The 70,232-nt window shown below is 53.6% G+C and overlaps 1 protein-coding gene across 2 annotated transcripts; it reads right to left on the minus strand.

Moving 5' to 3' along the window:
• Positions 1-24,966: 24,966 nt before the first annotated feature.
• On the minus strand, positions 24,967-57,195 carry TAB1 (TGF-beta activated kinase 1 (MAP3K7) binding protein 1). Of its 2 annotated transcripts, none has more exons than XM_032882970.1 (11): positions 57,095-57,195; positions 41,917-42,053; positions 41,387-41,540; positions 34,461-34,547; positions 33,813-33,951; positions 32,764-32,877; positions 32,068-32,179; positions 30,207-30,351; positions 28,400-28,622; positions 27,013-27,169; positions 24,967-25,528 (listed from the first exon to the last, which is right to left on the minus strand). In XM_032882970.1, the coding sequence occupies exons 1-11, from the start codon at positions 57,125-57,127 to the stop codon at positions 25,321-25,323; spliced, it is 1,509 nt and encodes a 502-aa protein (XP_032738861.1). In that variant the 5' UTR covers positions 57,128-57,195; the 3' UTR covers positions 24,967-25,320. The 2 variants fall into 2 exon arrangements, with proteins under 2 accessions (XP_032738861.1, XP_032738859.1); XM_032882968.1 differs by having other exon boundaries at positions 27,013-27,175.
• Positions 57,196-70,232: the final 13,037 nt, after the last annotated feature.

A 70,232-nucleotide genomic window follows, 5' to 3' on the forward strand; every position in this document is an offset into this window, starting at 1 on the left:
CTGTAGTATAAAATCAGCCACAGACAATATGCGAAGGAATGAGCATGGCTGTGTTCCGATAAAACTTTATTTATGGACACTAAAGTGTGAATTTTATGTAATTTTCCTGTGCGTGGAACCTTCTTCTTCTTTTTTTTTTACCTAATCATCTGAAAATGTAAAAATCATTCCCAGCTGGCATCACTCTAAGCACATCCCTGAACCCTCTGTAACATCCTTATGACTCACTGGCTTCAGGTATCCTGTCATTCCCTGCAAATCCCACCTATTCTACCCCAAAATGTCAGCATGCTCTTCCTTACCTGCTCCTCCAGCTGACTCTCTGCCCTTCTCTAACCACTATAGAAAAGGTTCCCAGGGGAACCTTCACTATAGCTCACACAGGCTCACCTCCGGTCTCTCCTGGCTCCCCCTGTGCCTCTGCCTGGGGACTCCTGTCATCTGGAAAGGGCCATCTCAGAGACAGAGACATTTTCCTTGCCCCTGACTTCCCGGGGAGAATCAGCTCTTCCTCCCCTGGCCGCTCCTGCAGCAACCTGGGCATCCCTTGGCCCATGAGAGAGGCACTGTTTCAGGTCTGGCTTGCTCTGGGCATCTTGGAAACCTCAAAGCTGGCCCATTAGCGCCACACTGGGAATGAAGTATCATATCCTTTTACATTCACAGCTCCCATCCAGGAGTGCCCAAGGTAACAAGACTGGGAGGCTCCAGAGCCTGGACTCAAACCCGGGTTTGCGGGACTCTCTCATTCACTGTCCACGCTGGGGTGCTCACAGGGAGCAGCCAATAACATTAATCTCTCACCAAGTGTGTACTCTTTCTCCCCATGACAAGCTCTGGCTCCCAAACTAGGAGCCAAGAAGGTCCAGACAAGGCCTGAGCCACAAATACGCCTTTTCATCCCTTGAAATTTTTTTAACTGAGTTGGGTGGACAGACAATAGCTGCACACAGCACAAATTTGAAAATTATTGAAAGACATCCAGTGGGAAGGAAGCTCCCAGCCCCAGCCCTTGCCACCCACTTTCCTTCATGATATTTTTTTTGTGGGGAGGGGGAAGCAGTTCATTTGATGTGAAGCCATTTTGTTGTGACCTCAAAACCAATTCATTACATTTATAGCTTGTCCCCCTTTTGGTTTTTTTAAAAATAAGGTGTGAAACCAATTTTTCTCCTATCCTTGAGCCTCCAGGCCCTGCAAGGTAAGGATCCATGGGGAGGGTCCCACTGTTCGGGAGTGGGGGGTGGGGGACTGGGTTAAGGAACTGGAGAGATCTGGCTTGGGTCTGGGTCTTCACACAAGTGACTCTCCTCTCAGTTTAAACATCTATGAAATGGGGATAAGGAAGCCTCCCTCCTCAAGCGCCTGAAATGGATCCTTGTACATAAGATTCCCGCCTCAGGGCCTGCCACTGTCTTAGCTGGCACAGTGACTGCCAAGCCACAGTCGCCTGAGCACCCTTAACCGGGTCTAGGAGAGACACCCAATAAATATTTGCTGGGAAAAAAAATGATTAATGCCATCAGTGTGCGTATTACCTGCCATTAAAAAAGGTAATGATTGGGGCTCCTGGGTGGCTCAGTGGGTTAAAGACTCTACCTTCGGCTCAGGTCATGATCTCAGGGTCCTGGGATCGAGCCCCACATTGGGCTCTCTGCTCAACAGGGAGCCTGCTTCCTCCTCTCTCTCTCTGCCTGCCTCTCTGCCTACTTGTCATCTCTGTCTCTCAAATAAATAAATAAAATCTTTAAAAAAAAAAAAAAAGGTAATGATTGTTCGTTCTGACCCACTGTGCTCCATCCTCCCCCCACCGCTCCGTCTTTGTTCTCCTGACCTTTCTAGATTCCAGGCTTCTGGTGAGGTCACAAGGGAGTCAGCCTTGGTGGGGCCATACCAAAGTCAGCCTCCACCTGGCCTGCCGGACACACTCTGGCAGTCTCAAATAGTGGTGGGGGCTGTGTGTGGCCAGCCTTCCATCCCAGCCCCACAGAGATAACTAGTGACTTGTGTAATCACACACAGCGGCCGCAGGCAGAGCCGGTGCACCAGGCCCCACCTCTCTACCCTCCCAACACGGGGAGCCCACGTCTGAGAGAGCTGGCCAGGAGGGGAGACAAGCCTCGGTTTCTTCTCCCGCATTTAAAGGTCTGGGGACACAGTGGTGCTCAAGCTGGTGGAGAAGCTGAACACTGGTGTGACTGACTACCCCAGCTCCCCTGGGTGTCCCGGTCACTTCAAAGCCCTAAGCCTCGGTTTCCTCCTCTGTAAAATGGGAATAATCGCCGCCCAACATCACACGGGTATCAGTGAAATCTGGACCTTTCCAACCTCTCCCTCCTGATTCACTTGTCCTACCTCTAAGCCATCAAGAGGATGCTGGGGAGGGCGGGGGTGAGGGGGCTTGGTAGGTGGCCTTCCTTCCCCACCCAGTCCTCTAGGGCCTTACCAGGAAGCTATGCAAACTGGGAAGCTGAAAGCAGCCCAGCCCAGATACAAGATTAGCCAGCCCAAGGCGGTGTCACCTTACAGCTCGGGCAGCCCTCGTTCACCTGGAGCCGATTTGGCTCTGTGAACAATTGCTAGGTCTGTTATCCCTTCCCGAAGCAGCTGCCTGGCTCTTGGGAGCCACATTCCTCCCTCCCTGGGTCATCTCCCTCCTGGCCCTGGGTCCCCGAGGTGAGGAGTCCCTGACCCCTGCCCAGGGCCAAGCTCCAGCCCTGCCAAGGCTCCTGGCAGGCGGGGAGCACGGCGGTGCCGCAGGCGTTGTGAACTGGCTCCAAGCCTTTGGCGTCTTCATCTGCAGAATGGGCTCGAGGATGGCCGGAGCGCAGATGGGCCCCAGCAGGGCTAGTCAATAAAGGAGGTTCCCTTCCTTCTGCCAGACGAAGTCACCAGAGGGAGGGCAGCCTTGTCCTGCCCTCCCCCACCTGCACTCCCTCCATTCATTCAGGAATGAGCCTTTCTCAGAAGCACAGCAAAGGTAGCCCTCGGAAACGCTGCTTCTACAACCTTTCTCAGCCCCGCATCCCGGCACATCTTAGTCTTTCTGGCAAATCGTCTACTCACTCTTCAAGACCCAACCCAGGTGTGCCCTTCCCCCAGAGACCACTGTGACTTCTGGTTCCCAGAGGGCTTGCTCATGCCTCACTGGGAGAGTTCCCATGTCAAGGCCTTTGCTGCTGCTGGACTGTACCTGCACGCAGTGCCCTTCGCAGCCCGCCAGCCCATCTCTAAGCACTCATTCCACCCATCCCAGCCTCCAGGGCAAACCCCATCTCATCCTGTGCCAAAGTGCTTCCAGAAAGGCCCCACAGGGAGGCCAGGATACCAGACAGGAAGTGCTCAGGATCCCAGCCTCCCGGCCCAGCCTCTTTGAGTCAAGGATGAGATGGGGTTTGCCCTGACACCCTGCTCAGCGCTGGGAGACAGAGGACTCTAAGGCAGGGGTCGCCAATGGCTCCAGGTTTGTCTGGTTTGGGTCCCGCTGCCTGGCTGACCTTGGACAATTCTCTCTACAAGCCTGTTTCCACACGTGTTAAGTAGAAGGGACGGATTAGACAGGGGACCAGGAATCTCTGGACATTCCCTGTCGCATGGCACGTGCGAGCATGAGCACGTGGGCATACACATGCACACGTATAAACATGGGTGTTCGTCTAGGCACACTTGGATGTGACCGTGCACTTGCTTGTGTGAACGTGTGTGTGTGCGTGTGCGCGCGCGCGCACACGCACACACATGCATGGGTCTCTGGGAGAGGGTCTGTGCCTGTTACTGGATTCTCAAAGGGTTCGGGACCGGGGTAAAGGAGTTCCAGGCCCTCCCCCACAATTCCTTGGTGTTCCTCCCTCAGTGGGGACTCCGGTCAGCCCTCCACGGCTCCGGCCTCTGTCTCTGCAGTAGCTTCCCCACGCTGTTCCTGTTTCTGCCCCCTCCCACAGAGCCTTTGGTGTGACTCCTGAAGGCCCAAGTCAGATCACCTCCCTCCTTGGCTCAGATCGTGCGGTGGCTCCCATCTCAGCCCAAATGAGGTTAGAGTGCCTCAGGGGGTCTCAAGTCCCTGCCTGGTCTAGGTTGGTTCCTCCCTCGCCCCGTGCTTCCACACTGTCCCCGTGCTCGTCACCTGCCATGCGCTGGCTGTTTCCTCCATCCCGACCTCTCTTCCCCCTCAGGTACCCATGCGGCTCCTCCTTTTTCCAGTCTCAGTGCAAATGCAGCCCCCCCACCCCCGAGCACCCCTTAGGGTGCAGCTCCCTGATCACTTTGTCTGCTCTTTCTCCATAGCACTTTTGACCATCTAGCCTACAGGTAACTTCCTGGCTCTTTTGCTTATCTCCCCAGCATAACCCCAACTAGGACAGGATTCTGTCTGCCCTGCCCCCACTGCTGTCAGCCCAGCACATACTACGCGGCCAGTAAATACTGTTGCGTAAGCCTCAGACCACCTCCTTCCCTGGCCCTCCTCCGTGGTGCCTACTATGGGAGGCCTGAGGGGTGGCGGGAACTCAGAGGGTGCAGCACCGGCCTTCCAGGCAGGAGGGACCTTGAGACTGAAACAGTCCTGGTAGGGCTGGGACCACTGCGTGGTTGCATATGGTTGTGACCCAGGCTGCCAAGCTACCCTAGATCCCCTGAGCCGCATACCCAGCTGGGCCCTGACAACCACTCCTAGAAACTCGGGACCCTGCTCTGTCAGCAAGCCCTCTTCCTTTCCCCGGCAGCCCCCACCAGCCCCACACTCTGGATCCCCATGTGAGGAACCAGAAGAGCCCGCCTGATGGCTGAGAGGCAGAGCCAGGACCTGGACCCCAGAGCTGGCGTTGGGTTATCAGGTGCCAGATGTCCTCCCTGTCTTCTCCCTCCCGACAGCCAACCCGAGAGAGAGAGAGAGGAAGGCAGGATCATGGTGGGGTGGGCTACAGCCATTCATTGACTGGGAGCCTCCTGTGTGCCAAGCCCTGGGCTCCAGGCTGCGGTGGAGTGGAGAGGAACCAGACTCTCCCCTGGCCCCCAGGGGAATCCAGACCAGTGGAGGAGCCAGAAAGACAGCAGGGAGGTGGCCATGGTCCACCTCGGAGCTGGGAGGGTGGAGGCTGCCTCAGTCGGACCCCAGAGGTTGGGGCAGATTTGGGAAACAGAGCAAAAGAAGGGAAACGGCATGCAGACTAAGGATGGATGGGGAAGGGACTAATCATAGCTAGGAAGTAAGGACAGGCCGATGGGGGGTGTGTGGAGGGAGTAATTCAGCCTCAGGACCCCCACAAGCTCCAAGGACACCACAGGTGCCGAGGGAGGGATTGGCAGTGATACCCACTGCCGCCTCCGGCCAGCCCACAAGAGTGGCCCGCTGGACGGAGGCTTGGGGGCTGGGTTGCACCAGTGGTAACACCAGGGGAGAGAAGTAGACACACACACACCCATAGGCGTGCGCACACACCCGACACACGCATGGAGCAGGCCCCTTTCTGCTGGCGAGAGAACCCACTGGGAGACTCCCTCCCCTTGTGTCCCACACATGCACGTGGAGCCTGGTACACAGACACCATGCGCACACGCAGAACACGCCTCTACACCCTCTAGCTCCGCTGGGCGCTCCCCACAGACTCACAGGACATTCCACAGAGCCACGGCAGGGAGGGCAGGGCAAAGCACGGCGCCCCCAGAAACCCGGCCTGCCTCCCAGCGCCCCCACTTCACACAGTCAGCACCTGCCTTGGCGAAGGGGGCCTTGGAATGCCGTCAACAGAGGTGGGACAGGAGCGGAGCGAGGCTGAGTCCCGGCCTGTCCATCCTCCTGCCGCGTTGGCTCTGGGGGCCCTTCAGCGAGGTTCCAGCCCCAGCCAAGTCCTTGCCCGCACTAGGCGTTCTGGGGGGTCAGCAAGTTCTCTCGTCCTGGAGTCGGAATAACGGTGCTGCTGGGCGCCTCGGGCAGGGGCCGGGCTGCGCAGCCGAGCAGGGCTGATGGGCGGGACCGCTGGAGGAGAGCGGTTCAGCCACCGAATGCAGGGACTGTCAAGGCCTGGGGCTGTTGGACTTGCTCGGAAGGGCCTGATTGAGCCTCAGCCGGAGACCTGGGCGGGGCCCCAAGGGCATCTCCTGCTGCGCGCAGCCAGAGGTGCTCACACCTGCGGCGGGGCATTCCCTCCACCACCGCCGCTGCCCCAGGTCGTGCGACACCTTCTGCCACAAGAGAGCTGCCTCCCACCACCTGGAACGGGGCAGAGCAAACCAGTCTCTTCATCGGCACCCCCGGGGCCTGCAGAGGTTTGGGGAGAGCCGCTCCACCCCTTCTCCCGGGTTCTTTAGCAACTCCGCCTGTGACAGATGTTCCAGAACTTTCTACACCAGCCGCACTCCATTTTGCCCCCGTCTGCCCCTCGTGGCGGCCTGACTAGCTCAGACACAGAAGGCTTCTCCTGGGCCCCTGATGGCCCGTCTCCCAGGTTCTGCAAGCGGCTTTGTGGCTGGACTTCGGGCCGCTGCTGCTTGCTGCTTGGAGAGACTCAGGTCCTCCAGAAAATCTGGCCTACAGGAAGCTCAGCCATGTTGGGGTCCATAAGACGGTGTCTTGGAACATGGAGGAAGACGGCGGGGCTTGAGTTCCACTATCATTGCTGCTTTGGGTCATTTTCATCTCTCTGCGCCTCCATTTCTCCTTTTGTACCAGGGCAATGCAAAGTGTGTCTACCGTGTGGGATTATTGTCAGGAATGAGTAAATTCAGACTGTCCAGAGCTTAGGACATAGTGAGCTCCATTGTTACCACATACCACTGTGGCTGCGCCTCATAAATGGTGGGTGCTCTGAAACCGGCTGCTCAAAGCGCACCCTCCCCCCGGACTTCCTTCAGGAAACTTCTAGGTGGAAGGGGTCTTTGAAGGCCATGGAGTTCCAGCCTAGTCCGTTGCACCAGTGAGAAAATGGATGAGAGAGTGGCTAGGGCCTGCCCAGGGCCATAAGAAGCTAGCTGCTTTGCCCAAGACCCCACAACCATGGCCTTCAACCGTGGCAGAGCACATGGCCCAAGGCACTGGGCCATCCTTCAGGATGTTTGACCCCTGCCTCTAGCTGGGACTGGGGCCACAGAGGTAGGGGTCTCCATGATGTGAAGATGTCCTGCCAGGGCTGGGGTCTGTGCAGAAGAGACACCCTGCTTCTGGTACCTTCTCTGGAGGGCAACCCGGCCTTGGCTCCGCATCTTCAGTGATCCAGACTTTGTGGGGCCTGCTGGCTTTATACCTTCTGGAGGGCTGTTGGTGGCACAGGCAGGCTTTCGAGACAGCTGGGGTGGGAGTCAGGGGCCAGGGTTCTAGAACAGTCCACACCCCTTGGCTCAATGAGTTACTTGTACAATGAGGGGCTTGGCCTTGGGAATTCCTCAAAGTAGATGGGCACCTCTCTCAGGTCACAAAGCCAATTCTCTGAACTTGTCCCCACAAGGCACGCCACTCCTGGCAGGGGAGAAGTTAACCCAGGCCAGGGAAGGGGGGAGTTGTCTGGTGGGGGATGGCGGAGGGCATGCAGCAGGTCAGGATGGGGACCAAGGGTCTGACTGTCCCTTGGCCTTAAGCCTGCCAGTGAAGACATGTGCCCCACGCTGGCCCCTTTCATCCCTTCTGCCCCAGGGTGTCCTGTCCTGGCAGAGCGGGGGTGGGGAAGGCCAGAGCCCAGGGACCGAGGCCAGGGCTCAGTGTCCATGGGAGGGAATGCTGGGGGCCAGGCTGTCTTGGTGCCCACCAGGATTCCCAGCACCCCTGCCCTGACCTGCATGCCCCGCCCCCGGGAGCTATGGGGCCACCTCCAGGCCTGCCAGACACCCACCAAGGCTGCTGACACTCCCTGGGACTTGAAGTTCCCCTGGGGTACAAGAAGCAATCAGGATCCCTTGTGCCTTGCCAGAGGGAAAACAGAACAGTGCAGCCGCTGTGGGAAACAGTATAGCAGTTCCTCGAGAAGACAAAGACTTCTCGTATGATTCAGCAATTCCACTCCTGGGTACATACACCCCGAAACTGAAAGCAGTACTGAACAAACACTGATGCACGCATGTTCACAGCATCTTTATTCACAATAGCCAAAGGGGGAAGCAGCGCAAGGGTCCAGTGACGGATGAATGGCCTGTACGCACATCGGAATATTACTCAGCCTTCATGAGGGAGGAAATGCTGGCGCGTGGGGACATACGGGCGAACTTGGAAGACACGATACAAAGCGCAGGGAGCCAGTCACAAAAGGACGAATGCTGCATGACTCCTCTTACACAAGGTACCTAGAGGAGTCAAGTTCACAGAGACAGGAAGAGCGGCGATGGCCGGAGAATGGGGAATTACGGTTTATTTTTTTGTAAACATTAAAAAAATTTTTTGTTTGTTTGTTTATTTGACAGACAGAGATCACAAGGAGGCAGAGAGGCAGACAGAGAGGAGGAAGCAGGCTCCCCGTTGAGCAGAGAGCTCGATGTGATGCTGGGTTCAATCCCAGGACCCTGAGATAATGACCTGAGCTGAAGGCAGAGGCTTTAACCCACTGAGCCACCCAGGCGCCCCAGGAATTACGGTTTAAATAGGGTGTCATTGGGGCGCCTGGGTGGCTCAGTGGGTTAAGCCGCTGCCTTCGGCTCAGGTCATGATTCCGGGTCCTGGGATCGAGCCCCGCATCGGGCTCTCCGTTCAGCAGGGAGCCTGCTTCCTCCTCTCTCTCTGCCTGCCTCTCTGCCTACTTGTGATCTCTGTCAAATAAATAAATAAATAAATCTTTAATAAATAAATAAATAAATAAATAAATAAATAGGGTGTCATTTCAGGAGCGCCTGGGTGGCTCCGTCGGTTGAGTGTCCAACTCTTGATTTCAGCTCAAGCCATGATCTCGAGATGTGCGATCAAGTCCCACATGGGGATCCGTGCTCAGCAGGGAGTCTGCTTCTCTCTCCCTCTCCCTCTGCCCCTCCCCTCATGCCCCCGCTCTGTTTCTCTCTCTAAAATAAATAAATAAATAAATAAACAAAATCTTAAAAGAAAAAAATAAAGGGTATAGTTTCATTTGGGGAAGACTCTGGAGAGGGATGGGTGGCAAAGGCAGCCCAACAGGACGAAGGCACAGTGTGCCACAGACCTGGGCAGGGTCAAGTTCGTGTGATGTGCATTTCACCTTAATGATTAGGAAAAGGAATTAGGAGGTTGGCAGCAGGCAAGGGGGTGGGTAGAGCATGGGCTCTGGAATGGTGATTTACTCTGTGATCCCGGGCAAGTCCCTTGACTTCTCTGTGCCTTCAACTCCTTAGCTGTTGAGTGAATAAGAGAGGGGCGCACACCCTGGCCCCCCGGTTGTCAGGAGGGTTGTATGAGCAGCTGGATGAAAGCACTTAGAGCACGGCCCATGCAGAGTGGTCGTGCCTGCCTTTTTCTTTTCCCATTTCTCAGATGAGCAAGCTGAGGCACAGAGAGGTAATGAACTTTCCCAAGCTCACAGAGCTAATGAACGGCAGGGTGGGGACCCACCTCCAGGGCCCGCGCTAGGTGGCCGCTGCCAGGTCTCTGAGGAGAAGGATCTGCAAGGCCTCCTTCCCGCTGACCAGTGAATGTCACAAACGTTGGAGCCAACGTTTTCTCAGAACTTGTGAGGCTGGGGTGGGGCTGCTGGGAGGAAGTTTCTTGCCCTCCCGGGGGCCCAGGGCAGGGCAGGGCGGGGGCCACGGCATTGTTCCCAGCCAGCTCAGCATCTCAGCAAAGCCCAGGCAGGGCCTGTGGACAGTTGTCACCAACCAGATGAGCGGGCCTGGCCTCATTCCCCACTGGGGCTCAGCTGCCTTATCCTGGGGGTACTGGGCAGCTGAGCAGATGGGGACAGGGAGGGAAAGACCCAGAGGCTTGAAGAGAGGCTCTGAGGCCTTTGGCCCCCTAGGCCTGGCCAGGGCCAGCCTCGCCTTCTCATCCTCCCACAGCCAGGCCCTGGAGCTCCCTGGGCCCTCTCTCCTCTGCAATCCCAGGGGTCACCATCCACTCTCCCAAGCCCATCACACAGGAGTCTGACAGCAAGCAGTGGCCCACTCTAAGGGCAGGATCCTAGGGTGGAAGAAGGACTGCCCACGATTCCTCCCATCCCAGTCACTCGGCCACGCAGTCCGCGATCTTGCCTCCCCTGGCATCTGGGTAGCCTGTGTGGGGTGTGCACTGACCGACAGAAGGACTTGGGAGTGACAGAGTTCAGGCCTAGGCTTTCAAAGGCTTTACTGTGTCCATTTCCTCCAGCTTCGAAGCCAGAGCCACATAAGGAAAGAGGAGGACCCCACTAGAGAAAGACCACATGGAAGAAGCCCCAGAAACCATGGAGGAGAGAGGCTCTGCCCAGCCCTGGTTGCCGAGCTCCCCCTGCTGCAGCCCCAGACCCCAGAGAGAGGCAGGTCGGACGCCCCACACAGTAATGCACGCAGTAGAGAAGGGGTCCCTGCCAGCTCTTCCCGAACTACGGAGTCGTGAGCTAATCCATGCTGGTGTTTGCTCTGAGGTCCAGGGCTTGGGGTTGTTTGTTACTCAGCAACAGTTAACTGATACACGTAAGTCCTGAACTCTTGTTTCTGAACTCTTAGGATCACCACAATGTGACAGGTTCAAGTTTAAGTCATGCTTCCACTGGTGGCCTGAGCAAGAAACGTCGCCTCTCTGGGACTTGGCTCCCCCCTCCCCCCCCCCAAAGAAAAACCGGGGAGACGGACATGCAGGGAATGGGGTGAGGAGGCAGAGGAAATGAGTGTGGAGAATGGAACACGGGTTGGCCCAGAGGTCTTGGTCCTTTCTCTTCTGGGACAATCTGATACAGATGAGTGAGCCGTGGCCACCAGCTGAGGCTGAGAGGCTAACTGGAGGGGTAGCACAGGGCAAGTGCTGCCAGACCTCTGCCAGGGCCACCAAACCCCTGTTCCCCTGCTGAGGTCACCCACTGGGGTTACCTTCATGGGGGCAAGGTGTGGACAGGCTCTGCAGGTCCACAGAACCCAGGGTGGTGGGAGCCTCCAGTCCAGACAGAGCGCCCCCCAGTCCCCAGCTCTCACCCTCTCGATGGGCTCTCCGCCTTCTCCCACCAGCCCATTTCTGACCCTCCTCTTGGAGAAACTGCCAGAAAGTGAGGCATGCAGCCCACCCCCAGGGGACCATGGGACCAAATTTCTACAAAGGAAGGGCTTGTGCAGGGCGGGGTGATCTTAAGGAAGGGATGTTTTCTTTTTCTTTTACGTAAGCTCTACGTATCTATTATGTGGGGCTTGAACACATGACCCAGAGATCAAGAGTCCTGTGCTCTACCGACTGGACCAGACCGGGGCCCCAGGAAGGGGGATGTTTCTTAAACTGCCCTCTGTAGCCAGCAGGCCTACTTGGGGCTAATGGAGCCTGGGGGGTTACCAAGATCCCCCAAAGACCACCCAGGGGCCGCCACTGCTGCCATCCACAGATGGTCTGTCCAGGGGGGGGGGGGGGGGGGGTCCATATCCACCTGCGTGTGCTTTGCCCTCCCCACCCCTCGCCCCTCCTTCCTGTTGGCCTGGACATGCGCACTGCTCACTGCTTGCTGCCTCCTGGAAGCCTTGTCCCCACATGCTGGCCTCGCTTTATCTTGTTGGTCATCTCTGCACAGGAAGGAGCCTGGATGGGTGCCAGGGCTGCCTAAGCGGATTATGTCACTCACTCCAGGGGGTGGGGGTTCAAAGCAACTGGGTCCCTCGAGCTGGCCTCCTACGGGGTGCTTGGGGACCTGAGCTATCATCATGACCAGACCCCAAAGAGGAAGCAGAGGCCCAGAGATGGGGAGTGACCTGGCCACGCCACACAGCAGGAAGGAGATGGAGCTGAGCCTGGAATCGCATCCAGTGTTCCCCCGCCCCAGAGCGGCTTCCTGATCATATTCACGGCAGCTCACAGGAAACGGCTTCTCTGGAGCTTATGGGAGGACATGACATGGCCCCAGCTAACCACATCCCGTTTTTCCAGGGGCCACTCCGCCTCTGCCACCAAGATTATCACAAACTGAAAAAACAGCTCATTCTCATGGAGGACTGGCTCCCCACCATGGTCTGCTCCTCCTACCACCTTGGGAGGGACCATCTCCACTTCATATATGTGGAAACTGAGGTCTGGAGGACCCGGAGCTGGCGCATATGAAGACAGCCCAAACCTTCAGATCGCCTATTTTCTTTCTTTTCTTCTTTCTTCCTTTCTTTTTTTCCTTTCGATTTTGTTTATTTATTTGAGAGAGACAGAGAGAGAGAGAAAGAGAGAGCGCGCGCGCCCGCGGGTGTGCGCAAGTGCACAGGCAGCAAGGCGGGGCAGAGGGAGAAGGAGAGGGGGAAGCAGGCTCCCCGCTAAGCAGGGAGGCTGACGCATGGCTCCATCCCAGGACCCCAAGAACATGACCTGAGCCCAAGGCAGACGCTTAACCCACTGAGCCACCAGGGTGCCCCCATCTCCTGCTTTCCTGCCGCATCTCCTCCAGCACCCAGCTCAGAGCAGTCATCCCCTCCATCTCCAGCCCTCCTGGCACTAGGCCCCTGGCAACGAGGGTCCCATGGCAGACCCTGAAGCCACAGAGGGACCATCTGTTACCTGTACTCCTGGCCCACAGGGAGGTGGGCACAGGCCAGGCCTCTTACCTTTGTGTTAACAAACGCCTGTGAGATAGATCTGGGTCTTGGGCCCTGGAGCCGGGATGACTTCTCCCTCCTTGGGCCAGCCTGTTCCAGCTGCCCCAGGGGATTCTGGGCCCCACCATCCCAGCAGTGTTCTCTCCCATAACATTGAGCCCATCCTGCAGGAGGAGACCCTGAGATTCCAAAGCCAGGCCCTCCTGAAGCCAGGCGGCCATCCCCAGAGGGGCCTGGATTGTGGACTTAGCTGAGGGCCCCGAGAAGGTGGCAGAAGGACCCCTCCCCTGATTTCTTTTGTTTTCCATACCTGTTACTGCTTGATGTCATACAACATACTTACTATTTCCTTGTTTGCAGTCTGTCTTTCCCCGGGTAGGGCCGCAGTTTGTTTCCATCTGGGCAGAAATCAGGTTCCCTCCCACTGCATATTTGCAAGTGAATGAATGAGTGGCTCCGCAGTAGGGCAGTGGGGGTTCGGTTCCGAGGTGATGGAGGCAGGGCCAGGTGGGTGGGGCTGGAAGAGGAGGTAATACTGTCCTGGGTGTGGGGCAGGAGGAGGGAGGGGCAACTCCCTGCTGGGGTGTTTGATGGGGAAGGCGGTCCCCTTGGCCCACCAACCAGGACAGCAGGACTCAGCTGGGTCCTAGGTGTGACACTGCAGCTGGGCAGGGCCTTATCTCATCACCCTCAATATCCTCTGGGCCAGGGCTGGTGCTTAGCCCCAAGCTATTTCCGCCCTGCCCCATCTTCCACTCCTCAATCTGCATTCCCTCTTTCCCCTCCTCCTGGAAGCCTTCCTTGATTCTCCTGCTCACAAATTCCTCCTCCTTCTACGCTTGCATGCGCTTACTTCTTCACTCAGGAAATGGCTCTGAAATTGGCCATGGATGCTGGCCCCTTGGGGATGCAGAGATGACTGTGTCTCAAGGGACAGAAACCTAGGGGCGGGGCGCCTGGGTGGCTCTGGGTTAAGCCTCTACTTTCTGCTCCGGTCGTGATCTCTCGGGGTCCTGGGATCGAGCCCCGAATCGGGCTCTCTGATCAGTGAGGAACCTGCTTCCCTGTCTCTCTCTCTGCTGCTCTGCCTACTTGTGATCTCTCTCTCTCACTGTCAAATGAATAAATAAAATATTAAAAAACAAAAACACCCTAGGGGCCCCTGGGTGGCTCTGTCGTTAGTTGTTAAGTTTCTGCCTTCGGCTTGGTTCCTGATCCCAGGGTCCTGGGATCGAGCCCCACAGTGGGTTCCCTGCTCAGCAGGAAGCGTGCTTCTCCCTCTCCCAGTCCCCCTGCTTGTGTTCCCTCTCTTGCTCTCTCTGTCAAATAAATAAATAAAATCTTTTTAAAAAAGCAGGGAGACACAAACCTAGAAGCCAAGTCATAGCATTGCTCAAAACTAGGCAATACATGAGAGCTTTTTTTTTTTTTAAAGATTTTATGTATTTATTTGACAGACAAAGATCACAAGTAGGCAGAGAGGCAGGCAGAGAGAGAGAGGGAAGCAGGCTTCCTGCTAAGCAGAGATCCCGATGAGGGGCTCCATCCCAAGACCCTGGGATCATGACCCGAGCCGAAGGCAGAGGTTTTAACCCACTGAGCCACCCAGGCGCCCCAACATGAGAGCTTTTTTAAGGAAAGTATTTCTCATGGATCCTGGGGTTGTCTTCAGTCACCTTATTAGTGTTTTGTTTTGTTTTTTAAAGATTTTATTTATTTATTTGACAGAGATCACAAGTAGGCAGAGAGGCAGACAGAAAGAGGGGAAAGCAGGCTCCCCGCTGAGCAGGGAGCCTGATGCGGGGCTCGATCCCAGGACCCTGAGACCATGACCTGAGCCGAAGGCAGAGGCTTAACCCACTGAGCCACCCAGGCGCCCCTATTACAGTGTTTCTTAATTACGCACAGACTCAGAGCCAGGAGTAAGCCTCCCCTGCTCATGCTGGCCTCCAACATGAAAACTGAAGGAGAGTTACAGAACCGAATGTGACCAGCAGCGGAAGCAACACAAGTTCAAACTCACAACAGGGAAGGATCTTGCCGGCTCTCAGCACAGACGGGTCTGGTTCTTAAGTGGGAGGGAGGGGGGCGATCCTCCCTCCTCCCTGAGCCTCCTCTGGTCACCTCCCTGTCCCCCATCCTGCGGGGCCGCAGCTGGGTCACCGCCTGCGCGGTCCCCCCACCAGTGACCATAGTCTCAACCACCCTGGGCAACAGGAACCCAAACCCGGGTGGTGGGATGTATTTGTCTTCACTGGGGTAGAATATACACAAGATAAAATTTACCATTCTAACCATTTCTGTGGGTGTATCTGAGAGGCATCGAGTACCGGACGGCACTGTGCAAGGGGCACTACTAGCCACCTCCAGACCTTGTTCCTCTTCCCAGGCTGAAACTGTCCCTCCCCAGGCCCCACCCCCAACGCTGGGGGCGACCACCATTCTACTTCCGGTCTCCGTGAACTTGAGTCCTCCACGTTCTGCCTAGGAGGGAACCACACACTATTTGTCCTTTTGCCACGGACTTCTTGCACTTACTCTAGTGCCCTCCAGGTTTGCGTGTTGGAGCAACGTCAGAGTTTCCTGCCTTTAATTTTTATTTTACGTTTTAGTAAACTCTACTCCTAACATGGTGCTCAAATCCACAGCTCCGAGATCAAGAGTCTCATGCTCCACCCACAGAGCCAGCCCGGTGCCCCTAATGTTTCCTTCCTTTTTAAGGATGAATAATGCCCTATTGTGTGTATACACCACATTTGGCTTTTCTATTCATTCGTTCCTCGGGGGCATCTGTGAGTGGTTGCTCATATCTTTTCGCCATCGTGAATGATGCTGCTGTGAGCATTAGTGTATGAATTTCTCTTCGAGTTCCTGTTCTTACTTCGCGTGTATACCCAGATATGCAATTGCTGAATCACACTTAATTCTATGTTTGATTGAGGACTTATTTCTAATGCGATTGTTCAGATGACCCCAAGTAGGCTTATAGCCTCTTTATTTTTAAATTCATAGATTCAACGCCCACGAATTTAAAGTAAATTCGTGGGGTCATCTCTGCCTTCTGAGTAATGCATGTGTGTGTATATTTTAAAGATTTTATTTATTTATTTGACAGAGGGAGAAAGAGAACACAAGCAGGGAGAGCAGCAGAGGGAGAGGGAGAAGAGATTCCCCATCGAGCAGGGAGCCCGATGCGGTACTTGGTCCCAGGACCCCAGGATCATGACCTGAGCCCAAAGCAGATGCTTCACCGACCGAGTCACCCAGGTGCCCCAACACCCACAGAATTTTAAACCCTCATACTCTGCAGCTTCTGTCCTGAGACTCCAGTGTGAGACACCCTAGAGCTGTCCCTTCCAGTGAGGGGAGCATGAGCCAGGAGCCCCCGAATGGGCCTGGCTGCGTTCTGATGTCCTTCGTGGGGAAATACACCTGTATTTCAAAGACTTCATATGAAGGAGATATCTTGTTAGTAGTATTTATGTTGATTACATGTCAAAATGATACCGTTTTGTCTATACCGGGTTCAAGAAACAATACATTAAAATTAATTTCACTTGTTCCTTTTTCCTTTTTAAAATGGGACTGCTGGAGAATCTAACCCAGCGTTTCAGGCTCTCATTGTCTTTGTGTTGGATGCTAAACCTAGCGGGTTCATCTAGGTGTTTTCCAAGCGTAGAGGAGCCGCCTAGAGCTTGGAAGACTTGGCTGTTCTCTTATTTATTTTTAGTTGAGGTGAAGTTCACATAACACACAATAATCCACTTCCAAGTGTACAGTGCTGTGCACCCATCACCGCCTTCTAGATTCTGAGTTTCTCATCGCCCTAGAAAAATGCACCCATTAAGCAATCACTCGACATCCCGCCTCCCCCTGGCAACCACCGATCTGCTTCCTGTCTCTGCAGATTTGCCTATTCCAGACATTTCATTTCAAAGGAATAATACAATAATACAACATGTGACCTTCGATGTCTGCCTTCTCTCAGCACAACGTCCCCAATGCTCATCCTGGTTGTGGCAGGTGTCAGAGCCTTGTTGGTTTTACGGTTGGAGATGACCCTGTCGTGTGGGTACCCCACTACATGCCAACCCCGCAGATGGACAGTGGGGTCGTCTCTGCCTTCTGAGTAATGCATGTGTGTGTATGCTTTCTGTGTGGTTGTTATGTTTTCGTTTCCTGGGGCTGGAATTGCCTGGTCACGTGGCTGCTGCTTTTCGTTTTAACATTCTTCTTACTTATGTCTCAGAGCTCTGGACACGCATCTGGACCTGGGTCCTCAGGGTGTGCTAGGATAGACACCTGAGCACCACTGAAGGGAGCTTGGGCGGGGGGCGCACTTTTTGGAGAACTCTACATCAGTAAGATTTTATTCATTTATTTGGGCGCCTGGGTGGCTCAGTGGGTTAAGCCGCTGCCTTCAGCTCAGGTCATGATCTCAGGGTCCTGGGATCGAGTCCCGCATCGGGCTCTTTGCTCAGCAGGGAGCCTGCTTCCCTCTCTCTCTCTGCCTGCCTCTCTGTCTACTTGTGATCTCTGTCTGTCAAATAAATAAATAAAATCTTTAAAAAAAAAAAAGATTTTATTCATTTATTTGAGAGGGGCAGGGGTGGGGAGGAGCAGAGGGCGAGGGACAAGCAGACTCCCTGCTGTAAGCGGGGCCCTACGTGGGGCTTGATCCCAGGACTCTGAGATCACGATCCCAGCTGAAATCGAGAGTCAGATACTCAATCGACTGAGCCACCCAGGTGCCCCAGTATGTCAGTATTTTTAGGACTTTATCCTTGGGAGGACCCGACTCTCTGGAGAGGACCTTCAGTGTGCTGCCTGGGGGGCAAAGGCCTGGCTGTTGCTGGGAGTAGGGCAAGGGGACAGGGGACAGCGGACAGGGTCCCCAGCACTCGGAATTCCCCGGTACTTGGCTCCCTGTTTTCAGCTCGATGCCCCATCCCCAGGCCAGGGACAGCTGCTTTTCCATGAGCAAACCCAACTCCAGTTTTCTGCTGGGGCTGGGGTGGGCAGGTGGCCACCGAGCTCTCACGTCCTGAAAGGGGGTTCAGGAGTCTGACTGCTCCATATTTTGCCCCCACCCAATATCCCCACCTGGCGCTGCCCGCTGGGGCCAAGCCCTTACTGGCTGTGTGGCGTTCCTCACGCTGGGGCTCAGCATATCCCTGCCCCAGCTGGCTTGGGACGCGGTTCTTCTGAGCCCCTGACTCAGCTGCCTCTACCCTCGCTTAACTCCTCAGCTTCAGGGCTGCACGGTTCGGTCTCCATCCAGCTTGCCCCACCCTTGTGTCTCTACCTCAGAATGAAAGGAAAAGGATGCCCTCTCTGTAGCTTTCCTGGGATTTGGCGAGGGGGGACATTTGGTGTGTGTGTTCAATCTGCCATCCTTAGCCAAGCTGTCAGGCCAAGACCAGCCTGCCAGTCCCAAGAAGCCCGAGTCCTTTAGCAAGATTCCAGCCCCCCCACTATGGGGAACCTTCTGGGAAGCCCGTTCCAGGAGGGTCCCCCCCTCAGCCCGGGTCTCAGGACTCACTCTGGCCGGAGCTCAGGGCTGGCTGGCTGTAGCCCAGAGACTGTGAGCCCCTCTGAGTCAGGAGTGTCAGCTGTGACACTTCTGGTCGCCTTCTCTCTGTCTCCCTGTCACAGACCCCGCATGGTACACACGGCCGCTGCCCAGCCCACTTTGTTGTTGAAGAAAGGGAAGGACACACAGGGAAGGAGATAGAGACTGGGGTGAGGCGGGGACTGAGCCACCCAGGCACCCCCAAAATTAACTTTTGGTTCTAAGAAAATGTTTTGCTATATAATAATCATTCGTCTTGATACCACTGCAGTTGTAAAGTACAATGTCTAATACTTTTGGGGAGGAGAAGAGACCCACCGATGTCACAATGTGTCATTGCCCCAGCCCGGGGTCACCCACCTGCTTGAGCTCCTGGCTGCTCTGAGTGGGGTCCTGCTCCTTCCCTCGGGACAGCTGGGTCCAGCTCCCTTCAGGGCCACAAACGGCCCCGCGCAGATGGCTGGGACCCCGAGACCAGAGTCTGTGGGTCCGTACCTCAGCCCCAGGTTCACCATGGCCCCAGGGCAGGGGTGCCGGGGAGAGGGTGAGCCAGGGAAGGCATGCTTGGAGAGGGAGCTGATCCTAGTTAAGTCCTGAAGAATGAACAGTTCTCACCCTGGGGAAACAGCCTCCCAGGCAGCAGGGAAAGCATCGGCACAGAGATGCACGAAGGGGTCTGGCCCAGTCCCAGGAGGGTGGGGAGACCTGATTTGGCCCAGGAGGGTGCAGGGTGGGAGCTGGCGGGCCAGGGCCAGAGGACCTCATGGTGGAACCACCGCACAGCCTGAACACGCTCCTTCCCGGTGCCTGAAATGCCCGTCGTCTTCATGTTCCTTCCTCAAAGTCATAGAAGCTTCTGCTGTGTGCATCACCTCCCAGGTCCTGCTGGGGGTCAGCTCGAGGGGTTGGTCCTCTCCGAAGGGTCTGGAAACCCACCTCGGTCATCTCCACCGCCTGACTCCCCTCCCAAGCCCCTCCCACCTGCCCTGTCAACAGCCTGACATTCCCTCACTAAAGTGCCCCGTCTCCCCTCGGCCTCTGGAGAAAGGACGGCCTGAACCCCATGGCCCTGCCACGCATAGGCCCTCCACCCCCCAGGCCGTGCTCTCTCCTGGCCTTTCTCATTGTCATCAGAGGCTGCTTCTCCTCTGTCCTTACCCGGTGACTCCTGTCCTTCCTTCAAGATGCAGGCTCACTTCTTCCAGGCAAGCTGCCAGCAGCCCCCAAGTCTTCGTCAGGGATACCCCCGGGGTGTGAGCTCCTCGGGACAGGCTGTGGCTGATTCCTGCTGGGTCTGCAGCGGAGGGGCAAGGCTTGGGGAAGGCTTGGTACCTCCCTTGTCCCCAGACCCAAGGGATGAGTCAGAACAGGTAACACAACCCCAGCACGATCTCAGATCTCAGAGGGTCCTCGGCATGAGAGCTTCCCTCCTGCCCTGGGGGGCGTCGGCACATACCATCCAGTTAAATCGGCATGGAGACATCCCCGTCCAACCCCGGGAAGGGGTTTGAAAGTCAGGAGGAAGCATCGTGGTGCCGAGAGAAAAGTCCTGGGTTCAAATCTCCCCTCTGTGTTATCCTGGGCAGCTTGCTTGTCCCAGATCTGGGTTTCCTTCTCTCTTGGGCGTGGATCTGCTCCTTGCTAAGTCGTTAACTGTGACAGGTGATATTGTGTGTCCAGCATGTGCCTGGCACGTAGCGAGAACTCATTAAACAGTAGTCGTCGTGGTTTTGTTTTGACAAAAAACTGAGCTGTTTTGGGGGAAGAGCCTAGGATAGGAAAGTTTCTGGTCCTCATCCAAGGTCACCCGGCATGCAGAGGCCGGGCTTCCAGAAGCACCGGATCACGAAAGGCCACAGGGAGGGGCCGGATGGCAGAAGGCGGCCAGCCCTGCCTCTGGGGAAGAGCCTGCACTCCTGTCAGAGTCCAGACTCCTGGGCTTTCCTCCGGATTTGGGAGGCGAGGTTGGAGCTGAAGAATCTGTCCTTGTATTAGCTCTGGTCTTCATCGCCCCCCGGCCCTAATGGGCAGCCAGGCGGGGGCCTGTGGCTCTGTCCTCCCCCAAACCCTCTGGTGCCAGGTGAGGACAGCCTCTCCTTACACACCCGTCCTGACGGGCAGCTCCTCACCTCTCACAGGCAGCCGGAGAGACGACGTCCACACCGGACACTGTTGGAAAGTTCTTTCTGAGCCTGAGCCAACATCTGTCTCCCCAGAACTCTGCCCAATCTTTCTGCCTGTATTTTATTTCCACATGTGTCCGGTGGGGAGGGGGGCTCATGACAGGACCCAGTAGACCTGCAGACAAGTTCTGACTGGAGGCTCTGGGTGTGGGGAGCAGCCCAGGAGGGCCTCCCTGCGGAACAAAGGTCTGGAAAGTTCCCAACCTGGCCCTCAGCAATTGGCTCTAGGGAGCCATGGGGCCGACGTGGTTCACTTCTTAAAGTATCAAATGACTCGATAATGTAATTTTAAATGTTATATCTGAAAAAAGAAAAAAAAAGTTGCTTTTGTACTAAAAAAAAAACCCATTTGATATTATGAATTTGACTACAGAATTCACCTCGAAATTCCAAATAAACGGAGACATCTAATTTCTTAGAACCCCTAAAACTCTGGGGGTGCTGGGGTAGGAGTAGTTTTCTCTGAGGTAATGGTATCTCCTGTAGAAAGTTCCAGAAGCTCTTCTTTAGGCAATTCATCCGTGTTCCTCTGACACTCCTTAGATGCTGCCCAGATGGCTACCGAGATGCCTAGAGGAGAGTCTAGGATGGAGGGGGTTCAGGGCGGGGGGTCTCAGGGCGGGGAGAGAGGAAGGAGCAAGCACACGAGTGACTCCAACACAGTAGGGGCCAGGAAGCAGGAGGCTGGAGCTGTGGAACCTTCCACAGTCCCGTCTGGCCCATGGGATGGCTTTGCTGAGGTTACAAGCATAGGAACTTGATTATGGAAGGTGTGGAGACCATCTGCGGCTCTGGCCTTGAGAAAGCGGTGGAGGTCCAGGCCTCACCGTCCCTGCCCCAGCCCACTGCATGACCTGGGAGAGCAAAAGCAAGTGCTGGACCAAACAACCGATCCGCACAGCGTGGGGTCCTCTGACCTCTCTGGGGGTCTCGAAGGCAGGGCCGGCATCTGCAAACTGGTGTCCGTAATTCCTCAAAGCCGGCTGGCAGACACTGTGTCTGTCCTGGGGGAGGCTGCCCAGGCTCATGGAAATGTCAAGTGCCTGTCTTTGCTCGGGGCTGACATCACCTCTGTGTGGGAACAAAGCGCGTGCTCATGCCGAGCCTATCTGGATTGGCAGTGATCTGCGTCCTTGTTTGGTTTCAAAATAGGGGGCCCAGAAGGAAAAATCATGAAAGATGCCCTTGTTGGAAGAAACGTCGAGGAGCCCAGCAGATCGCCTCCCTCCGGGCTTTGGCTGAGACGAGGCAAGCGGCATACACCCACTTGCCAATGTCTGGGTTCCTAGGGGAAGCTGCCAGTACACCTGTTCCATGGGAGGTCCCGGGGGGAGCCTTCATTATACGGGACTTTTGAGTGTGGGGGGGGTGTGCGGGGAGAGCGGCGGAAATCTGTGCGCATGCTCTTGTCCATTTCCACATCTGTGGGGCAGTGCAGTCCTTACCGTCTCCTAGCTATGGCGACTCAGGCCTGCGGGGAATCTTATTAAGAAGTTGGTCGTTAACGATGAATTTTGGAACACTGAAAAAATAAAATAAAAAAGCTGGTTTCCTCATTTTATAGATGAAGGAACAGAGGCTCAGCATGGTCAAGTACTTGTCCAAGGTCACACAGCTTATCATTTTCATTTAACACGGATGTGAGAGCTACTGTGTGGCTGGCAGACCTTGGGGCCGGGACCCAGTGGAATAAAGTAGGCAGAATCCCCCTCTCACAGAGGGGACATCTTAGTAAGTGAGACAACACAGATAAACAAGCAAGAAATGTCAGGCCGTTTCTAGAAGCAGATTCCACAGGGAGATGGGGTTGGGATGGGGCTGGGGTGGGACCAGGGCAGGCCTCCCTTGGGATGTAGCATTTGCACAGAGGCCTGAAGCACAATAAAGAGCCAACCATGTAAAGAGCCCGATCAGGTGGCTTTCCCAACGACGTTCCAGCGGCCTGAGTAGCCCCTGACAGGTCTCACTGCCAATGCCACCAGTGGTGGGGACACCCTGCCAGGTGCCTCCTGCAGCTCAGCAGCAGGGTCAGTTTGTGAGAATGAGAGGACCCGACAAAGGCTGGAGACTCCAGAGAACAAACCCCCGTGGGGAGTGTCCATGGGGCTCCTGGTGCTGCCGCAGGTCCCGGCCCCCCGCCCCGCTGCCTCAGGCCCCGGGATGACGGCAGCTCACAAACTCGCGCCTCATCCGGTCTGACCCAGGCCAGGTCCTCAGTCAAGGCGGGGACTGCATCCCATCCTGTGAGATGACTGATGTCTTCAAGGGACAAGTGGACACAGGGCTTCTCTGGTCCTCTGTGATCCAGCCCCAGGGAGACTGCTCTCCCCAGTGAGGCGGTGGGAGGCGGCCAGAGGCTGGCTCAGCCCAGTGTGTGCATGAGCTCGGGCCTGTGGTTCGCAGCTTGGCCCCCGCTGCCCTGTTCCCTTCTGGGCCCGACTCCTGCCATTTCTGAGATCCTAAGACAGACCCCCCAACTAGCCCTCTCTGCCTCACAGCTTAATCCACCAGAGGGAACCAGGAAACTACACCAGCGCCCCTCTCGGCCCCCAGAGGTCGGCCCTGGCGGAGCTGCAGGACACCGAGGATGGGGCACAGGGACACAAAGCCAGCTGGGCAGGGCCTGGGGGGCCAAAGCAGGTGCTAGGGCAGGCCTGGGGGGCCTACAGGTTGGACAGGGCCATTTGTGACAGGGAGCAGGCCCACCTGTCTGCGCCTCAGTCACTCACTTGAGAGACGGGGGACCCACCGCCTCCCTCTCAGGGTGCCGGGCTGACACCAGGACTCCGGGTCTCAGGCCAGCAGCGCTCCTGAGGGCTTCCCGAGGGTCAGCTGGGGAAGCCAGAGTGGGGACGGACCCTGAAAGGCCCATCCTGCCAGTGGAGCCCTTCCCAGGAGAGGGGCAGGGGAACCCAGGAGCCTCAGATGCCGGCACTGGAACACTGAGCTTTGTTTTTTGCTTCTAAGCAGTCGTGCCCTTGTCAGACGGGCGAGTCAAGTTCCACAGAGCAGGGAGAGGCTGGTACTTGTAGATCAGGATTTATGGAAAGCCCTCCACCCAAACAAAACCAAAATAAAGCAAAGGCACTTCCTGAATGTCCACTATCTGGTGACAGGGGGAGGGGGCCGTCCTGGTGACCCGGAACTCTGTCCGCCACACTGGTCCTCACCCACCAAGAACTGGCCTGGAGCCTGGAGCACCTGGCCTGCAGCATGAGAAAACTGTCGCCCTCTCCAGATGTGTGGGGACAGAGAGGGACGCCAGACACCCAGTGCTGTCCCGCCTGGGCTGGGAGGCCGGTGGTGCAGGTCCTATTAGAAGGCTAGGGTTTGCGTCCCTGCAATGCCGCTGAGCAGAACGACAGGAGGAGGCCCTCAGCCCCCCAGGCTGTGGCGAGGTACACGAGACCTGAAAAGCAGCACTCCACACCCGGCATGTAAGACCACCTCTCACTCTTTCTTTATTGCGGTAAAAAAGGGATTCTATTTCTAGACACCAAACAGCATCACAGAGACATTCTTGGAAAAGAATTCTCTTTGTTTGCAAGCCCTCGAGACAGACTTTAAATCTGCCCACCTGCAGAAAAGAGATGGCCTCGTAGTGGCGGGCCGTGGTGGCCCTCTGGCGAGAGGCTCTTGCTCTCCCCGCAGACTGTCCCCCGCCCGCCCCGCACCTGCCCTCTCAGCCGCAGGGAGACGGGGTCCTGCACCGCCCAGCGAGCGGGGCCTTGGAGCCTGCCTATGACTGTCCCAAGTCCAGGCACCCTGGAGGCGGCACGCAGCTACCAGTCCCGGGTAAAAGTTGTGTCTGGGGTGTTGCGGGGCAGGAGCTGGGGAGTTGGAGAGGGGCGGAGGGATCCAGGGCCGCCTCCGAGACTGAAGAGGTCTGACTTCTGCTCCACTGCTGACTGTGGGAGCCAGCAAGCTGGGAGTCTCCTGGGCCTGCCTCCTCTTCCGCCACTGGGGACAGCCCTGCCAGCCTATGCCCACTGAAGGCAGAGAATGTGTGCTCTTGGGGCCTGGGCTGCCCTGATCCCGTCCCTAAGTGTCTGCAAAAGTGGGGCGTGCCTCTGAGGTTCCCGGTCACCCAGGCAGGCCACCTGGTATCCAAGAACCTCTTTCCCATGGTCTTTGCAACGTGCCCCCACCGGCCTGACTCCTGACCTGTTTTTCTCTTAAAGCCAGTAAAGACTGTCAGTGAGCGGCCACTATCCCCACTCAGTCCCAGCACGTCCTCACCTTTCCTGTACCCCCAGGTCTGTGGAGGCCCAGCCATGCCCAGCCCATCCCCTTCGGTGGGCTCTAGGACCAGGGCTCCTCTTGGACCTCCCGCTCCTTTCCACTTGATCTGCTCAGAAGCGTAGCCGGCCCAGGCTCCCGAAGCTTCCCTTGGCCTTCATGAACATTGACCACTGGAAACAACCTGGGGAGGCTGAGGGATAGGCGCAGGCTATGAAGGCACGGATGCCACCCAGGGCTCGAGTCTGGAGGTTGAAGAAGGGAGGGAGGAACCCCGCCCAGGGCTGCGGGGGCAGAGAAAGTGACGGCTGCCAGACCCCTGGCATGCTGGGCCGTGGAACTCCTCGTGGTCTGCCCCATGCAGCAGGCTCGCAGCCCGTGTGGCTTCTGCCCTGAGCCCCACTGGAGAAACAGCAGTGGTCCTAGATGAGTCTGCCCGAGGGCAGGGCCTCCAGTCCCCTTTGCTGGGCCAAGGTCTGGTGTGCAGGGCTGCTCTCGGAGAACGTTCTCTGCTGCACCCAGTATGGCTGGGTGCGGGTGGGGTGCGAGTGTGGTGCAGGCTGAGGATTAGGTGCTCCCTGGCGCCCTGCCCCACCTCGGAACAGGCAGATGCCAGGAAAAGGCCCATCCGGCCCCAAAGCTGGGCCCCCTCGTCCCCGGGCAAGGTCCTGCTCCGGCCATGTCCCCTAGCTGGGGCTACGGGGCTGTCATCACGCTCTGCTCGCCATGGTCCACGCTCCAGAGGCGGTAAAACTCAGCAAAGTCCACGTAAGGCTCGACGCGGCCGTCCTCGCCAGGCGGGAGAGAGTGAACGGGCCGGGAGCGGAAGAGGCCCCCGTCGGAGCTGGAGCTGCTGCTCTGCGTGTGCGTGGTGGTGGACTGCAGCGTCAGGGTTGGGCTCTGGCTGTGGGGACGCAGGGGACAATCGGTCAGCGACAGAGAGGCCCTCCTGCCTCAGGCCAGAGCCAGCCCGGGCAATGTTCTTAATGGCAGGTGAAAAATCAAGTGTATTTCCCAAGCTCGAGCTCTATGTGGATAGTCAAGTGAACTAGAATTTAACAGAATGGATCCCTCGGTTCCAGGGCTCTATGGCCATGCATCCCAATGGCGACAGAATGGGAAACAGACCATCTCCCTCAGGGCAGCGGCAAGCCAGAGGCGGTCCACTCCAGCTGCTCCCCAAAAGCCTTCCTCATTCCCCCATTCTCATTCTCCTCACTGGCTTGGTGGGGACAGGCCCCCTGTCGCCAGAGCTCCCTGGGTACCTGCTCTGTCATGAAACACCTCACAGCGGGGCACTACCTGCCAGCCCGCCCAGCCCCCAGGCCTGGCCCACCCACAGCAGAGCCCACCTCCCACTCAGAGACAGGCCAAAGGAAAGGGGCCGTTCAGGGGCCCCAGAAGCAGAGGTGCGGCAGGACGGCCAGTTGTCCTGCCTGGTCGGGGACCCCTGCTGTCCTGCTCTGCCTCTGAGGCCCCAACTGGGGTTTCTTTCCTCCAGGCAGCCCGGCAGGTCCCTCTGGCCCAGGGCAGCAGCGGCGGCGGCAGCAGCAGCAGCAGCAACAGCGGTGGCGGCAGTGGGGGCGGCCCCTGGGGGACAGAGGCCCACACCCTCCTGGGTGGCCCTTCCAATTGGCCACATCCTCTGCGTGGGCTGGGTGTGGCATCCCTATTGTTCTGTGCAGGGCTGGAATGTGGAAACCAGATCCCCGGTCCCCTGGTGTGGTGGGGCTGGGGGGGGGTGGACATTCCACAGAAGTGAAGGGGCTGGAGAGACATGGACCTGTGAGGCAGGTCTGCAGCGATGAGGGGGCCAGCCTGCTCACCCCTAAATTCTGGGCCTCCTGCTGCCTCCACGCACCCCACCACCACCTTAAACTAGACGACTCACTTTAAAGCTAAAATGGGACACTCTAGTCAGAGCCCGGGCTCTGACAAGCCAGCACAGGCCAAACAATGTCCCCCAAGCATGGATGCCATTGCGGAGGCTCAGAGATGGGGAGAAGATGGGAAAAAGAGAAAAGAACACGAGAACCTTCCCATTAAAGGAAAACGTGTCTGTGGGACCCGCGGGAAAGCACAAACAGCAGGCCAATGGCGGCCTGTCTCCTCCTGGCCCACCTTGCCCACTTTGCCCCTGTACCCCCACCCCGCCCAGGTCTGGGTTCAGTGAGCTGCTGGAACCTGCAGGGCGGCCTCCTCCTGCCTCCGGGTCTGGGAAGGACACCCAGGGATGGAGTGGGGAACATGAGAGGTACAAGACCCCAGCGTACCTCACCCCACATCACTGGAGCCCAGGACTGGGCCCCGTGGCCACTCCCATCCAGGCTCGGAGGGGCTGTGCCCGGAGGCAGGGCTGGGGATGACTGGGGGCGGGGGAGGGCTTACTTGGTGAGGGTAGGCGTGGCTTCGTCCAGCGTGGAAGCGCTGTGGGCCCCGTTGACCAGCTGGCCCTGGGAGGGCATGACGAGGGAGAGGGTCACGCTGGTCTTGCTGGTGCTCTGGGCGCTGGAGTACGGCACGGAGACGGGGTACACGCGTCCTCCTGCAGCTTGTGGGGGGAGAGAGCGGTGGGCTGCAGGGAGTGGCTGAGGGGGGATCGCTGGGGCGGTGGGAACACTGCCGCCGCGGGGCATCATGGGGGCAGCGTCTGAGGGGCCGAGAAGGTGGGCAGCGGCCAGAGGCTGCCCCTTGGGACAGTGAAGGGGCGTCTGTTTAATGGCAGACTCTTCTGGGCGGGCGGGTGCCCCTCTCGACAGCAAGGCACCGGTGCTTAAAGCAGGAGGAGAACATGCGCTGAGCTGCCTCGAGGACAGGGTGACTGCAGGGCTCCCCACGGCACTCTCGGCCCAGGGTGAAGTGGAGGTTGGCCCAAAAAAATACGGTTGCAATAACAAGTTACAGAAACTCCAGTAACCCCAGTGTCCGTGGGGGAACAAGTCCATCTGTGCTGCTCGCGTACTAAGCCCTGCTTGTCTGAGAAATGACAAAAAAGGCAGCCCCTAGGAATGGATAGTTTCGACACTGAGCAGCCCGGGGACAGAAAAAGAAAAAGACTAGCGCCTCTCTTCCCCAGCAACCTGATCACGGAATTCCAAAGGGAGAAAATAAAGCATCTCAGCCTCACCCCCAACAGGGCCCAGGGACAGAGCGAGGTTTCAGGGGCCCCTCTGTCCTCGTTCCCTCTCTTCCTTCCACAGCCTCAGCTCCTTGGTAAAAGGGGGTGCCCCTGCGCCTAGGGTTTTGTTTATTTATTTGACAGACAGAGATCACACGTAGGCAGAGAGAGGCAGGCAGAGAGAGGGGAGGGGGGCAAGCAGGCTCTCCGCTGAGCAGAGAGCCTGATGTGGGACTCGATCCTAGGACCCTGAGATCATGACCTGAGCCGAAGGCAGAGGCTTAACCCACTGAGCACCTAGAGTTTTAAGGAAGCCTGAAGGAACTCTGTGCATAAAGGGCCAGGCACCCAGTAGGCACCCAAGCAGTGGCAGCCACCATCCCTATTATGTGGCCTTGGGGGTTGGCAAAGTGCTTGTCACGTACTCAGACGTTTAGGAGGTCGGCCGGACGTGCTAGGATTCTCATTTCTCAGGCAACAGGGAAAAACAACAACAGCTCAGCTCGGAGAGCTTTACGGTCAGACACCAGATCAGAACGGTTCCAGGCCAGGCCTCTGGATCCACGTCCACCCCAGGCAGCAAGGCCCACCCCTCCACGTCACCCCGAGCCCTGGCCGACCTCCTCAGGAGGCCCCCCGGTCACACTGCATGCATACCTGGGGCCGGGGATGGCGTGGGCTGGCTCATCTCACCCAGAGGGTAGCCAAAATTCCTCACCAGCAGGGTCATGTCCTCGTGCCTCGGGCAGAACTTGGCCCGCTCGCCGCCACTGGCAAAGGTGTCCCCGTGGATGCGCTTCACCCGGTCTACCACGGCCTGGGCCACGGCATCCAAGGAAGTCTGCTTGGCGAACTCCGTGTCGATCATGGCGGCGATCTCCTAGGGGGAGAGGGAGCAAAAGCTGGTGAGGAGAAGGGAGGGGGTGCCCAGGACTGCCGCCCGCAACGCCGGAGTCTAATCAGGACATTTAGGGGGTACCAGCCGAGCAGGTGAAGGAAGCCTCCAGCAGTCCAGCCTGTAATCTGAGCTTTTCAAGGTATTCTGGCTAATTCTTCTGGAACTTTCTCATTAGAAAAGGTGTGACCTTGTGATCTCTCCAACTGTTGGCTTCCACACCAATAAAATGGGGGATAATATCCACCTCGCTGGGTTATTAAGAGGATTAAATTGCACAATGGATGGGAGGGCACTCGAGACCACGAAAAAGCCTGGTACGAAGTGCTGTTAATTACTAAGTTTCCTTTCCTGGAACAAACTTACTGTAGGCTATGTCACACCATTTTTGTTATAAACAGGGAATACAGAATGAAGACATGCCTCAGAGAAGTCCACTATCCAGTTTATTCTAGAAGCCGGCAAAAGCCACTGGATAATTCTTTGACAAAGACCAAAAAAAAAAAAAAAATCATACTGACAACTAACACAAATACAAACTCCTCTACATGATGGCTGGCCAGAGTCTCTTGGAGGTAGGAGGGCTGAGACAGGTCACAGGAGATGATCTGAGCCCAGTCTGGGGTGGGCTCAGCTCTGTCAGTGACCGGCTGTCACCTCAGGACTTCAGATGAGCCCCTGAACTCCATCAGCCCCAAGCTGCCTAACTCAACGTGGCCACGAGCCCATCTTCTGGGTTATAAGGCTACTGGCAGGAACGATAAAATAAAGTAAATGAAAAACCTTGAACATGGGTTATCAGGAGATAGGCACATGAGACATTCTTCACCTAACATTTAATTAAAAGGAGGACAAAGCAGAAAAGGTTGCTTGCCTACAGGAAGCACAAATGGAAGGAGATATACAACCTGAATTCACTAGCCAAGGTCAGGGAAAGGCAGCCTCCCTTCAAAATCATCCTTGAGGTTGACTGTCTCAAAGCCACGCATTAGGGACAACTGTCTTGACACGTGTGCTCCCAGCACAGGAAAAATAAGCGGCTCCCATTGACTGGAGACCTAAGCTTATCACACCTCGCCCTCACCACAATCCCAAAAAGGCGGATGTTATCACCCCCTGTCAGAGATGAGCAAGTTGTAAGCAAGTGTGGCTGGGCTGGGAGAGGGGGGAGGGGAGAGAAGGGGAGAGGAGAGGAGAGGCAGGGAAGGAGGAGGCGGAGGGAGGCTGAGGCTCAAGTCATACCCGCTGGGCTCTCCTCCCTGGACCAGGGCCCTTCTCAGGCACGCTCAGAGCAATGTGCCTGGGGAAATTCACTTCCTGGGGTCCTGGGGACTGACCCAGCTTCAAGCCCAGAATAAGCAGGCTTCTGGGTGGGATGCGTGTTCTTGGAGCGCCGGGCATTTCTTCCCGGGAGCTTTGAAGGCACAGAAGCTGCCTGGTAAGGGCATTTGCGAACTGGAGCTCCAGGTCCCGGAGCACCGTGGAGCGGGCCGGAGGGCTGGCTGGGTCCCCAGGGGAGTACACCGTGTTGCGGGTGGGCTGGCGGTGCTCTGCTGGGGCCGGGCTCACCTGGTTGGCCTGCCCGGGCCCATGGGCGGCCTCCAGAGCCTTGTAGAGCCCCTCCGACATCAGCACCAGGAAGCCAGTCACCCCGTCCAGGGGCTGCGCACCATGGATTTCGGGCTCCGCGATAATTGGCTTGGACTTGGCGGCGCTGTGGGAAGAGAGTGTGAGGAGAGCTGTGCTTGGAAGGGCCCCAGGGGACATTTGTTCTGCTAAGGGCAAGAATCCACCCAGGATGTAAAGTCAAATGCCCATCTAACAAGAGGAAAGAGAAAAACCAGAAAAATGGACCTATCTTCTGAGCGTGGCTCCTAATGTAAAGCTCTGAGAGCCTGGAGAGCCAGCGGGGCGGCTGCGGGCACCTGATCCTGGCCCCAGTCCCCACCTCCTGGCCACAGAGCCTGTGCGGTGGCAGTAGGGACGGCAAGAGGATGGGGATCACTTGTAAAAGGCCACTTCGCCTAGGCTCCTCCAGAACAAGTACCACGCCTGCTCAGACCCCAAGTCCACTCCCCAGGTGCACAGGGACCCAGGACGGCCAGCGAATGTCACAAAGCTCCACACGTGTGTGCACATGCGGAGGCAAGTCTGAGGTATTCCTGACAACGGCACGTGGAAGAGCAGAGTCTGGACACATCCCGGGAGCCCATGAGCAGGGCCGGTGAGTGCCGCTGCAGCCTCGCTAAGGGTCCCTGGCCGCGGTTATGGGGGTGCCGCCCGCCCCCCTGCACTGCGCAGTGGGGAGCACAGCACCGATCGGGAAATGAGGAGGGTGCAGGGCACAGGAAAGGGTATGCTAGCACCTGCGGGTGTTTTAGGAAGGGGGCTGCCCCCCCCAACACATCCCCACACACACGTGCATGGGAGCCCCGGGGCAGGATACGGGGGAGACCAGCAGCTTCTGGGGAAGGAGTCCAGGCTCGGGGTGGTGGGGAACTCTCACTGTGGATCCTCGGCGCTAGCTGACCTGTTTTGAATCTGTACTTTCCAATTAAGCCAACAGAACCCCACCCCCAGTTAGAGACAAAAGTTTCCAAACTCAACTGCCTAAATCCTCCCCGCACCCCCAACTCCCTGTACACCCACACCACACACCCCCATATGCCACCCCCACATACACACCACATCACACACATGCTGCAGCCCCCACCACACTCCCCCGCACCCACATACACACCCCCCAACCCCCCCACACCCCCCCACACACTGTGCACACAATAACCCCCCCACACCCCCAACACATACATACACACTGCATACACATACCCCACACTACCCCACACCCCCTACACACACACACACACACACACACACACACGCACACCCGCCCCCCGCAGGTCTGTTTTCCCAGTCACCGTTAAGGACACTGCTTCGGATTCAAAATGCCTGGGTTCAAGCCCTGCCTCAGCCCCTGCCAGCCCTGTGAGCAGGCGGCCCCCTGCGGTCTCCACATCGGTTGCTTCCGATGAACACACCTCTGGGCCAACAGCCGTACCTACCTCACAGGGTCTGAGTGAGGAGTGAGCGAGACAGTGTGTAAAGAGCTGGGCACAGGCTTGGTACAACGATGGCCCACAGTCACCACCGCGGCCCATGTGCGGCAGCTCATGACAACGCTGGTCACTCCTGTCAGGCCCTGCGGCCCTGGCTGCTGCCCTCGGCTTTCACTCATGTCCCCAACCTGACCCCTTGCCAGCCCAGCTCTACAGAACCTCCCAGCCTGTTGGGTCTAAGGCCACACACCAGCCTCTCTGGGAGGAGCACTGCCCTCCTTGGGCTCTCAGCTACCTCAAACACATCTTTTTGACCATCTTTCTGCCCAGACCCTCCGGCCTCACAAACAGGGGGCAGCTGGGTCGGCCCCTACCTGAGTAGGTCGATGTCAGTGTAGCCGTATTTGACCTTGTAATCCCCGATGCGTCTGGTGCTCTCCTGCCCACAGATGATGCCCACTTGCTTGATCTTTCCTGCATCCAAACCTGCCAGCAGGAGAACAAGAGGACAATCCCAGATCCTGCTCACCATGAAGGAGGAAAAGAACGGCATACAGACATAGCCCCCCGACAAGACAACAAGGACCCGCTGGGTGGAAAATAAAGTCATACCAGGGCGCCCCAGGGAGTGGCTCACCCAAAGGGCCCCAGTGTCCACAGTGCCCAGCCCCATCAGAACGCCCCCTTCCTCAGAGGCCCCGGGCAAGGAGCGGGCGGCTATGCCGTGAGAGCTGCAGCCTCGAGCCTTCTCTGGCCTTAGTCTCTAGAGGTCATAGCACCTGTGTACACTCAGTACTCCTGGAACACTTCACACATAAGGAGTCTTAATCCTCACAAGGCCCTGAGGCGGGTGTGACTACGATCCTCATTACACAAATGGGGAAACTGAGGCACAAACTTCCAAAATTCTGGACATCACCCGCTAGTAAGGGGCAGAGCTGGGATCCAACCCCAGGCAGGCTGGTCCCAAGCCCAAGGTTGCAGCCCGAGCACTTCCTGCCTCTCCCTACTCGGCCCCCCCGGAAGAGGACTGAGGGTAAGCCATGGGGGTCGGCCCCACCCCGACTCACCGAGCTGGGAGAGGCGGAAGAGCTCGTCTTCGTTCTCCGTGGTGTGGTCCACGTTCAGCTGGGTCACCTGCAGCCCGTCCACCGTGGATTTGCATAAAAGGGCACGATTTGTACCTGCAGGAGAATTTGAGCAGCTGAGCCAAGACTGCGCACAGGAGGAACAGGACGGGTGGAGCAGAGAGAGAGAGAGAGAGAGAGGGGTGGGGGGAGGCAGCATCTCACACAGGGAAATCCTTGAACCGAGCAAAGAAAATAGGCTTAGACCACTGGGGTGAGTCACCAGTCTAGGCGTGCTGATGGTGTTAAGGAATTAGGTTGAACTTTTCCAGTGTCATCCTAGGATAATTATTTTATTAGGAGACCTTTTCTCTAGGGAGATGTACTGAACTATTTCCAAAGAGATAACGTGACACGATGTCTGGGGTTCGCAGGGCCAAAGGACTGGAGAGGAAATGAGATTGGCCTTGAGGCTCTGACTGCTAGGGTTGGGGGCTGGGCACACGGGTGTCCGCTCTATGCTTTTCACCCTGTCTTTTTGTATTTTTGACTTCTGTCCATGAGATCCCAAGGAAAAGATAGACATGATCAGTGGGGTTTCTGCACTGCTCCCACAGTAATCTGTGAGTGTGGCCTTCGGGTTTCCAGATGGCCTCCTTTCCCACAAATCCAAATATCCCCGGGGCCCCTCACCTAGCCCATCCCACAGCCCTTTGTGGGATGCTGAATGGGTCTTCCATAGCCAGGCCATCTCCTCCAGAAGAGGAAGCCACTGAGGCAACCCAGAGAGGGTACGCAACTTGCCCACAGCCAGCTGGGGCAGAGTGGAGGACTAAAGCTGGGACGCCTGCCTCCCAGCCGGGACCACTCACTCTCCGCGCTAGGGCTGGGGCATTCCTGGGCAGAAATGGGGAAATGGACCTCAGGGTCTCAGGAGACATGGGCTGGAGGGCCTATGCGTCTGGGAAGCAGGCTGCCCAAAGAACACCCAGAGCTCGAGGCTGGCCTTCTCCCGGCCAGTGCTCCTGCCCTGCGACAGCCAGGTGGCTCACCGACATTGGCAACATAGAGCTTGCTGTTGAGCAGGACAGCCACGACGGCCATGGCTCCTCCGGAGATCTCCCTCTCCAGCGCCTTGAGTCTCTCGAGGATCTTCTGGTACTGCGGGGGCAGCTGGTGCTGAGGGACACCCTAGAGGCCACACCAGGGGGTCAGAGCAGGCGGGGTGCTCAGGACCATCTCCCTAGCAGGCCCTCCCTTCAAAGGCGAGGCTCCGAGGGCCTGGCCTTTGAAGCCGCACCGCAGCTCCAGGGAAGCCTGCTCCCAGGAAGGCCAGGCAGGACTGTACTCGTCCTGTCGGTTCTGGAAGGGCCGGTGGCTGATGTGGGCGGGTGGGTGATGAGGCGATGCACAGACTCAGGCCGAGCACTGATCTGGAAGGGCCTTTTCTCACATCCTTCACCACCCACCCCCGTGCCAAGCCTGACTAAAGCTGCCCACAGTGGGCCCGGGAGACCCCTCGGAGGGGCCTCTGCAAACGCACTATAGCCCAGTCCCTCGGTCAGGAACTGTCCCCCTAACACCCACCACTCTGGCCCAGTCCTGTCAATGGCTGGGGAGTAACATGGCAGGTAAGTCCCTGCTCCTCGTGAAGCTGGGCCTTGGGGTGCTTCCCCCCGGGAGCAGGCTGGGGACATTACCTCTGGCAGCTGGGACTGGAGGCTTGCCTTCTCAGCCAACGCGTCATCGATGGACTCCAGGAAGCTCCTTTCCACCACATCGAAGGCCTGGACGCACAGAGGACAGGGAGGGGTGTCAGGGGAAAGGCCAGTTCAAAATACCACTGTCACCAGATACTGAAATGCCTATTAATAGTGACAGATTCTGGGGGCGCATGGGTGGCTCAGTCAGTTGAGCATCTGCCTTCAGCTCAGGTCACGATCTTGGGGTCCCGGGATCGAGTCCCACATCAGGTTCCCTACTCAGCGGGGAGCCTGCTTCTCTCTGTGCCCCTTTCTCCTACTCTGCTCTTTCTCAAATAAATAAATAAAATCTTTTTTTTTTTTTTAATAAATAAAATCTTATAAAAAAGCGACAAATTCTGCACGAAATGCAGGTCATCACGTGACAGGGGCTTCCCACAGGGCACTGCAAGGCCTGTGGCTCTGATAAAGCCTTCAGCCCCAGGGGCCTGGAGCCTTCCAGAGAGCACTGCAGACACCAGAGGGGCAGGAGCTGGCACAGAAGTTCCAAGCAAGGCTTGGAATCAGGCCACCCGGGGTGAATTCCGGTTCTGCCGCTTGCCTGCCAAGCAGTCTCCATCCTACCCACGAAGGAGACAAGCACTGCTCTGGGGAGCGGGGACGGAGATAATCCACCCTGTGCACCCAGCACCAGGGCCAGCGGGAGCCTGGGGCAATGACACCTCATATCGTCACTATATCCTGCCGGTCAATGCCGGTCCCTTGACGCTGGTCCCACTGCTGACCAGCTGCCTTCCGGGAGGCGAGGGAACCAGCTGAGACTCACTGGCTCAGGGCCCTGAGGCCACAGAGGCCCTCTGGCCCAGGTGCTGAGGCTGGAAAACGGCCGGGAACACGGTTTTCGAGGAATAGGAATCCATCCTTCTCATCTCAGACTAAGTGTCTCCGGACGTGCTTCCAGCAGAGATGCCAGGAGGAAAACCTCCAGCTCTTCAGCCGGCAGAAAGCAGGGCCGGCCAGCAGGTACCAGCGAACCAAAGGGAGGAGACAAGGCCCACGGGTGCTTAGAAATAGGAAGCTGAGCACCCGAGCCTCAGCCAGAGGAAAGGGTTCATCTCAAATCACCCTGCTTCTCCCAGAGCTCAGCCTCCCCCCACCCCTTCATCCAAGGAACACCCCTGACGCCCCTCTCCCCAGGAGGATCGCCTCCAGAGCCCACCCTGCCACTCAGGGGGAAGGACGGCCGGCTGCCTGGGCCTGGCCTCTGGGGATGTGGGGAGCTTCTGTGTGACCAGAACAACTGAGAAAAACAACTTTGCCTCTGAGCTGCTGCCCAGACATCTAAAGGCATGATAACACCGCCCCAACCCGAGTCTGGACACAGATGAGGGCCTGAGCTTAGGAGTCCCACCAAAAATTCCCGCTTCGCAGTTCCTGGGGCACCTTTTAAAATAACCGCTTCGAGTTAAGGCTATGGGAAGTAGTGACCTCCACCCCGACGCCCTCCTAAGTACCGGGAGCTTGCCACTCTGCCCTTTCTCTTGACTTGGGAGGGACGACTGTCCCCCTCCCCTCCCCACCGCTCAATAGAGCCCTCTTGCTTCTGGGATCTGTAAGTAATGACAAATCTGCAGCACTGCTTCCTCTGGGGGGTGGGGGAGCTGGGGAGGTGGGGGGGGGTGTGGGGGGGTGTGTGTCCTGGGACTGCACCTCCAGTCACAACAGTCCCGTGGGTCTCACGTCCCCAGAGGTGGGGCCTGGAGGCTGTGGGGGTGACCCGCCAACCTCAGGACATCATCTTCATTCAATATGCCTGCTCTGGTTTCTCAGCACTGCTGGTGACAAGGACGGTGTGGGGCAGTCTGTCCTTCTATACTATGCCTGGGAGCTGTGAATGGCCTGCGATCGTCCTCCCCCAGATAGATCCAGCTCCCTGGGAAGGAAGGGCCGCTTGCTGGCAGTCCTGCAGTGTTGCCTGGCCCCCTGCGGGGTGCGGCCACAAATGTCCACCCTAGGTTGTTAGTGCAGTAAAAGGTCAGGCTCCCCTGCAGAGACTGGCCAGCAGCCCCAGTCCAAGGTGGATGTGCTTCCCATTTGTCTAGGAACAAGACCCCACCAGATGTCTGGTCTGGAGGTGACTGGTTCTAATCGTTAGTCAAAGTCAAGCCCCAGTGAGCTAACTAGGACAATATGGCGCTGCCTCCGTCCCAGCAGGGGCGCAGGCTAGGCAGCCCCTGGGAGCCAAGGAGAGCTCCCCTAGACTAGCGTGGGAAAGGGAGGCTGGCTGCTGAGCTGGGGGAGCCTGCCCTAACCCACGGCAGAGGCAACGCCACCAAGGGCATCATGGCGCCCCGGGTCAGCACCTCCTCTGTGGCCGTGTTCCCTGCCGCTGTCGCAGATCGTCCCCCAACCCAGTGGATACTGGGAGTCCCGTCCCTGGCATGCTACAGCAGAACAGACCCTCACTAAAAGCGGGGCCCCTGAGCACATGCTACTGGCTTCCTCCCAGTCCCCAGAGGAGGCTGAAAAACTACTAGACTCTTGGAAGAGCTCTGCCGAAGTGGCCCGAGCCTTACTGAGCGCGGTGGGCTGCTATGTTCTTGAGGGCTGGGGGGGGGGTTTGCCTGGACACATTGGGGGGGCACAGCCCTGGCAGAGCTGGAGTCACTTCCTCAGACACGGACCGGGCCACCCGAGAGCAGGAGGCGGCAGCACGAGTGGGGAAAGAGACAGCCTCCATCCCAGGTGTTCCCAGCTACCTTCCACTGCACCAGAACGTCCAACAACGACCAGCGTGACCCAGAAATGGAGACAGGTAACCATACCAGGCTGGCCATGCAAGGTTTTCTAGAAACATTTGTCCAAAGTGGGGAGAATGGTGCTGACCCTTACGGGACTTGGAACTGGCTTCCAGCTGCTGTTTGCAGTGGCTGACATGCGTCTGTCTGGCTAGTCTGGCCAAAGACTCTAAAATTCGTAACTGGTTAAACAAAACACCCAAGGTATCGAGGACCCATTTTAGTAGAGACACCTTAGAGGACCCCCGGACTTGTCACCACAGCAAGGGGGCTCCCCAATGTGTCAAGCCACAAAGGCAGGAGACAGACAAAATCCAAAAAGCAGTAGGCTCTGAGGAAGAGATCCCCGAGCCTCCAGTGCCCTCAGAGATAAGGGGTTAAGATGTTTCCTGATGGGTTTTTATAGCTGGGTGCTGGGCCTATCTCTCTGTCGAGATCAGAGTTCAGGACCACCATGGGCGACCCTGGATGAAGCCCATCCCCTCTTGGGTAGACACTGGATGGTTCGGTGGGTATGTCAATTTGCTCAATGTTGCACTTCCACACTCCCTGACCATGTCCAACCCAGAGGAGGCACCCTTGGGGCCAGAATCTTAGGAGTTCATGGCCACAAATAAAAGCCCATGCCATTAGAAATTATAGAAATGGCAGCTGGTACTAAGAACAGTAGATGGTATCAATGTTCTAACTAGATGAAAAAAGAATGTTTTTAAAGTTCAAATCTTGTTTGCCGCTACAGCCAGGAACCAATGGAGGGGCGCTAAAGGATACAGTCGGAGGGGTGTTTCTGGGCCTCTTCTGGGTACCCATGGAGAGTGGCCTGAAACCCAGCTCCCTCCCTCCCGAGATGATGCAGAGGCCTCTCTGTATGGGCAGCTCTGGGGATCAGGGAACCCTAATGCTTGCTCTCAAGAAGACCAGGACACAAACTAGAGGCCTTGGCTCAGGTGCTGCGGACGCCATCACCTCCTGGCCTGCCCCATCCCGGAGAGCAGGATCTGGAGCCTGTATCCTGACCTCTGAGAGGGGCACTTGCTCATGACCCTGCCCCAGGGACCCGGCTGATCCCTGGAGCCCGTCCTTCCTCTAGGAGACAACCACCGTATACTTCTCTAACTACCCACTGGGACACATAGAAGAGACATTTTATTGCTCTGTGGACACTTCCTGGGAACCCCACCCCACATCAGCAAGGGGCACCCTTTAAATGACGAAGCCTAACACGCAGGAGGATATAGAAGGCATTCAACCTCCTTCGGGCAGGATTCACCTGCCACACAGAGGTTGGGCTATTGCCCCACATAAAATTCAAGGGCCTTGGGGCGCCTGGGTGGCTCAGTGGGTTAAGCCGCTGCCTTCGGCTCGGGTCATGATCTCAGGGTCCTGGGATCGAGTCCCACATCGGGCTCTCTGCTCAGCAGGGAGCCTGCTTCCCTCTCTCTCTCTCTCTGCCTGCCTCTCCATCTACTTGTGATATCTCTCTGTCAAATAAATAAATAAAATCTTAAAAAAAAAATTAAAAAAAAAAATTCAAGGGCCTTAGTTGGTCCTGTAAAGGTCGAAAACCCCACTTGAGGTTAAACACCAGCTGTGAACTACTCAGCCTCCCGCCACGCCTTGCATCTCCTCACACTTTGGAGGCAACACACAGCATACCTCTCCTCCATTCTTCATCCAGGCACCCACAAAGCCACAGCCGACAGCCAGCTGGCTTGAAGGTCAACTCACGAAGCCCGCTCCCTTGTTCCCCTCGGCTCCTTTCAGGCAGCAGCACCGGCCGCTGTGGACTGGGTGTCCTGGGGACAATGGACCACCGTGGCCCTTCCTGGCTGCCTGTGGGCTTCCGGCCCAGACGGCTGCACCCCTCCCCCAGAACCTCAGATTCTGGCTCCTTGGTGGGCTTTATTAGCAACTGAGGCCCTCACGGAGTGGGGCTGCCCTACTCACCTTCCCCATGAGATCACAGATCAGGGACGGCTCCCAGCAGTGGCGCGACACAGCTACAAGTGCCAATTCGCCACCGTGGAGAGGATCCTTCCTGGAAGGGGCTAAATCCCGCAGGGCAAGGCTTTCCTAATGGCCAGAGGACACAGCTTCTGGCTCCTCAGCCCCCTGCCCAGGGACCCAGGGGTTAGCAGTGGCACAGCCCCCACTGCCTGAGCACCCCCTGCCCCCGGAGAGCTGGGATCGCCAAGGGGGGGGGTCTGTGCGCCCCCTCTGACTGTAGCAAGGCGGGGTCAGCTCAGCCTGCTCAGGACAAATGGCCATGCAGTGCATGGCTGCCCACGACAAGCGTCTTGTCCTTGTCCATATTATTACTGACTCAGGGGCAGCGGCTCACAGGCCAGTGGTTTGGTCGGGTCATTGGTAGTGGGATGACTTTCATACGCAAGGCCCATGCACATGGGTGGTTCCAATTTGGAGGACACCAGGGCGATGAAGGTTACCGGCCTCCGAGCGTAGGCGAACACTAGAGCACCAGAGGCCGTCTCTAACCTCCAGGCGGGCTCCCTTGCCTGAAGCCCAGTCACCACCCATCTCTGCGGCTCCCGAACACAACCCTCTGCCCACAACTCCAAGGATAACTCCCCAGCTCCCTCCACCTGCCAGCCACCAGCAACCAACCCTCTGCTCCAACGCTCCAGCCTTTCTGGGTCACCGCTTCCCTACTCCTTCTTCCCTGGCCTGAAGGTCCCCTCAGGTCCCCTATCTCTCCTGGTCTTGGGGGGAGCTCAGGACACAATGGCCGGAGAGGCCTGGGCTCCCACAGAACTTGAAGATGCATTGTTTTGAATGGCAAATTAAGCTCCCAAACCAAAGGCCTGAAACTGCCATTCTTTGGGCCTGTGAGGGGACAAACCTCTTAGCGGCTGGGAGGTTGAATTCACAGAGCCGCTTCCCAGTGTGGTGCGGCACCGGCTTACTGCCCTCCACACCCGCGGGGAATACCTCTGTGGGGCAGTCGTCTAACTGTAAGCCGCCCCCAGCAAGGCGTCCTGACACCCCAGATTCAGGTCCCCAGACCCAGGAGCTCATCTTACTGCCCATCGGAACACAGCACTGGGCTCTCCAACAGGGCCTCCGTGGAACTTCCAGCTCGCCCACAGGCCTCTGGCATTGTGGAATGCCACAACCAGCTCTTAAAATCTTTGCTCCTTGGGGGCACCTGGGTAGCTCAGTCGCTAAGCGTCTGCCTTCAGTTCATGTCATGATTCCAGGGTCCTGAGATCAAGCCCCGAATCCGGCTCCCTGCTCAGCGGGAAGCCTGCTTCTCCCTTTTCCACTCCCCCTGCTTATGTTCCCTCTCTCGCTATGTCTCTGTCAAATAAATAAATAAAATCTTTAAAAAAAAAAAATCTTTGCTTCTTGGGACACCTGGCTGGCTCAGTCAGAAGAGCATTTGACTCTTGATCATGGGGTTTTAAGTTCAAGGTCCATGCCCCACACTGAATGTAGAGATTACTTAAAAAAAAAAAAAATCGTCTGGGGTGCCTGGGTGGCTCAGTGGGTTAAGCGTCTGCCTTAGGCTCCAGTCATGGTCTCAGGGTCCTGGGATCGAGCCCCACATTGGATTCTGCTCAGCATGGATTCTATTTCTCCCTCTCCCTCTGTGCTCTCACTTTCTCTCAAATAAATAAAGGGAATCTTTAAAAATAAATAAAACCAAAATCTTTAAATAAAAATAAGATCCTTGTTCCTTAAGTTACAGGGCAGTAAACAGCCTGTAAACTTCCTCACTGCCCGAGGCCCCTACCACTTTAAATTCTAGGCCCCCTTGGGGCGCCTGGGTGGCTCAGTGGGTTAAAGCCTCTGCCTTCGGCTCAGGTCATGGTCCTGGGGTCCTGGGATGGAGCCCCGCATCGGGCTCTCTGCTCAGCAGGGAGCCTGCTTCCTCCCCTCTCTGTCTGCTTCTCTGCCTACCTGTGATCTCTCTGTCAAAAAAAAAAAAAAAATCTAGGCCCCCTGCCCACTGTGCTCCTCATGCCCTGCCGCTTGGACAGCCACCCAGAGTGGGTCCCTCCGCAGACGGAGCCTGCAGCATCTTCAGACCAGCCCTGGCGAGCCCAGCACTTGGCAGCTGTCGGCTGAGCTCCCGGGGACGCGGCCGGCCCCGAGCATTGCTACCTGCAGCAGCACGCGCCGCACGTCCGCCTCGGTGTGCTCGGCACTGAGCTGGCCCAGCAGGAGCTCGGCGGACAGCCGCTGGGCCACGAAGCTGGTCACTCGGTTGCCATCGTAGCCATTGAAGACCCCGTACAGGAAGCAGTTGTTCTCACTCCTGCCAGAGAGAGGGGGAGCAGCTTGGGACCGGGGGCTTGCAGTAGAGTGGTGCCAGTTCCCAAGTGGAGGGGAGGAGGGTCAGGACTTGGGGGAAGCCAAAGACACGGCAGTGGTGGCTTTAGCTGCCCACCTGAGTCTCCCCACATTGACCCTCATGCCACTCGGGCATGGCCTTCTGGGACACTCCCCGCTCCCACTGTGGCAGGCCCTGGGTGGGGGTGAGGTCCAGATGTGCAAAGGACAGCAGCAGGTGCCACCTCCCACGGACCCCACCTCAGCAGCGAGCCCCATTCGAGAGAGGTGCAAAACTGCTGCTTTTTCTTGCCCCATAAATCTGCCTCCGATGCCCAGGGGGACATTGCCGGCACACTCACCTGAACTTGAGCCAGCTGTCCTCTGGTGGGTGGCTCTCAGTGCCCTTACCATCAGCAGAGTAGCTGCGGTTGGAGGCCGTACCAACCCCAGAGAGGTGGCAGAGTGGAAGGTCATCTGTCCAGCTTGGCTGCTGCTCCTGAGAAGGACACCAGGAAACAGAGAAGTGTCACCTTCTCCCCCAGGTTGGGCCCCGCACCTTCTTCTTTTTCCCCAACAAAACCATAGTAGCCCCAGAGCCCTGCGGAGAAGGTTCCACTTCCTTCTGGAAAACGATGCTTATACGAACTAAAGCCTACAGAAGGGTCTGTGTGTTTTTTTTTTTTTTTTTTTTAAAGATTTTATTTATTTATTTGACAGAGAGATCACAAGTAGGCAGAGAGGCAGGCAGAGAGAGAGGAGGAAGCAGGCTCCCTGCTGAGCAGAGAGCCCGATGCGGGGCTCGATCCCAGGATTCTGAGATCATGACCTGAGCCGAAGGCAGTGGCTTAACCCACTGAGCCACCCAGGCACCCCGGTCTGTGTGTTTTTATGGGAAGTCTGCAATGCTTTCCCCCAGGAAGTCTAGAAAAGCCTAGAGCTCCCAAATTAAGGCCCAGCAGTGGTTTCCAAGCATGAACTATGTTACAAAACACGAGTGAGACACACTCTGTGGAGAGCAAACTCTCCGTAGAAAGCTCTCTGGTGGCTCCCTACCTCTCCCTGCTGTGACTCTGATGCCAATCACTTGGGCACTAGCTCTAACTGGAGGCTTCCAGGCCCAGCCCCCAGAAGGGCCGATCCCAGGACAAGGGCAAATGCAGCAGCTCCTTCAGGTGACTGACTCAGGCAGCCCGACCCCAGAGAAACCACCTTGTCCCCAGAGAAACCGCCTTGTTCGTGCTCCGTGCCCCTGGGGCTTCTGCCCTGGGGCCCTGCTGTCCTCTGGTGACTCCCACCTGCCCGTTGCCACAGCCTTCTCCATCAGCACAAGGCTCCCGGCACCCCACTCTTTCTGTCTGCATGAACAGACTCCTTGTCTGGCATTACTCCATGCTCTTTGGGACTCTGGCTCAGCAGTCAGGGCCTCTAGGAAGTCCTCCTTCAGGAAGGCCACCCCACCCCCAGCCGGGCTTAACTGACAGCCTTCCCATGCACTCCTAGTACGCCTGGCTCCCTCCCCCCTGCCTGCCCCTGTCTGACTTCCATTCTACCCCATGGATCTCAAACTAGACTGTTCAGTATCATCACCATGGAGCTTAGAACCTTCCACACACACACACGCATGCACACATACACAGCTGTCCAGGCCCAGCCCAAACACAAATTCTGATCGGCCTAAATCTCGAGTTCACTCTGAGCATCTGCATTACTTTAGCCGCAGAGACAAGTCTGACACAACGCTCATGTGCAATCCACTGTTTCTCACTGAGCGCCTCCCCGCAGCTGGCCGGGCTCACAGGAGCATTCCCAGGGCCACTGGGCTGAACTACAGCAAATGGAAACAACTGGGACAATCAAAGGCCAACTGCAAGGACAAAGTCTGGAAGGGATGCTGTGTATTAATCAGGCATGGATACTGTGCACGACTGCCTCCAAGGTAGTAGTCAGGGCCTTCAAAGAAGGCTGCGAAAACCACTTTGACAAAACCACGTTGACGGGCCTTTGCAATTGGATACATAAAAGGCCTGTGGTTAGTTTTTGTGGCAAATTTCATGTTCTGTTCATTTACATACTGACAGCCAGGGACTCTATGGCTTTTTTAATCGCTTTCATGTTGCATTTATTCTAGTGGGTTAGTTCTGTGCTTTGCACCCTAGAGCAACTTCTGCAGGATGTGGGAGCTTATTTTTGTATTTAAATTAACATATAGTAAAATGGACTCTTTTTTTGGCATGCGAGTCTATGAGTGGGAACAGGCGTTTCGTGTGACTGCCGCCCCAAGATCTGGAACAGCCCCATTGCCCCAAAGCAGACCCTTGTGTTTCCCCTTTGTAGCCACACCCTCCTCTAGCCCTGTGCTGCGCCATTACATTGTCTTTTCAAGAAGGTCTTCAGTGCAATTAGGCAGTACTTGACTTTTTTTCTTTTTATCGTGATAGAACACATATAGCAAAATTCACGATCTTTGTTGTCTTTAAGTAAATAGTTCAGGGGTACTGACTATTCACTGCTGTGTAGCCAGCCCTGCCATCCATCCCCATGGCTCTTTCCATCTTGGAAAACTGACACTCTGTTCCCGTTGAACACTAATTCCCCTCCCGCTCCCCAGCCCCTGGCAAACCCACCACTCGCTCCAGGTCTCAAGGTGCACAACCGTTTGAGATGGGATCCTCTCACTCAGCACCATGCCTGAGACCTCCTCCCCCCACCCCCCACACACAAGATGCTGCAGGCAGCAAGTTTGTCCCGTCAATGGAGAATTTTCCACCAGTTGGATGGAAGCCCATCTGCTCATCCACTCAAGGGCCTCTGGGCTGCTCCCAGCTTGGGGCAGGGTGGGTATGGAGAGCCGGTATGAAGATCACAGGCAGGTTTCTGTGTGAATGTGACCTTTCCCATCTCTAGAGTAGGGATGAGACGGCGGTCTGTTTTTCTAAGAAATTGCCAACTGTTTCCCAAAGTGGTGTACCATTTGCGCTCCTGCCCATAAATGCACAAGGCCAGTTCCATGGGCTCTGCCTCCTCCTCACTGCAGGGTCCCCTTTGTTAAATGGAGACATTTGAGGAAGCATGTAGTGCTAGTTCATTGTGCTGTGATCTGCATTTCCCTGGTGACTAATAATGGTGTTAAGCATCTTTCCATGTGCTACACTGTCATCCCGCCATCTCTGGTGAAGTGTCTGTTTTAAATCTTATGCCCAGGGACGCCTGGGTGGCTCAGTTGGTTAAGCAGCTGCCTTCGGCTCAGGTCATGATCCCAGCGTCCTGGGATCGAGTCCTGCATCAGGCTCCTTGCTCTGCAGGGAGCCTGCTTCTCCCTCTGCCTCTGCCTGCCATTCTGTCTGCCTGTGCTCGCTCTCTCTCCCTCTCTCTCTGACAAATAAATAAAATCTTAAAAAAAAAAAATAAATAAATCTTATGCCCATTTTTTTTTTCTTCTGTTCATTTTTCAGCTGGGTTGTTTTCTCACCTGTTGAGATCTGAGAGTTCTTAATGTCTTTTGGATAAAGTCCTTTGTTGGACATGTGATTTGCAAATATTTTTTCCCAGTCTGTAGCTTGTTGTTTGTTCGTTTGTTTCTTTAAGATTTATTTACTTTGAGAGAGACAGAGAGAGGGAGAACGAGCAGAGGAGGGGCAGAGGGAGCGGGTCCTTCAACTCCCCGCTGAGTGGGGTTAGGGTTAGGGTTAGGGTTAGGGTTAGTAACTCCAGGCTGGATCCTATAGCCCTTGAGATCATGACCTGAGCTGAAACCAACAGTCAGAGGTTAACCGACTAAGCCACCTAGGCACCCCTGTAGCTTGCCATTTTATTTGCTTATTGGTATCTTTTGCAGGCCAAGAGTTTCTAGTTTTGATGAAACCCATTTTATCAGCTTTTTCTCTCACGGTGCATGCTTTCATGTTCTAATAACGGTCTGCCTGGCCCTGGCCACAGAGACCTAGGTTTTTCTTCTGATAGTTTCACAGTTTTACATTTAGACCTGTGATCCATTTGGGGTTAATCTCTAAGACAGGAAGTTTAGGTCTAAGTTTTTTTTGTTTCACATGTGGATAACCAACTGTTCCAACGCCATTTGTTGCAAAGACTGCCCTTTCTCCATTAAATTATCTCTGCGCCTCTTTCAAAAAAATTAACTGGCCGTCCTCGTGTGGGTCTGTCTCTGTTCTCCACTCTGTGCCATGGATCTATGTGTCCATCCCTCCACCGGTTACATGCTCTTGATTGCCATGGTTTTATAAACTTATATTCAAAATCTCTATTATCAAATCTGCATTTTACTTATAATTTATATTATACAATCGGGTAGTGGGTTGCCTCTAACTTCATTTGTTTTCAAAATGACTTCAGTGATCCTATTTCCTTTGCCTTCTCTATAAATTTTAAATGTCTGGGGCGCCTGGGTGGCTCAGTTGTTAAGCATCTGCCTTCAGCTCAGGTCATGATCCTGGGATCCCGGGATCGAGCCCCACAATGGGCTCCCTGCTTGGCGGGGAGCCTGCTTCTCCCTCTCCCATTGCTTGTGTTCCCTTTCTTGCTGTGTCTCTGTCAAATAAAATCTCAGTTTGTCTATATCTACAAGAAAATCTTGCTGGGATTTTGACTGGAACTGTTCACAGATCAGTTTGGGATCCGACATCTTCACTGTGCTGAATCTTTCAATTCATCAACGTGGTGTGTCTTTAATCTTATATCTTTACAGGACTTATTCACATGATATCACCACAAGGTCTGAAAAGCCACTAAGGTCTATTAGTAGTAGCCTGCGAAAACTGCAAATGTGACCGAAACCTAGCTGTGGAAAAGAAACAGCAACAAGAGCTGAAATTCTGCTCAGCCTCTGAGGACACCAGGCATGTAGGTCAAGACACATACGACGAAAGAAAAATTGCTTCACGGTGACCCAAATTGTCTAGCTGGAATCTTCACCTGTCTCATCTGAAAGCAATATAAATGTCTCTCTTAATAGAAATGACAACTTAATTAAGTCTTCGGAATCCACATATGACATTACGCGGGTAGAGTACGTTCCATTAATACAAACATATTCCATAAACATTTACTGGGCATTTACAGAAGGCTGGCGTTATTCTAGGTGCCGGAACCACAGTGTGGAAAATGACTAAGGGTCCTTGTCTGAAGCCTCCTTTCTAGCCAACGAGAAACTTTAAACATGTAATACAATAAATAAAGCTATTTGAGACAGGGATATGTGCCATGGAGAAAATAATTACAGTAAGGGGACAGAGAGATGGTGAGGGCTCTTTTAGAGGAAGTGGTCAGAGGAGGCAACCTCTGAGCCAGACCCAAATGATGACGGAGCAGTGACCATCTCAGAAAAGTGGGAAAGGAGCCTTCTGGGCAGAGGAAACAGCATGTGCAAAGACCCTGAGGTAGAAAAGTAAGTGTTTGACATTTACGGAAGTCCAAGAAGGCCAGTGTGGCCTCTGCAGTGACCAGAGGGGAAAGTGGCTTGCTACTGTGTTCATACACGTGTGCCTGGGTGGGAACAGGGTAAGGCCTTCCATGCCACTGAAAAGAGTTCACTGCCAAGGAATTCAGTACTTTTCAATGAACTGCTCTGTGCCAATTATCCCTTAGGTCTTAGATCTGCTTAATACATCTCCATTGTCAGAGACCTCACAAAGACAACCTGGCAAATAAGTTTCCAAAAGAAGCTTTTTTTCCTAGGGTCTGTCTCTTGCCTCCAACTCAAGTGACATTAAGCACAAAAGCACCTCCTCAGTCAGGTGCGTCCTATGTCCTCCTCCTGAAAAGATGGGTCAAGAGACCAATATTCAGCACCCCAAAGGCCCATAGCTGTTTCAGAGGGCCGCCGAAGGGGTACGTGGGTGGCTCAGCTGGTTAAGCGGTTAAGGGTCCTGGGATGGAGCCCAGCATCGGACTCCCTGCTCAGTGGAGAGCCTGCTTCTCCCTCTCCCTCTATTGCTGCCCTTGCTTGTGCGTGCGCTCTCTCTGTCGAATATATAAGTAAATCTTTTAAAGTAAAGCACGGAAGATGTTTATACTTTCTAAAGTACAGACAGTATACTGTCTGTGATGAAAGAGGAGATTGAGAAGGATTGAATTTGTCCTCGAATACGAGATGAACAATATAAATGTGTCACCCAGGATGCAAAACCTGTCATCGGTGTTGCAACTGTGGTGCTTCCTCTGCCATTCTCTACCTCCCACAGGGGACAGAGACAGGCTTCAGGGACTCGAATCTTTCCAACAAATTCATACTTTCCAGCAAAAAATAAGTACTACCCAAGCCACTTATGGGCCCACTTGATATTGTGAGATACGCTACAAAAACCACCAATGAGAGTCTTCTGCAAGGAAGGAAGGAAACAAACTGGAACGGATGAGAGAACTTGGGCACGTCGGCGTTTCAGGGCACAGGGACAACTCATCTGAAAGCAATTCCCAATGGGAGCCCATGACATTGCTACCAGGAGTGGGCCGACGCTGCCCAGAGCGCTGCAGCCGCACTCAGCTCGTGTGGGAGAAACAAGCTCTCCCGAATCTGAAAAACCGTGTGACAACGGTACATCTACTTACAAGCACTTTGTTCTCAGAAGGTATTGACGACTAGGGTCTGGACACCTCTGTGATGTTAAATTTTTTTTTTTAAGATTTATTTATTGGACAGAAATAGATCACAAGTAGGCAGAGAGGCAGGCAGAGAGAGGGAGGGGGGAAGCAGGCTCCCCGCTGAGCAGAGAGCCCGATGTAGGGCTTGATCTCAGAACCCTGAGATCATGACCTGAGCTGAAGGCAGAGGCTTAACCCACTGAGCCACCCAGGCGCCCCACCTCTGTGATGTTAAATGCTCTTTTTGACATCTGATTTTCATAATATTGAGTTAGCAATATTTTGGAAATATAGTTGATTCCTGAATGCCACTCGGATTGGGGCACCAACCTCCTGCACAATCGAAAGTCCACGTGTAACTTTCGACTCTCCCAAAAACTCACCTATTGACATAGGCTACTGGTGACTGGAAGGAAGCCTTATCAATAACATAAATGATTAATTAACATGTTTTGTATGTCATATGTATTATATAATGAATTTTTACAGTAAAGTAAGCTAGAAAAAATAAAATATTAAGAAAATCATAAGGAATGGGGTCCCTGGGTGGCACAGTGTGTTACGCTGACTCTTGGTTTCGGCTCAAGCCGTGATCTCGGGGTCCTGGGATCAAGCCCTGTGTTGGGCTCCTCGCTTAATGTGGAGTCTGCTTAAAATTCTCTCTCTATACTCTCCCTCTGCCCATCCTCTCATACATGCACTCAGGCGCTGCCTCTCTCTCGAGTAAATATATAAATCTTCCAGAGAAAATCGTGGAAAAGAACACAATACAGTACTGTATTCATGGAAAAAATCTGCATGTAAGTAAATATGCACCGTTCAAAGCCATGTTGTTCAAGGGGCAACTGTGTATTTTTTTTTTTAAGATTTTATTTATTTATTTATTTATTTGACAGACAGAGATCACAAGTAGGCAGAGAGAGAGAGAGGAGGAAGCAGGCTTCCCGCTGAGTAGAGAGCCCGACTTGGGGCTTGATCCCAGGACCCTGGGACCACGAACAGAGACGAAGGCAGAGGCTTTAACCCGATGAGCCACCCAGGCGCCCCAGCAACTGTGTATTATTTGATTAACTAGCAACTGGTTTTCAGGTCAATGAGTATGGACTCCAGTGCTATTGTTTACTTAAGGACAGTCTTGGTCCATTCCCAACAATAACACTCAAGAAAACAGTAGTCAATGGACAGTTTAACATGCCATTATATATATGCTTCAGTTGGTACTAATGCCAGCATCTTACTTAGTAGGGAAACACAAGTGGGATTCTCATTAAGATCAGAAACACAGGGGTGCCTGGGTGGCTCAGTTGTTAAGCATCTGCCTTCAGCTCAGGTCATGATCCCAGAGTCCTGGGATCAAGCCCCACATGAGGCTCCCAGCTTGGCAGGAAGCCTGCTTCTCCCTCTCCCACTCTCCCTGCTTGTGTTCCCTCGCTGTGTCCCTGTCAAATAAATAAATAAAATCTTAAAAAAAAAAATCAGAAACACAGCAAGGATGCCCACCTTCTCTTCTATCGTAACACTGAACTAGAGGTGTCAGCCCACACAATTAGATAAGAGAAAAGAAGCTGAGCTTAAGAAGTAGAGCAGTACATCAGCAGGGACTTCCCTTCCTCTCTCTCTGCCTACTGTGATCTGTCTTGTCAAATAAATAAATAAAATCTTAAAAAAAAAAAAAAGTGGAGCAGTACAATTATCTCTATTTTATATTTGCTGAGCTTAAGGACTGAAGAAGTACAATTATCTCTATTTGCAGTTGATAGGATAGTAAACCTGAAGAATTAATGTTAAAATTAATTCAAACCAAAGAAATCAGTAGGGTGGTGGGAAAGAAAAATCAAGACACAAAAACCAAGAGCCTTTATACACTTAAAGAAAAGATTGGCATCCAGCCTCCAAGTGAAAATTCCCACTTGCTGTCAACTAAAATCACAGCGTCTTTTTCCTCTGAGGTTCTCACCAGTCAGTCTCCCCTAACCACACTCCTGAAGAGGATTTTTTTAAAACCTAAATTTACATTAGTTGGATTATATCTTAATGCTTTCATCTCAGCCTTCCAGCCTATTGACATAATTTTGAATCTTACCCTTTGAAGATTAACAATCTCACTCAGCTGTCTATCTTGTACAGATAAGGCCTTCTATACAGTGTTCCAAATGATTTCTAAAAAACTATGACCAGAACAAAAAAGCGTGGGAAGCTAACCTACTTCTGGCAGAAAGAGACCACACCGACACAGGAAGGAAGTTAATGCTTCTACCAAAGGTTTGCCCTACTTGAAAGGCCAATGTATTTTGGGGATCTCAAACAAAGAGGCTACTGACCCCAGAGGTATAGCCATAGAAACAGACAAACACTTTAAAACAACTATTTATATACATTAAACTTGCTGGGCAAAGACCTACTTATTTCATACTGACACTCTTTAAACATAAAGTTCTTATCCAACTGGACTTGACTTGGTATTAAGATAAAGGAGAAATAAGAAAAAAATTACCCAAAAGCATACTAAAAAGTATCCATGGTGAGGCAAGGCCTCCCTCCCCTTTTCTGGTCTTTCCGAGCCCTGTCCACCTCCAAGGGCCCTGCTCAGATCCAACTAGAGCCAGAGGCCCATGTTTCCCGGACCTCAACCAGCCACTCACTATCTTCAAGGAACTAGATACTTCCTATTTTTTTCTTTACACCGCCCATTTTATTCTACTCAAATGACTTCATTTTTGAATGTAAATGTTTTCAGTATTTTAAGTAGAAAACCAGTATCACCTGCTTTATCTTGAAGATAATAAAAAATGAAAACAAAACAAGATTATTAAATTCTAGCTGAACCTATTGCTGGTCATAGACTCTGAGCTGGAGCTCTGTTCTGTTAAAAAAAAAAAAAAGAAAGAAAGAAAGAAAGAAAAAGAAGGCAGGGGTAGGACACCTGGCTGTCTCAGCTGGTGAAGCACATAACTCTTGACCTCAGGGTTGTGAGTTCAAGCTGAAAACTGAGGGTAGAGATTACTTAAAAATAAAATCTTTAAAAAAACAACAACAGGGGCACCTGGGTGGCTCAGCCATTAAGCCGATGCCTTCGGCTCAGGTCATGATCCCAGGGTCTTGGGATCAAGCCCCACATCAGGTTCCTTGCTCAGCAGAAAGCCTGCTTCTCCCTCTCCCACTTCCCCTGCTAGTGTTCCCTCTCTCGCTGGTCACGGTCTCTGTCAAATAAATAAAATCTTAAAAAAAAAAAAAAATTAAAATTAAATAAATAAATAAAAAACAACAGGGAGGAGACTAGCAAGAATCAGAAAGGTGTTAAGGACATACTAGGAACAAACCAAGTCTTTCTCTCTTGATTATCATCAGAGTTTGAAAAGGAGTTGAAAAGCAAATCAACTGTGTGATATGTTAAAAAAAAAAAAAAAAGGAAGGGGGGCGCCTGGGGGCCTGCCTTCAGCTTGGGTCATGATCCACGGGTCCTGGGATGGAGCCCCATGTCATGTTGGGCTCCCTGCTTGGTGGGAAGCCTGCTTCTCCCTCTCCCTCTCCCCCTGCTTGTGTTCCCCCTCTCGCTGTTTCCGTCAATTAAATAAATAAATAAAATCTTAAAAAACAAAACAAAACAAAAACAAAACACCTGGGGGATATGTAACAATGAGTTTTAGGCCAGCACACACCAAACCCTCTCAGGGTACGTGTCCCGGGCTCCGGGAAAATAACTGCCCAATGCTACAGGCCCCTCCCGGAGAAATTCATCCTCAGGGTTCACCGAGGCATAGCGGTCATTAACCATCTGGTGTCTTGGCAACTTTCACGCTATAACTTGGTACTGGTTTCTTGGTTGTTTTTTTTTTTTTTAAAGTTTACTACACCTTCGGGGTGCCTGGGTGGCTCAGTGGGTTAAAGCCTCTGCCTTCGGCTTAGGTCATGATCCCAGGGTCCTGGGATGGAGCCCCGCATCTGGGCTCTCTGCTCAGTGGGGAGCCTGCTTCACTTCCTCTCTCTCTGCCTGCCTCTCTGCCTACTTGTGGTCTCTGTTAAATAAATAAATAAATAATCTTAAAAAAAAAAAAAGTTTACTATACCCCATGTGGGGCTTGAACTCACAACCCTGAGATCAAGAGTCACACACTCTTCTGACTCAGCCAGCCAGGCGTCCCTGTTATGCTGCTGTTGTGTTGTGTTGTTTCACAGCCTAGTGTTGTTAGCTACTTATTTTGCTGATTCCAAGACATATATTCCCATCTTTAAATATCCGAAGTTGATGTGTTACAAGTTAATTAGCAGGATGTTTTCTTTCTTAGCAGTATATAAAATAATGACGGGTCCTTATAATTAATGTCTTGGATGCAAAGATACATGGAGAATTTCTCATATATTTAGGAGTGCTCCTTCGGGGGAGGCCCTGCCTGGAACACAGTCCCCACAGCCCCTCGGATGTTCAATGACAAGCGGCCAGAGAATTCCCGGTTCTGCCCACGAGGGAGTGAGACAGTGCCCGGTCTTCACCGATGTAAGCAGTGCCCCCCAAATGGCTCTGACGCTGCTGTGACCGGGTGGGCGGCCATCCTGCTGCCCCAGCTCCCTCCCCTCCTTCAGGGATTAGCCACACCAACGCTCTGTTGCTGATTCCACCCCGACAGGGACACCAGTCTCTTGCTTCCTTCGTCCACATCTCTGAACAATATTCAGAAAGGTCACATATCTCCTAGTCACCCAAACCACTCCCTTCCCCACCCCTGCGTGCACAGTGATGCACTTTCTCCCACACCCACAAATGCCAGGTCTGCCAGCAGCCAAGAACGGGGCTCCTTGCGCTCACAGAGCCTCATCACCGAGCTGCGTAGATACCCCCGACACTGAGCCTGCACCACTTTCTTTGATGGGTTCCTAATTAATTTCTCAGAAGAAACTGAACACAAAATATAGTAAGGAAAGAAGGCCGTTTCAAAAAGCCGAAATTAGGGGCACCTGGGTGGACGAGTTGGCTTGAGTGTCTGCCTTCTTTGAGTGGGGTCATGATCCCAGAGTCCTGGGATCAAGTCCTACGGTGGCGCAGAGGCGGGGGCTCCCTGCTCAGCGGGAAGTCTGCTTCTCCCTCTCCACCTGCCTCTCTCCCCTGCTTCTGCTCGCCTTCTCACTCATTTGCTCAAACAAATAAAAAAAATCTTTAAAAAAAAAAAAAAAAAAAGCCTAATTTTGATTAGTATGAGGGAGCTCCCCAAATTCCTGTTTTGGTACGAAAAGCACTAATAGTGACCCAGGTGCACGGTCAGTGGTGAAGGGTGTTCCGAGTACTCGGTACACACACACCCTTCAGCGGCCTCACACACGTGTGTGGCCGCGTCGCAGACTAACAGTCCATGAAAGTCCCCACAGAGATTCATCTCCAACTCCTGGGCAGCAGAAGTGGACAAAGCATGGTTCCAAGTTCAGGCCACAGCCTGAATATCAAATTATAGTATGAAAAGGCCGAGTGTTTTTGTGGTGAAAGCACCCGAATTCCTTGGAGGCAAAAAGGAAGCTCAGAATGAGAGAATAATGCCCCCAGGAAGATGGCTCAGGGTGGGGGGTGGGGGGGCAGCTGTTCTTTCTCTCCAAAAAGCTTAAAATACCCAGTGTCTCCTGCCATCTCTGTCTTTCTGAATGACCCCCTTTTCCTTCCCACTCCTCTGGGACTAGCTCAACTCCTGGCCCCCACCTCTCCCAGCAGGGTTTTCATCAAAGGCTCTCTATGTTTTCACCACAAATATAGTCCTAATACATTCTTAAAGGGGCTAATAATTGTGGGGCACTTACTGCGGGCTGGAGCCTCGGATGAGACGGTTGTAGGTGATGGCCTCGTGGATGTTTTTATTTTAATGGGGGAACTGATGATGTATATTAGAAAAAATTCAGAGCCCGCACCTGTGATCTTATAGTTGTAGTGGCTCAAGGTTTCTAAGTTAAAAAAACTGAATTTCAAGTTGATTTTCTTTTTATAATTAAGGACAGAAGAGCAGAGGCAACACCAAACTCCTGATTCTTTCAGCCCCAAATGTGCTGGACTTCCAGAGACTCCCCATCTCAGTAAAGGGCACAGTTGTTCCAACTAAAAACCTTGCAGTCCTTCTTGACTCTTCTTCCTCGGTCACACACCCACCATCTGATCCACCAGCAAATCCGACCAGCTCGTCCTCCAAAATACAGCCCTCCCTAAAAACCTAAAATATCCCTAAAAACCACCGAGTTTCACAGCACACTTCGGATAGAATCCAAAGTCCACACCAGGGTCCACAAAGGTCCCTTGGACCTCGGCGACCCCCACTTTCCAAAGCACTCTACTGCAGCCACACTGGCCTCCTTGGTGCTCCCCAAACACACGAGCCTTGGCATCCCTGGTCCCTCAACCAGGGATACTCCCTCCCAAATCCCCTACTTCATCCCATCAAATGCTGAGTGATCTTTCCCTACCACTCTTAAAACGGCCCCTCCACTATTCTAGGAATCCAGACTACTCCTCCCAGCACCAACTGAGGCTATAGGTATTATATTGTTTACAATCTGTATTTACTCACCATGACTGTCTCCCTTATTAGAACAAAGGCTTCGTGAGGAAAGTGTCCCTTGCACCTATACAGTATCGGCCATACAGTAAGTGCTCAGTGACACCTAAATGCTCAGAACTGAAGGTGGCACTTCATGGCTGGACTGTGACCATGCTGGGCTAGGACAGTCATGTGTTAGTTCATTTAATCCTAACAACACTCCTGGGTGTCCTTTCTGTTGGGAACCAAGGTTCAGGGATGTTAAGTGACTTGCCCAAGTCCCTGTGGGACTTGGACTTTTTGTGAGGTTGCGAAGGGCCCAAGTTCCTTTGAACACATCAAGCTATCTTCAAAAGCGCTTCTTTTCTTCAAAAGACCTTTCAAGGTACCATGCTGGCTGGGGACCAAAGGTGAAACTCCTCAGTGCTCTGCCATCTGGCCCCAGCACGCCCACCTGGCACCATGTTGCCAGCAAATCCCCAGCCCTTCCTTCGAGCCTCCACTGACCCAGTCAAATTAGGCCGGCCACAGCCCCTCAACACTGACCACACAGTGCGGAATCCGCACTGTGTTAGTAGTAGAGGGCTCCCTCCCCCGAGGGTGCGCACACTTCTTTATCTTTGTATCCCCAGGTCCTACAACCACAGACTAGGAACCCTCAAGGCCATCTGCTCAATGCTGATATTTGAGCTGCTCCTACCAGACTCAGGACAGTGGAGAGCCAGTCAGCAAGCAACATATGCGGCCTGGACACTCAGACACCCTATGAGCAGAGGTCTTGGTCATCCTTAGGGGGGGACGGGCCTTGTGTGGACATCTCTGTCATCCCCTTGCCTCTCATCATGATGTTATGTGCTCAAAGCTAATCGTCCTGTCTTGAAAGGATTCTCCTTCCACCCAGGAACACATTCTGGAGCTAGCAAAGCTTCTGTCTAACCTGAGTCTCCTGGGCGCCACCATACCCAGGAAAGAAGGAAGCTGGATGCCACTCTCTTCAGCAAGCTGAGCTGGCCCACAGCAGTTACCACTTCCAGCACTCACTACAGTCCAGCCTGTATTTCTGGAATTTTTGCAATGGGTAAATTTATACAGGGGCCCTGCCCTTTGGGAGCTCACAAAGCAAAGGGCCAGGCCTACCTAACTCAATGACAAGGCTGACCTGCAGAGCACTAGTCAAATAAAAGGGCAGCCAAAGATGTGGAGGGGAAGAGAGCAGTCCCCACTGGGCAGCCCTTGGAATTGCTATGGTGGAAGGGCAATTTCAAAAGACAGTGTACACAAAGCGGGTCATTAGTATACAGCCCTGAAGGTCATCCCTCCCAATGATTCTGATGCTTTCAGGCCCAGGGCAGGAGGGCGTGTCTTTGCAGCTCTGTAAGTCCCACGCCAAGCACTGGACATGGCTACAAATGCTTTTTTTACCAGTATGTATTGAGTGCCTGGCACCTAGTGGTGGTAAGCGCTGGTGAGATCTGTCATAGATCCTAAGTACGGGAGGCAGACAAGTGGAGAGGCAAGCACAACAGACTGCTCCATCTGGGGAGGCCCCAGGGGCCCCACACACTATGCTGGTAGGTCAGAACAGGCTCAAGGCACCAAGATGTGTATCTACGTGCATGTGAGACAGGACGACGCAGGGGCAAGACACCAGCGCATGGGGGTCCAGACTCCGGGGTAAGGGTGAGTCTCAGGACAAATCTCCCACGGCCTGCTCTCCCCTTAGAGTTCAAGAAACTGAGGCATAGTGCGTTAAGAGTCAGGACCAGAACCCGGGCTGCCACTCAGGTCATGCCTTCCGCAGCGACTAGAGGTTAACAGGGTTTCTGGAATCAGACGGCCCGATTTTAACCCTGACTCTGCCGTGTGGCCTCTTGCCGTTGTGGCCCTGGGCAAGTGACCGCCTGCCTCTCTGTGCCGCAGTTTCTTTACCTGTCCAACGGGAGTAACTGTAGTACCTACCTCCCGGGGCTGTTACATAAACTAAGCTTACAACGTAAAGCAATTGGCAGGAAACCTGGGAGATGATAAGCGGTAACCAGCGGCTGCTGCGACTATGACTGTTTTTCTCCCGCGGCCGCTCAGTGCCGGCGGTGGGCTCACCGCCCGGGCCATCTCCGCCGCAGCGCGCCACGTTCCCTTCCGGCTCCAGGCCGCACCCCACCCTCGACGCGCCCTTGACGCTCGGGGTCGCTGGACCGCGAATCCCAGCCCCCGACGACCGGGCGGCAGCGCGCACGCGCGGGCCTCGCGCGGCTGCACGCGTCCCGGTCCTCGGGAGTGAGGGGGGCCGGCCCGGGAGAGGGGAGGCCGGCGGCCACTCCTCGCCAGGGAGGAGGAGGCGGCCCAACGGCGGAGAGGGAGCCGCGCCTGCACCCGACAGGCCCCCCTTGGGCTCCCAACCCCCAGCCCGGAGAGCGGGTCGGTTCCTCACACTCTGCAGCAAGCTCCTCCTCTGCGCCGCCATCTTGGAGGGACCCCCGGGGCTGCGCCCGCCTCCCAGCAGAGCAGGCGAGAAGGGCGGCTAGAGCGGCCTGAAGCCGGCCGGGAGGATCTGGCTGCCGGGGAGCACGCCCACAGCGCCACCCTATGGCCAAAGTGGGATGGGGCCATGGAGAAGTGTGTGCGCAGGCGCTGTCTTCTGCTTTTTCTCTCTCGGGAGGAAAAGGGAAGGCTTCCCTAAATGATTGGCTCTCGCCCATTTTGTTTGCGTATTTTCTCCAGGATGTTTTTCAAATGGGGCTCCTGTGTCACCGGATTTGCGTTCTTTATGAACACTTTGGGCGTGGGGTTCGGTGAATTATTCATTCACTCGATAAATATTCGTTGGGTGGCCATGCCTGGCCCTATGGGGTGAAGCAGCAAGCAAGACACCCTCAGAAATCTGTTTGAATTGGGGAGGACATCATTTACATGTGTAAATAATTTCGAAGTGGGCTAAGTGGTAGGAAGAGAAGTTTATGGATGGGGCATGGGAATGGAGGGCAGGCCAGGCGGAGGGGACATCTAGTGCACAAGGCACGAGAAAAGGGAGCGTGTGACTGCGGCTTCAAGAAGCATGCGTGTCCCAGAAGGGATCTGTGGCTAGAACAGAGGTGGAGGGGATGTGAGATGAAGGGCTCTGGGGTGGGTTCTGACCAGGCTGGAGTTGGGCTATTCATGTGGTGGACAAAGGAAACTTGTTGACTAATGAGCAAGCCAGGGACGTGTTTGGTAGAAAGATGCCTTTGACTACCAGGTACAGAACAGATGTTTAGGAGCCTTGGAGTGAAGACCAATTAAGGGACTGTTGTGTTAGTTCAAGATGATAGTAGTTTGTCTGCTGCCAGTGCCAAGGGGATGGATTTTATTTAGATGAAATTGTCATGACTTGGTTCATGGATTGGTTGGGGTTGTGATGGAAAGAGATTTGCCAAAGATTCTCCCAGACTTCCGGAAAAAAAAAATTTAAAAAACAGCTGGAAAATTTTAGGTGCTTTTAAAACACGCAAGAAAAGAAGTCGGATCAGTCCTGAGATGGAGTGGACTAGAGAAGACCACATGGAAAGAGCAGGAGGGATGGAGAGGTGGGGGAGCCTTGACACATAGAACCCAGGGTGAGGAGGGCAATGGACAATGATGTCACATACTTTTGAGTGATCTAGTTAGAAGATTACTGAAGAAAGTCCATTAGGTTTAGCCATCCAGAGGCCCTTATCCCAGGAAGTTCAGGTAGGAAGGTAGCACAGAAACCCAGATACAGTGAGTTGAGGAGCCGTTGGGGTATGGGGACATGGAGACCTTGAGAATCAGCAGTTCTCCCTAGCTGGTGGGCTGTAAAGAGCAGGAGAGAGGGAAGGGAACATGAGATCGAGTGTGTTTTCTTTTAGGTTGGGAGGAACTTGAGCCTGTTTAAATGCTGAAGGAAAGGCTTGCCAGAGAGGAGCTGACGATTTGGAAGAGGGAAGGGGAGGCCATCTAGGTCTGGGATGGTGACATTATCTTGTTTTACCAGCACAGCTCCTAGTGGCCCAGGATGACTGCTTGTAACTCCAGCTATTTCGTCTGAGTTCTGCCAGCAGGAAGGAGAGAGGAAGGGAGGAAGATACACTTCTCTTACTCTTTTTTTTTTTTTTAATTAAAGATTTACTTTCATGCAATCTTCCCTTTTTAAGGAGACTTCCAGAAGTTCCACCTGATGTTTCTCCTTACATCTCATTGACTATAATCTAGCTGAAGGGAGGTAAAGAAACCAGACTTTGGACTGAGCTACAGGGGCCCACCTACAGTTTCCATCACTAAAGAAGGATTGAGATGTGGATACTAGGAGGCTGTGAACTGTCAGTGCCACAAAAGGGAGTGGGAGGGACCAGGCAGTTTTTTGAAGAAGAGTCTGGAAGGATTCAGGATTTGGAGCCCAACCCACTCTGTTCTAATCCCAACCCCATATACTTTCACCTCTGTGACCTTGAACAAGCCACTTGAGTCTCAGGGTCCTCTGTAGAACAGATTAAGTGAGGTTCCTTCTAAAGACCTGTCCTGTGGTAAGTGCTGATGTTCATTACATTCAAATTAAAATTTTTTATTTAAAGATAATAAACGCATCCTGAGTGCCTCCTGTATGGCAGACACTTGCCAGATGCTTTTTCATCATAGTTATTTCTCCCTCCAACGTGGTCTTACAATCATCCCTAATTTCATAAAACAGGAAACTTCAGTTCAGCAAGTCACCCAACAGGTAGATTTTGGGATTCGAATCCAGGCCCCACGACTCTGTGATGTTGTGATTGAATGAGAAATATAAATCTGGTCTTCATCTCTGGTTCTTGGCTTCCAAATCCTTGAATGACAGGGGTCCCACCAGCATTTTTTTTTTTAATATTTTATTTATTTATTTGAGAGAGACACAGTGAGAGAGAGCATGAGCGAGGAGAAGGTCAGAGAGAGAAGCAGACTCCCCGTGGAGCTGGGAGCCCAATGCGGGACTCGATCCCGGGACTCCGGGGTCATGACCTGAGCCGAAGGCAGTCGTCCAACCAACTGAGCCACCCAGGCGTCCCAACATCTTTTGTTATAATATTTGGTTACCCTCCTAGCTTCTGGAAGGGCTTTGGAACTTTTCCGGTTTATGGACGTGATAGGGGCATCTTTTGTTATTCACTGGAAGCCCATTCAGCAGTCCTGGATTTTATGAGATGACCAGTGGCTGGAAGGCCCTGGGTAATTTCAGGTGGGAGGCCCGTTGCCAGAGGATCCAGTCATGGGATTAGCCAGTCTGGCCCCCACTTCTTGGGGGTGGGGTTTGGGATTGGGTCGATCGCTAATGGCCAATGATTTAAGCTGCCATCCCTATGTCACAGAACCTCCACAAAACCCTGACCAAGGGGGTTTGGAGAGCTTCTGGGGTGCTGAGAGCATCCACATGCTGGGATGGTGGCACCTGCCACACTCCATATGCCCAGAAGCTCTTGCGCTCTGTGGATTCTTCCAGATCCCCCCCGTGTACCTATTCATCTGGCAGTCCATTTGTGTCTTTGGTAACAGCCTTTTTTTTTTTTTTTCTTTTTAAAGATTTTATTTATTTATTTATTTGGCAGAGATCACATATTAGGCAGAGAGGCAGGCAGAGAGAGAGAGAGAGAGAGAGACATGGGAAACAGGCTCCCTGCTGAGCAGAGAGCCCGATGCGGGGCTCGATCCCAGGGCCTTGGGATCATGACCTGAGCCAAAGGCAGATGCTTAACAACTGAGCCACCCAGGTGCCCCTGGAACCTGTTTTTGTGTTTTTTTTTTTTTAAATCCACACCCCAAGAATTACTCCCTCAATCAGTACTGATCATTTAAAATCATGCTGCTTCGGGCTCTCTGCTCTGCAGGGAGCCTGCTTCCTCCTCTCTCTCTCTCTCTCTGCTTGCCTCTCTGCCCTCTTGTGATCTCTCTGTGTCAAATAAATAAAAATCTTTAAGAAAAAAAAAATAATAAAAAAAAAATAAAATCATGCTGCTTGTTGGGATGCCTGGGTGGCTCAGTGGGTTAAAGCCTCTGCCTTCAGCTCAGGTCATGATCCCAGGGTCTTGGGATCAAGCCCCACATCGGGCTCTCTGCTCCGCAGGGAGCCTGCTTCTTCCTCTCTCTCTCTGCCTGCTTGTGATCTCTGTCTGTCAAATAAATAAATAAAATCTTTAAAAAATAAAAAAAATAAAAAAATAAAATCATGCTTCTTGTTTGCAGAGACCTTCCTGAGGGCAGGAACCGTGGCAGTTCAGCTCTTGGTCTCCTCACAGGCTCCAGAGAAACTTCTCAGCGGATGTGTGTAGCATCTAACCGGTTCAAGAGGCAGAGCTGAAGAGATCACATTGGTCGACAAGGCAGCTGGGAACAGGCCATCTGTCCCCAGGTACCCAAGTGACTTCAAGGGGAGCTGGGACTAGGACTTGGGGCTTCCGCTCCCCACCCCAAGTCCTCTTTCCACACCGGACCACCTCCGTAATGTACCATGGTGGGTCCTCCTTCCAAAGTTCCTCTGGTCTGGTTTCCCAGGTGATGCAGTTTTGGAATGCTGGTTTATTAGAGGGGTCCATAGCTGATGGCCGAGAAAGAATTCTTGAGATGTCTTTGGTGCAAAAGTGTTCTTAAAGCACAGGGGCAGGACCCCTGGGCAGAAAGAGCCGCACTGGGGTCCTAAGAATGGTTGATAATATACTTCCAAGTGGAGAGGTAGTTAGGGATAGTATAAGTCTCTAAGGAACTTGGAAGCAAGGTTTCCAGGACCTAGAGGGGCTAGCTGTTGTTTTAAAAAGGTCATTTATGGGGCACCTGGGTGGCTCAGTGGGTTAAAGCCTCTGCCTTCAGCTCAGGCCATGATCCCAGGGTCCTGGGATTGAGCCCCGCATCGGGCTCTCTGCTCAGCAGGGAGCCTGTTTCCCGCCCCCTTCTCTCTGCCTACTTGTGATCTCTATCTGTCAAATAAATAAATAAAATCTTTAAAAAATATATAAATAAAAAAATAAAAAGGTCCTTTACTACCGTCTAGAAAAACCTTACTCATGAGACCCTTCACATGTTTATCAGGGGGCCATATGCTTGGAGGATGATTGATAACATCTATTTTGGGGGGTGGATAGAGAGAAAGGAAGTTTCCAAAGGGATTTTTACAGGATCCTAGAGGTTGGGCTAATGTCGAGCTAAGGTAGCCTTTTGCCTCCAGCAAAGGATTCACAGGGAGGCAGCTTAGCTCCTGGAGGAAGGTCACTCTGCCTGTCCCAAGTACTTGTCAGTGGGCTGCAAAGGAAATTTAATTTTTCCTATATCCCTTTTGCCTTTGTTCTCCACATCAGTGAGACGGAAATCTGCTGTGGACAGTTCCCCTTCTCCTCTGGGGACAGCATGCCCGGGCACCGGGTTGTGATGTGGGTCCTGTTTTCCCAGGACAGCCCTCTGGTTCATACTGGGGTTTGCGGTCAATCCCAGACAAGCCAGAGGAACAAAGATCCCACAGCTGCTGACCTTGAAAACCACTTAAACAGCCAGGCAGAGCTCCAGGCCCTCTCACCGGAGCCCGCATGGAAGGGCTGTCTGGCTGTCTGGCAGGGACTGGGGTCCCAATACACTGTGAACCATACACATGGCCCAGAATGTCAGATCACTCTGTGCCCCTGCCCAGGACCCTTCTAAAGCCCAGACCGCAGAGGAAAACACGGTTGTGCAGCACGGAAGCGGAGAGGGCTGGGGACTGAAGGTCCGACCAGGTCGGGTTGTAGGCTTTTTCTTTCTGCCCTCCAGCCAGCTCCCTGCCAAGTCGGCAGTTTCCATTGGTCCCTTGTGCGGCTTCTCTGTGGCTGCCGGGACCCTAGTTCACAGATAGTAGCTTGGAAAGATGACCCTAAGGATGCTGAAGAAGGTTTGGAAGGGTATCCCACTATCCTCATGCCCACCTTCCTTTTCACCTTCTCCCTTCTGGCTGGGAATCCAGGCTGGTGAACCCCGGCTGCCGAAGGAGAGCGCAGAGACAACCTGGCATCGGGCTCTCTGCCTTTCTGGATTTTTCCTGGCGCAAGCATTTTGCCTTGTGGCTGTGTGGTCTTCCCATGGATCATCTTAATGGAGGTGTCCTAGTCCTTTGGCTGCACACACGCTCATTTCCAAATGTTCACTAATAAGCTTGTTTCCACTGGGGGCCGTTACAAAGAGCTCTGCAACAAACAGTCATTTTGGGTTTAAAAACTATTGAATTTCTTAGAGAAGCACAGTGAAGCCTATAAGGGGGAGGAGAATGATTTGCTTTATTTTAGCAAAGAGAAGAAAGGAAACAGGAGAGCGGGGACCAGAGGGACAGATCTATGTCACCTGGGCTGATGGGCATACAAGGTTTCTTGGTGCTGCTCTCTCCCTTTTCTGTATAGGTTTGCTATCTCTCACAATAAAAATTTTCAGATGCAAACACGGTCCCTGTCCTCAGCTCACAGTCCTGTGGGAGGAACACACGAGAAACCAGGATCTAGCAGAGTGGTGACAAATGCCGGGATGGGCTAGGGGACCCAGATGAGGGCTGCTTACCTCAGCCTTAGGAAATCAGGGAGGGCTTCCTGGGAGAAGTGACCATTAGTGCCTGAAAGATGTGGAGGAGGTGGTCCCATGACACTGAAAGGAAGGGTGTTCCAGGCAAAGATCCTGTCAGGAGCAGAGTGGGGAGAGAAAGAAAGTGACCCAGATAACGCCTGGTGTGTTGGTCCATCTGGCCAGAGTGTTGGTGAGGTCGGGACAGAGCTAGAGCAGAGGGTGGGGGCCGGCCCCGGGCAGTGTATGAACCTCAGTAGGAGTCCGGGTGGTTTCCAGGTGCCGGGCAGCTGGAGGAGGGTGTGGTCACATCGGGATCTGAGGACTCCTGCGCCTCCCGGATGCAGGACAGGTTGTGGGTGGTGGAAAGAGACAAGAGCATCCTCGTGTTTGCAGCTTTTTGCTTCTCCTGAATTGCTCCGCTGAGATCACTTCCAGAACGCTCACCCCCCAACATCGCGCCGTCGATTTCTTGGCTGTTTTAGGTTTACCTCTTCCAAGAGGCCGTGACCTCTTTGCAAGCAGAGGCTAGTTCTTTTTTGTTTTGTTTAAAGATTTTACTTATTTATTTGACAGATAGAGATCACAAGCAGGCAGAGAGGCAGGCAGAGAGAGAGGGGAAGAAGCAGGCTCCCTGCTGAGCAGAGAGCCCGATGTGGGGCTCGATCCCAGGACCCTGGGATCATGACCTGAGCCGAAGGCAGAGGCTAACCCACTGAGCCACACAGGCGCCCCGCAGAGGCTAGGTCTTACTCATCTCCATAACCCCAGCATTTAGTGCGTACAGCAGGCACTGAATAAATGCTTGTGAATGAGCGAACTTCCACTGAGCAACTACCAAGTGCCAGGCACTACTCTCAGCACTTCATGCATATTCCTTTGTGTGCAGGATCTTCATGACCACGCTCCTGGGATGTGTTACTGATGAATTTCTAGAACCTAGGTGAGGTTTGGTGGGCTGAGGTCCGGAGCCGATGACCAAGAAAGAATTCTTGAGACATCTTTGGTGCAAAATGGTGGTTTACTAAAGCACGGGGACAGGACCCATGGGCAGGAAGAGCTGGGTCCCCAGGTTGTGAGGGATGGCAGGTTATGTACCTTGCGGTAGGGGGAAGGGGAGGGGAAGGGAGGTTTCAATGGAACTTTCACATCCTAAAGAGGGCCTACAAGGTGCGGGGATACTGGAGGCCTACTGGAGGCCTTGCCCCTGCGGCTTGATCAATGTTGTCTTTAGGCCAGCCATTAACATCAAGATAGTTGGGAGATTCTTGGTGGGACGTCACAGTCCTGCTATCAAGCGTCTTTGTTAGTGAGATTTAGGTTTAGAAGAGATTTAACTATATTTACATTCCCTTCTACCTCAGCCTCCTTCAGTTTTGTTTATGGTGGGGAGGAAGACCTTAGGGCTTGAGGAACTGAGTTATTTGTCTCTGGAAATTGTGCTATTGATAAGGTAACTTCTTTGTTTGTAGATCTCTAGGACATTTGCAAACCAAGGGAGACTCTGTCTTGCAGGATGTGATCTCTGCAAGCTAACTATTTGTTTCTTGTTTGTGGCAGTCAGGGGTGCCTGAGGAATGTCACACACATTACGGAGGGGAGCGGGTGGAGAGGGGGCGCAAGGTGCCAGCTTTTGCTTTGTCCTCAGCCAGCCTCCTGCTCCTCCTCATTACTGTTACTCCGGGTTAGTTCTGGTCCTCTGAGAAGCAGGATTTGAGGGGAAAAGGAGGGAGAGTAAGGAAGGCAGGTCTGACTCCTGGGGAAAGGTTAGGTATGCAGATTCTCAGACAGCAGATAACATTGTCCTAGGAAAGTGTTGGCTGGGCAGCGGGAAAGTGGTCCAGCCAAAGTCACTGGTTGAGGGAGGGCTGTGCCCCATGGGAACTGGCCTGCATAGCTCCCCTTTACGCAGGCTCTGGCGGGGGCAGCCTGCTCCTGCAATCTTGGCAGAAACACCAGAGCAGAACTGGAAGAGCAGCAGCTGGAGCCTTCTCTCAAGGGTGTGCACAGGTCCCATTTTACAGGCATGAAAACTAAGGCCTGAGAGGTAAGGTCACTTGCCCACAGTCACACAGATAGGAAGGAATTGAGTTCCTTTGCTTCAGAGAACATCTTTGTGACCCCCTACTCCATAGCAGTGATATTACACACTGAATTTGTGTCCCCCAAATTCATATGTGGAGGTCCTAACCCTCAGTGCCTTGGAACATGACCTTATTTGGAAATAGGGTCACTGTAGAGGTAATTAGCTGAGATGAGATTGCCCGGGAGTAAGGCGGGTCTGTAATCTACTATGACAGTGTTCTCATGGAAAGGGGAAGTTTGGGCCCAGAGCCGCAGGGAGAGAAGGTCATGTGAACCCGACAGAGGGAGGGGTGATGTGCCTACAGGCCGAAGACTCCCAGAGATGGCCAGCAGCCTGCCAGGCTGGGAGCCAGCCAGGGACAGGTCCTCCCTCACACCCCGGGAAGAAACCGACCCTGCTGACACCTTACACTTGGGCTTTTGGTCTCCGGGACCGGGAAGCGATACATTTCTATTGTTTCCGCGCACTGCCCCCCACCCTGCTAAGGCAATCCGGCTGACCCAACACAGTGGGAACACCTTTTGTGGCAGCTAGTTATGCAAAGACATGCGAGGTGGATTCCTGGAATGTTCTCCAGCCTCTACCCCAGCAGCATGAACAAGGATGAGATCCTTCCCAGTCTTGGTTCTGGCTCCCAACCTTGGTCGCTGTGCTCCCAGCTGATAAAATATCTTAGGAAAATCCATTCTAGCTTATCTCCCGAGGCTCAGCCCCTCTGGAGGATGTCCGTGCAGGGTATGGCTCTAGCCAACCATCCCCAGGCCTAGCTGAAGCCACCCATACCTGCCCTGAGGCTCCATCTGTGAAGGCCCCTGGCCTCCGAGCCAAGGGAAGCAGGTTCTTCGGAGGCCAGCCCAGGGCCATCTGCCAGGCAGGCTGTTTCCCCACTTGGTAGCTCCTTGAGGATCCTTTATTTCCAGGCACTCCAGACCCCAGTTCCTCTAGGTTCCCCACTGCCCACCCTAGGTTTCAGGTGCCCAGAGAAGGAGGAGTTTGCTGGAAGATGGTTAAGAGCTGACAAAAAAGGCAAAAGGTGTCTTTCCTGAGTACCCAGAGGGCTGTGGACAAAGAAAGATTAGAGTCAATTTCTGCTGGAACGCGGCTAGCTAGCTGTTGTCACTCGTCAGACATTCATTCAACAGAAACTTCTCATCTCGTACCTACCATGGGTCTGCCCATTACAGAGGGTCATTTACATAGTGTGATCGAGTGCACAAACTCTGGACACAGAGGGACGTGGTTCAAGTTCCAGCTTAGATAAGTTACAGTGTGGCCTTAGATAAGTTGCTTAACTTCTCTGAGCTTCCCCTGCCTCATTGGTTATATGTAAGTAATTTTCCAATCACCTTCACAGGATTTAAACAAAAAAAAAAGATTATTTGAGAGAAAGAGAGCAGAGAGAGACAGCACACGAGTGGTGGGGAGGGGCAGAGAAAGAAGGAGAAGCAGACTCCCTGAGCAGGGAGCCCGACTGGGGGTCTTGATCCCAGTGCCCCAGGAACATGACCCAAGCCAACAGCAGACACTTAACACACCTTTGCAGGATGGGTAGGAAGATAGACTTGCTTTAAGTAAAGGGTTTGGCGTACACCCAGGTATAGAAGTCCCAGAGGAGAATAGGGTGGAGTCCCTGCCCTTAAGAAGCATTTGCATGGGGGCGCCTGGGTGGCTCAGTGGGTTGAGCCTCTCTGCCTTTGGCTCAGGTCATGGTCTCAGGGTCCTGGGATGGAGCCCTGCATCGGGCTCTCTGCTCACCCCCCTCCCCTGCCTGCCTCTCTGCCTACTTGTGATCTCTCTTTCTGTGTCAAATAAGTTAAAAAAAAAAAAAAGTGGTGAGTTTTATTGTGTGTAAATTATACTTCAAGAAAATTGAGAAAATTTTTAAAAAGCTTTTAATGTGGTTTTATATCTTATAAAAATAATACATATTTAGGGGTGCCAGGGTGGCTCAGTCGGTTAAGCCTCTGCGTTTGGATCAGTTCACGATCCCAGGGTCCTGGGATAAAGCCCTGCATTGGGTCTTGGAATCAGTCCTGAGTTCCAGCCCCACATTGGAGGACCCCCGGCTCAGTGGGGAGCCTGGTTTTCCCTCTTCCCCTGCCCTTACTTGTGCACTTGCGCTTTCTCTCAAATAAATAAATAAAATCCTTAAAAAATAAAAATAATACATATTTAATGCAGAAAATGAAAAAACAAGAGCAGAGAAAAAATATTAAATCACTGTATTCCAAGACCACTTAGATATAACTACTATTAAAAATTTGGTGGGACGTCTGGGTGGCTCAGTCGTTAAGCATCTGCTTTTGGCTCAAGTCATGATCCCAGGGTTCTGGGATGGAGTCCTGCATTGGGCTCCTTGCTCAGCGGTGAGTCAGCTTCTCCCTCTGCCTCTGTAGCTCCCCCTGCTTGTGCTTTCTGTCTCTCTCTGACAAATAAATAAAATCTTAAAAAAACCCAATTAGGTAAATATCCTCTCTGAGACTTTCATATATATATATACAAATATATATATACATACACATATATATATATACACAGACACACGTATATTTCATGCTTTTACAAAAATTAGATCTCACTGTACATATTATTTTATAACCTGCTTTTCCCACTGAATATTATAATTTGAATGTTTTATTTCATTGTTCTTCTACAATAAAGTTTTTATTTCCCTCATGGTGTCCTGTTGTAAAGACACAACCAAGTTTAATTAACCAATTCCCCTTGTGTGATGCCTCTGCCTGTTCTTTCCCGTTTCTCAGGAGTATACTCAAGGTTGCGTCATGCGCCATAGACCAGAATTTCTTAACCTTCTCTATTTTTTAAAATATTTTGTTTATTTATTTGACAGAGATCACAAGTAGGCAGAGAGGCGGTGGAGGTGGTAGTGGTGGGGAAGCAGGCTCCCTACCAAGCAGAGAGCCTGATGTGGGGCTTGATCCCAGGACCCTGAGATCATGATCTGAGCCGAAGGCAGAGGCTTAACCCACTGAGCCACCCAGGCGCCCTACAAATAAATAATCTTTTTAAAAAATGCATAAAATAATATACCAATGCTTACAAAGGAAACTAATTATAGTGAAACATTTACCAAAAAATATTTTTTAATCTGTGCTTCGGCGATCCAAAGGTGTGAGACATGTGGAGCAGAGCTATCCAACAGAGCTGGAAGCCTACAGCGAGAAGCTGAGCAGCCCAGTCCCACCAGACGGCAATCAGCTGAACCCCACTGACAGGTGTGTGGCCATTTTTGAACCTACTGAGTTTTGGAATCAGGCCTTACACCGCAAGGCTCTCTGATACACCGGGGGGAAGTAGCCTTCCTACGGAAAGCATCACCCAAGCTTACAGTGAAACCTGGAGTGGAAATGGCAAATAAGCGTGTGAACACACCCTCCGCATCCTGGGTCATTAGGGAACAGCAAGTTGAACAACGAGATACTACTACGCACTTATTAGAAGAGCTAAAAATCCAAAACACCGACGACACCAAATACCCACGAGGATGTCGAGCAACAGGAATTTTCCCTCACCGCTGCTGGGAATGCAAAACAGTACAGACACTTCGGAAGTTTGGTGGCTTCTCACACAGCTAAACATAGTCTTGCCGTATGGTCCAGCAGTTGCTCTCCTTCGTATTTATCCAAATGAGTTGAAAAGGACATCCACCCAAAAACCTGCACACAGATATTTATGGAAGCTTTATTTAGAATCGCTCAAACGGAAGCAGCCACGATGCCCTTCCTCCGGCAGGTATGTGGATAGACGACTGCTACATGCAGACAATGTAAAGTTATCATAGATACAGAGAAATGAGCTATCAAGCCATGAAACCGACATGGAGGAAATGTACATGCCTTACTGCTAAGTAAAGAAGTCAATAGAAAAGGCTACATATGATTCCCACTATACAACATTCTCGAAAAGGGGAAACTAGAGACAGTGAAACAAATCAGTGGTTTTGGGGGTTCAGGAAGACACAAGGGGGATGAGTAGGTGAAACACAGGGGGTGTGTATGGCAGAGGGCATTCTCTGTATGATACTGGAAAGGTGGACGCCCCACGCTGTGCCTTTGTCAAAACCCATACAACGTGCAACATAAAGAGTGTTAATTGATGTTAATCGATGTTAACTAATTAACTGATGTTAATTGATGTGGGAAACAAAGGCAAAAGAAAAATTAAATTTCCTCACTATCTACAGCCCACTGTTATGACCTTGAAGCAGACAGAGTGACCTTTTTCTAGGAACTCAGCTACCTGGATGTTAATACTTTGCAAAGGGCAAAGGCAATCTTAGCCCGGCTGCCAGGATCCTTTACTTTAACATATAAAAATTCCTTTGGAAACTTCCTTTTTCTCTAAACTCTCAAGATGCAGGTTGGCAGGGGCGCCTGGGTGGCTAAGTGGGTTAAAGCCTCTGCCTTCAGCTCAGGTCATGATCCCAGGGTTCTGGAATTGAGCCCCTCTCTGCTCAGCAGGGAGCCTGCTTCCTCCTCTCTCTCTGCCTGCCTCTCTGCCTACTTGTAATCTCTGTCTGTCAAATAAATAAATAAAATCTTAAAAAAAAAAAAAGTTACGTGTTGGCAATCATCCCCCAAGCATTTGACCCACCAATAAACATCTAAAAGGTCTCATGACTGAGGTTTTATTAGACAGTAATAAATGACCTTTTCCTAAAAACAGCTAGCCCGGGGCGCCTGGGCGGCTCAGTGGGTTAAGGCCTCTGCTTTCAGCTGAGGTCGTGATCCCGGGGTCCTGGGATCGAGTCCCGCATCGGGCTCTCTGCTTTGGCGGGGAGCCTGCTTCCTCCTCTCTCTCTCTGCCTGCATCTCTCCTACTTGTGATCTCTGTCTGTCAAATAAATAAATAAAATCTTAAAAAACAAAAACAAAAACAGCTAGCCCCTCAAGGTCCTTGAAACCTTGCTTCCAAAATTCCTTGGAGACTT

This window comes from Lontra canadensis, unplaced genomic scaffold, assembly GCF_010015895.1.
Source record: "Lontra canadensis isolate GAN:19392208 unplaced genomic scaffold, GSC_riverotter_1.0 scaffold84, whole genome shotgun sequence".
In the NCBI taxonomy this organism is placed as follows: domain Eukaryota; kingdom Metazoa; phylum Chordata; class Mammalia; order Carnivora; family Mustelidae; genus Lontra; species Lontra canadensis.

Coding starts and splice junctions, on each gene's coding strand:
- TAB1 (XM_032882968.1), bottom strand. CDS start 57,127: ATGGCGGCGCAGAGGAGGAGCTTGCTGCAGAGT. Junction 30,352..32,067: donor ACTGACATCGACCTACTCAG/GTAGGGGCCGAC, acceptor CTCTTCCCACAG/CGCCGCCAAGTCCAAGCCAA. Junction 25,529..27,012: donor GCCACGCCTACCCTCACCAA/GTAAGCCCTCCC, acceptor GCGTCCCCACAG/CCAGAGCCCAACCCTGACGC.